The sequence below is a fragment of the Haliotis rubra genome, unplaced genomic scaffold, assembly GCF_003918875.1.
Source record: "Haliotis rubra isolate DU_JTF1 unplaced genomic scaffold, ASM391887v1 Scf898, whole genome shotgun sequence".
Lineage (NCBI taxonomy): Eukaryota > Metazoa > Mollusca > Gastropoda > Lepetellida > Haliotidae > Haliotis > Haliotis rubra.
This window is the reverse complement of record NW_025767632.1, coordinates 333,587-405,675: the sequence shown is the minus strand read 5'-3', so window position 1 is coordinate 405,675 and position 72,089 is coordinate 333,587. Positions and strand designations below refer to the sequence as shown.

Genomic DNA, 72,089 nt, shown 5'->3' with positions numbered 1-72,089 from the left:
TACTGACTTAACCTGGTTACATATTGACTGTAACCTGTCTACTCACTGACTGTGGCTTGGTTACATATTGACTGTAACCTGTCTACTCACTGACTATAAGCTTGGTTACATATTGACTGTAACCTGTCTACTCACTGACTATAACTTGGTTACATATTGACTGTAACCTGTCTACTGACTTAACCTGGTTACATATTGACTGTAACCTGTCTACTGACTTAACCTGGTTACATATACTGTAACCTGTAACCTGTCTACTGACTTAACCTGGTTACATATTGACTGTAACCTGTCTACTCACTGACTATAAAGCTTGGTTACATATTGACTGTAACCTGTCTGCTCACTGACTATAGCTTGGTTACATATTGACTGTAACCTGTCTACTGACTTAACTTGGTTACATATTGACTGTAACCTGTCTACTGACTGACTTAGCTTGGTTACATATTGACTGTAACCTGTCTGCTCACTGACTATAAGCTTGGTTACATATTGACTGTAACCTGTTCTACTGACTTAACTTGGTTACATATTGACTGTAACCTGTCTACTGACTTAACTTGGTTACATATTGACTGTAACCTGTCTACTCACTGACTGTAGCTTGGTTACATATTGACTGTAACCTGTCTACTGACTTAAGCTTGGTTACATATTGACTGTAACCTGTCTACTGACTTAACTTGGTTACATATTGACTGTAACCTGTCTACTGACTTAACCTGGTTACATATTGACTGTAACCTGTCTCACTGACTTAACCTGGTTACATATTGACTGTAACCTGTCTACTCACTGACTTGGTTACATATTGACTGTAACCTGTCTACTCACTGACTATAGCTTGGTTACATATTGACTGTAACCTGTCTACTGACTTAGCTTGGTTACATATTGACTGTAACCTGTCTACTGACTTAACCTGGTTACATATTGACTGTAACCTGTCTCACTGACTTAACTTGGTTACATATTGACTGTAACCTGTCTACTCACTGACTATAGCTTGGTTACATATTGACTGTAACCTGTCTACTGACTATAACTTGGTTACATATTGACTGTAACCTGTCTACTGACTTAACTTGGTTACATATTGACTGTAACCTGTCTACTCACTGACTTGGTTACATATTGACTGTAACCTGTCTACTCACTGACTATAGCTTGGTTACATATTGACTGTAACCTGTCTACTGACTTAACCTGGTTACATATTGACTGTAACCTGTCTCTCACTGACTTAGCTTGGTTACATATTGACTGTAACCTGTCTACTCACTGACTTAGCTTGGTTACATATTGACTGTAACCTGTCTCACTGACTTAACTTGGTTACATATTGACTGTAACCTGTCTCTCACTGACTGTAACTTGGTTACATATTGACTGTAACCTGTCTACTGACACTGACTTAGCTTGGTTACATATTGACTGTAACCTGTCTACTCACTGACTAACTTGGTTACATATTGACTGTAACCTGTCTACTCACTGACTGTAACTTGGTTACATATTGACTGTAACCTGTCTCACTGACTTAACTTGGTTACATATTGACTGTAACCTGTCTACTGACTTAACCTGGTTACATATTGACTGTAACCTGTCTACTGACTTAACCTGGTTACATATTGACTGTAACCTGTCTGCTCACTGACTGTAGCTTGGTTACATATTGACTGTAACCTGTCTACTCACTGACTATAGCTTGGTTACATATTGACTGTAACCTGTCTACTGACTTAGCTTGGTTATATATTGACTGTAACCTGTCTACTGACTTAACCTGGTTACATATTGACTGTAACCTGTCTACTGACTTAACCTGGTTACATATTGACTGTAACCTGTCTGCTCACTGACTGTAGCTTGGTTACATATTGACTGTAACCTGTCTACTCACTGACTGTAAGCTTGGTTACATATTGACTGTAACCTGTCTACTCACTGACTATAGCTTGGTTACATATTGACTGTAACCTGTCTACTGACTTAACCTGGTTACATATTGACTGTAACCTGTCTACTGACTTAACCTGGTTACATATTGACTGTAACCTGTCTACTCACTGACTTAACTTGGTTACATATTGACTGTAACCTGTCTACTCACTGACTATAGCTTGGTTACATATTGACTGTAACCTGTCTACTCACTGACTGACTGTAACTTGGTTACATATTGACTGTAACCTGTCTACTGACTTAACTTGGTTACATATTGACTGTAACCTGTCTACTCACTGACTATAGCTTGGTTACATATTGACTGTAACCTGTCTACTGACTTAACTTGGTTACATATTGACTGTAACCTGTCTACTCACTGACTTAACTTGGTTACATATTGACTGTAACCTGTCTGCTCACTGACTATAACTTGGTTACATATTGACTGTAACCTGTCACTGACTAACCTGGTTACATATTGACTGTAACCTGTCTACTCACTGACTATAGCTTGGTTACATATTGACTGTAACCTGTCTACTCACTGACTATAGCTTGGTTACATATTGACTGTAACCTGTCTACTCACTGACTGTAGCTTGGTTACATATTGACTGTAACCTGTCTACTGACTTAACTTGGTTACATATTGACTGTAACCTGTCTACTGACTTAACCTGGTTACATATTGACTGTAACCTGTCTACTCACTGACTTAACCTGGTTACATATTGACTGTAACCTGTCTACTCACTGACTGTAACTTGGTTACATATTGACTGTAACCTGTCTCTCACTGACTATAACTTGGTTACATATTGACTGTAACCTGTCTACTCACTGACTGTAGCTTGGTTACATATTGACTGTAACCTGTCTACTCACTGACTATAGCTTGGTTACATATTGACTGTAACCTGTCTACTGACTTAACCTGGTTACATATTGACTGTAACCTGTCTACTCACTGACTTAACTTGGTTACATATTGACTGTAACCTGTCTACTCACTGACTTAGCTTGGTTACATATTGACTGTAACATGTCTACTGACTTAACTTGATTACATATTGACTGTAACCTGTCTACTGACTTAGCTTGGTTACATATTGACTGTAACCTGTCTACTGACTTAACCTGGTTACATATTGACTGTAACCTGTCTACTGACTTAACCTGGTTACATATTGACTGTAACCTGTCTACTCACTGACTGTAACTTGGTTACATATTGACTGTAACCTGTCTACTCACTGACTATAGCTTGGTTACATATTGACTGTAACCTGTCTACTCACTGACTATAGCTTGGTTACATATTGACTGTAACCTGTCTACTGACTTAACCTGGTTACATATTGACTGTAACCTGTCTACTGACTTAACTGTGGCTTGGTTACATATTGACTGTAACCTGTCTACTCACTGACTGTAGCTTGGTTACATATTGACTGTAACCTGTCTCACTGACTTAAGCTTGGTTACATATTGACTGTAACCTGTCTACTGACTTAACCTGGTTACATATTGACTGTAACCTGTCTACTCACTGACTTAAACTTGGTTACATATTGACTGTAACCTGTCTACTCACTGACTATAGCTTGGTTACATATTGACTGTAACCTGTCTACTCACTGACTATAGCTTGGTTACATATTGACTGTAACCTGTCTACTGACTTAACTTGGTTACATATTGACTGTAACCTGTCTACTGACTTAACTTGGTTACATATTGACTGTAACCTGTCTACTCACTGACTGTAGCTTGGTTACATATTGACTGTAACCTGTCTACTGACTTAACTTGGTTACATATTGACTGTAACCTGTCTACTGACTTAACTTGGTTACATATTGACTGTAACCTGTCTACTGACTTAACCTTGGTTATATATTGACTGTAACCTGTCTACTGACTTAACCTGGTTACATATTGACTGTAACCTGTCTACTCACTGACTGTAACTTGGTTACATATTAACTGTAACCTGTCTACTCACTGACTGTAACTTGGTTACATATTGACTGTAACCTGTCTACTCACTGACTATAGCTTGGTTACATATTGACTGTAACCTGTCTACTGACTTAACCTGGTTACATATTGACTGTAACCTGTCTACTGACTTAACTTGGTTACATATTGACTGTAACCTGTCTACTCACTGACTGTAGCTTGGTTACATATTGACTGTAACCTGTCTACTGACTTAACTTGGTTACATATTGACTGTAACCTGTCTACTGACTTAACCTGGTTACATATTGACTGTAACCTGTCTACTCACTGACTTAACCTGGTTACATATTGACTGTAACCTGTCTACTCACTGACTATAGCTTGGTTACATATTGACTGTAACCTGTCTACTCACTGACTATAGCTTGGTTACATATTGACTGTAACCTGTCTACTGACTTAACCTTGGTTACATATTGACTGTAACCTGTCTACTGACTTAACTTGGTTACATATTGACTGTAACCTGTCTACTGACTTAAGCTTGGTTACATATTGACTGTAACCTGTCTACTGACTTAACTTGGTTACATATTAACTGTAACCTGTCTACTCACTGACTGTAACTTGGTTACATATTGACTGTAACCTGTCTACTCACTGACTATAGCTTGGTTACATATTGACTGTAACCTGTCTACTCACTGACTGTAACTTGGTTACATATTGACTGTAACCTGTCTACTGACTTATCTTGGTTATATATTGACTGTAACCTGTCTACTGACTTAACCTGGTTACACATTGACTGTAACCTGTCTACTGACTTAACCTGGTTACATATTAACTGTAACCTGTCTACTCACTGACTGTAGCTTGGTTACATATTGACTGTAACCTGTCTACTCACTGACTGTAACTTGGTTACATATTGACTGTAACCTGTCTACTGACTTATCTTGGTTATATATTGACTGTAACCTGTCTACTGAGATAACTTGGTTACATATTGACTGTAACCTGTCTACTGACTTAACCTGGTTACATATTGACTGTAACCTGTCTACTCACTGTAACTTGGTTACATATTGACTGTAACCTGTCTACTCACTGACTATAGCTTGGTTACATATTGACTGTAACCTGTCTACTCACTGACTTAACTTGGTTACATATTGACTGTAACCTGTCTACTGACTTAACCTGGTTACATATTGACTGTAACCTGTCTACTGACTTAACCTGGTTACATATTAACTGTAACCTGTCTACTCACTGACTGTAACTTGGTTATATATTGACTGTAACCTGTCTACTCACTGACTATAGCTTGGTTACATATTGACTGTAACCTGTCTCACTGACTGTAACTTGGTTACATATTGACTGTAACCTGTCTACTGACTTAACTTGGTTACATATTGGCTGTAACATGTCTACTCACTGACTATAGCTTGGTTACATATTGACTGTAACCTGTCTACTGACTACTAACTTGGTTACATATTGACTGTAACCTGTCTGTCTCACTGACTGTAACTTGGTTACATATTGACTGTAACCTGTCTACTGCTGACTGTAACTTGGTTACATATTGACTGTAACCTGTCTACTGACTTAACCTGGTTACATATTGACTGTAACCTGTCTACTGACTTAACCTGGTTACATATTGACTGTAACCTGTCTACTCACTGACTGTAACTTGGTTACATATTGACTGTAACCTGTCTACTCACTGACTATAGCTTGGTTACATATTGACTGTAACCTGTCTACTCACTGACTATAGCTTGGTTACATATTGACTGTAACCTGTCTACTGACTTATCTTGGTTATATATTGACTAACTTACCTGTCTACTGACTTAACTTGGTTACATATTGACTGTAACCTGTCTACTGACTTAACTTGGTTACATATTGACTGTAACATGTCTACTCACTGACTGTAACTTGGTTACATATTGACTGTAACCTGTCTACTGACTGTAACCTGTCTAACTGACTTAACCTGGTTACATATTAACTGTAACCTGTCTACTCACTGACTGTAACTTGGTTATATATTGACTGTAACCTGTCTACTCACTGACTATAGCTTGGTTACATATTGACTGTAACATGTCTACTCACTGACTGTAATTTGGTTACATATTGACTGTAACCTGTCTACTGACTTATCTTGGTTATATATTGACTGTAACCTGTCTACTGACTTAGCCTGGTTACACATTGACTGTAACCTGTCTACTGACTTAACCTGGTTACATATTAACTGTAACCTGTCTACTCACTGACTGTAACTTGGTTACATATTGACTGTAACCTGTCTACTCATTGACTATAGCTTGGTTACATATTGACTGTAACCTGTCTACTCACTGACTGTAACTTGGTTACATATTGGCTGTAACATGTCTACTCACTGACTATAGCTTGGTTACATATTGACTGTAACCTGTCTACTCACTGACTGTAACTTGGTTACATATTGACTGTAAACTGGTTACTGACTTAACTTGGTTACATATTGACTGTAACTTGTCTACTCACTGACTATAGCTTGGTTACATATTGGCTGTAACCTGTCTACTTACTTAACTTGGTTACATATTGACTGTAACCTGTCTACTCTCTGACTGTAACTTGGTTACATATCGACTGCAACCTGGCTACTGACTTAAACCTGGTTACATATTGACTGTAACCTGTCTACTGACTGACTGTAACTTGGTTACATATTGACCGTAACCTGGCTATTGGCTGCCTGTAACTTGGCTACTGACTAACACGGACACGCAAGAGGGGCCTTTCTGGTGCACTCAGGAGTCGCCTCTCCTCCCCGGGCGAAACCATCAGTACAATGAAACCTGCTGGTACAGATATCAACGTTAAATCAAATATTTTTAATAATCTAAATCATTTAGGCCTTAGGCAATTTGAGCTAGAATTTACCACGGGAGTACAATCTGGAATAGCGTACGGGGAGGCATGATGAGATGGGGGAGGCGGGTCCGCGCGGGGCATGCTGGTAGAGGCTATTATTCGCGCGCCCTGTGACAACACCGCATCTACACTTATCATTTATCACAAATTTAACTATATATAAAATTGCATACGTCTGCAGAGAGTTGATGTCATTGCGTCGACTCTTTCATAAATGTTATATGGCGTGCATGAAGACGTAATTGAGTCATAGGGGAAGAGGTGGTACTGAATGAACGAGTACGACGGTTTATAAACAGGCAACCAGGTCAACAGTTCGCACTTCATGGGAATCAAATAGCGAGTTTATTACCCATTATAAACTACAGATTGCTATCGCTGCTCTACAGGTGTCGTCTGCTCGGTCACGTGACACATGCGGGCTTCAGCAGACGACAGTGTGGTGTTTCTTCGTTGAGGATATGTGCACACATTGCCGATTATCCCCCAGTGAATGTACATATTTAGACCACCCATACAGAGGAAAATGGTTCTTATAACTCCTTAAATTTTACCTCTTAGATCTCGAACACAAGAGCTTATTGGTAACCATGCCATCCAGGGATTGTACAATCTTAAGCGGGTCCTCTACAATACAGGACGTAATTACAGTCATTGTGGTGATTCATCACGGAAAGGACGATGAGGTTGGCGGAACGTACCCGTAACAGTATCTTCCTGGCTCGTATTGCGGGTGGCCACCTAGCCACCCAGTAGCCATGTATCTGTTTTTCATCTATGCTTTTTTGAAATGTAGATTCATAAACTCCTCAAATTATTCACAGATGATATCTGGAATAAAAACGTGAATAGTTCATTCTTACAAATTTAAGTCTTCGCATATTTTTCCTTTCAAGACTCTTCAAACGTGTCCGCGATTTCCGTACCTCCACATGGAAGAGTTAAAGGAGAGACGGGGGCTGTCGCTAAACTCTAAAGACAGTTGCGGGGTTTTTCCTGACAATCATTTTCAACACACTAAGACGTACTGAGATACATGCTGGCACTTCAAAACGGACGCCGGAGGATACACCCCGCTTTTCTTTATTCATATCACCCATTGTTACTTTTATCGATAATAATCTTACTGCAATATGAATATATGCATTTATCATATGGGTATTCTCCTGCCACAGGTGCAGGGTTGCATTGGTTCCTATGGGATTCTATAGATGGTCGGTATTGGGTGTTTTTCGGGGTTACCTAAACGGATATCATGTGGACACAATGGGGTAGAAGGGGGCCCACAGCCCTTTTCCCCTGAACAAATTGTCCCTGAGGAGCATTTCCCCCAAACCTTCCTTTGGGTCGATTTCATGATATATGTGCAACCAACCAGCCAACACCTCCACCCCACCTCCACCCCACTCTTTCTCCAAAATCCTGGATCCGCCCCTGCTGTAACGACCAACAGTGATGTGGCTTTCAGTAACACCTGGAAATCAGTCATATTTTAACAACATGCACATGGTATATAGCATGCGAAGTTGACTCATCTCCCTCATCTGTAACTCCATACTGACTGACCAGTCTGTTTGATGCATTATGCTCACTATTGTTTTAACTGTAGATGGGATCTGCACCTTGTCCAAAACACGTACTACTGAACTAACGTCATCATAGTGGTACCAGCAGGTTTCATTGGCACAGTACACAATTGAGATCAGTTTAACCAATTTTCAGCTTAATCGACGGATGAACATTCAAGTTAGCTCAAGACAGATTTTTCCCACTATATTGACAAGCGCGCAGCAAGCGAATCTTTCGTGAAAGCCCGATAGTTTGCAAAGCTTTACATTCAGACTGAGTTTGGGTTTAGGCCGCTTTAAGCAATATTCCAGCAACATCACGGCGGGGGACACCAGAAATGGGCTTCACACATTGTACCCATATAGGGATTCGAACCCGGGTCTTCGGCGTGACGAGCCAACGCTTTAACCACTAGGCTACCCCACCGCCCTTACATTCAGATGGTATTGAGAGCTTGCCCAACCTTTTTAGCAACAATCATGTGTAAGTCCGGGCTTTTTTTTAATAATGGTAGCTACGCCCCTGATTGAAATCCAGGAGCAGGGGAATATGTTCATAGACCAACAATCAAATAACAATTACGAATCTGGGTTACAGATGTAGATTCAAAAGTAACACGGATAAACAAAGTCTTAAACCTAGATGTATACTGTTTAACGCACTGTAACATATTCAAAATGCATTTAATTGTTATCTTGAAGATAAACAAGAATGACAAAATGTCCGCCAGAATGACGTCACAAGTGGCATGGCGGCCAAGCATTGTCCTCCTATCATCGCCCATATATCCTCAAGGAGTATGGGAAAGAATGGGAGTGGGGGAAATATTAGGGTCACTATTGCACTCTCTGGGAAGTGTAAAGATCGACCAGCATCTTCTTTACAGCTGAAACCTCCATAGATATCGGTATCGGTGCTGAAATGTCGTTTCAGCAGGGACGGCGGTACCAACAGGTGGACGGGTGAAGCAGTACAGCCAGAACTAGATGTGGGTCTAAGTAACCCGGTCACGTGGTATGGTACTCATCAACTGCTCATCGGTGTAACGAAGCACCGCTGACCCAAATACCGACGTATGTTCGCGTATATGACCGCCACATTACGATCTCAGGTGTTCTTCGCAAGAGGAAGAAACACAATCAAATATTCATTTGACACACGTGTGATTTATCTGCCTGGGTTGACTAAACAGTTTGGAACGATTTCTGGGTTGATCGCCACCTGCACGTGGTCTACAAACACGTGCGTTATTACTAAATACATGTGGAAGTATGACTAATAAAACGTAATTACACTTCAAAGTGGAGAATGTTGTTTTCAGGGCAAGTCACTAATCACCGGGGAGCACAACAACCTACACTGGAACTATAACGTCTGGTGCATCAAGCTGGCTCAGAGTAGTCAAGGATCAAGTTATTACGGCGAAGACTAGAAGTCTTGGTTAAACTTCACTGATTCCCCCTCGCTGAGAATTGGAGCAATGCTACTTGCACTCGTTAAGTACCAACTTTGCACTTGCGTCGTACCTACGTCGTACTTACGTCGTACTTACGTTGTATTCCGACTCCAGTTAACCTCCCGCGGAAAATCGAGATCCGCCCTGTTTTCAGCATACTCGCAACGTGTTGATGATTTTCGTGCTGCATTCTTTAGATATTTCAGAGTTTCGGTTTCAACATTCATTAATTCCCCGAAATGTGTTTACGTTACAAAATGCCTAAGCTGCAACCTACCCCGGGTTCTTAAAATCCTAGTTTATTAGTAAATGCTAATTGATATGGAACAACTTCAGTTTATTTAATGGGTTTAAGACTGGAAACGTCCTGGTCTGGCTATATTTCAACACGGCGATATCGTCAGGAGTAGGCACTTGGATGGGACAAATATTGAAAGCACGCATCTAGTGTTGAAGCTCACCACCTGTTAGCAATAAACATTGTTACTGTTTCTTACTTTGACATTTTGAAATTTGCCAGAAAAATGGAAACCATTATTGTGTTTATATTGATGAGCTAGTTCACATTGCCTTGTTTACGCAATCAGAGTAACGCCATTCCTCACATACAATTAAATCTCTTGCTCCAATCCTTGTTTCATTTGTGTTCTCTACCTTACATAAACACGTTTGTGTACGTTTGTCTATGGCTGAATCACCCTGATATTGTTGGTAGTCTACACATACTTCTGACATTACGTAGGTATCAATTCAGTACTGTTCACCAAACAGTCGAATTATTTGTCTAGTGTCGGAGACGTTTCTTAGCGCTGGTCAGTCAGTGCTCGGCTAATGAGTTTACTCATGTCGCGAGAATAATTGTAAAAACAACTACTTGCTGACTGAAGTACACAACATTTGATGACGTCAACACACATACGTCACAAATGACAGGCCTATCCCGCATCTGTTCTTTTTCGGACGATTGAATGTTTTCAAAACAACACGATGAAAATCGTGCCAAGACAAATATTTCGTATCAGACAGACAGCAGTAGATTCATCAGTCCTACCCCGCTCCCCAGCCTCCTCCCTCACGCCGTCTCCTAGGTCCAGTAAGTGTAAGAAGTGAGTTTAAGGTGGCCATAATGAATTCTAGCACCGTGGCCGCGGCAGTATCTCTGTACACCAGTGATTATCACGGCAGCAGAGGAATGTGATAACTCCTAAGATATACTTGCGTGGAGAGGTGGAGACTAAATAGATACCAGTATTTGGCGCAAGTAGAGAATGTCTAATAGAAGGAAGGGCCAGCTTTTCTTTCCAGGAATTTCACTTTTTACATTAGTCGAAATTATTCATGACTTTGATAAAAAAATATAGATACTTCCGGGTTGTAGACTTCAATAAATGCAGTGTGTATACCTCCGGTTTGAAATGCCGGAACTGAAGAAAGACTTGTTCACTGCCGACACATAGCTTGTGTTTTTTCCTCTTGAATCGCATAAACATATCGAAGATTTCTTGAATATCTTTTTAGGTATCACGTGACTGTTATGCGTGTTTTATTACCAAGGCTGACCATTGGTATGCGCGGATATCAAGATAAATCTGGCAACAGAGGCATGTATATGAGCATCAGCAACATCGTCCTTAACCTGCAACTGATCTCTGAAGATTATATGTATTATGTTTCGATTTTCATTTCACTTTTATCATTTATTCCTGAGAGTGACGTAAGTCCACAAATCATGGTACGAATCCACGTCCTGTTGGTACATGACACACTTGCGTTAGACCCTTTCCGCACAACGATGTGAGGTTTGGTAGTCCTATTGTTTTAGCGTTGGCTCGTCGCGCCGAGACCCAGGTTTGATTCCCACACCAGTTCAATCTGTGAAACCCGTTTCTGGTGTCCCCTGCGGTGATATAGCTAGAATATTATCCAAAACGGCATACCAACTCGCTTACTTCATCACAAACATTAGCAATAAAGCTTCTGAGGCTAAAACCCAGTATTACTTAGTCTGGACTTGCGATAACTTTGCTATATGAAACGGGAATTCTGTTGACTTCATTCTAAAGTTGGTATCTAATCTTTAAAGCTATTGTATTTGTATATGAAAGTATTGATAGGTGTTCGACAGACACAGTTATAGAGCCACCCTTGTCGAGCGAGACACCGACATTGTGCACTCTCATTCACTGGGTAATAACAGACAATCCACGCTTCATATCTTTAATTCACCGTTCACAAGATTACGACAAAAAACATAATTTAGAAAAGTTTTATTCCTGTATTCAGTGAATCGTTTCAGTTGATCGTCTACGAGATCTATAAAATATTTCCCTTGAGCGGTTTGAATGCGGTGGTTTAAGACTCAGCGTTCTTAGGTCATTGCGGACGCGATGACATACGTGTAGCTATAGTTTAAAACGAAATAAAGACTCGCTGTGTGGTTGATGTTTCCACTTAATAACAGCGTGAGCAATGGGACATCAAATCTGTAGACGTGTTCAACGACCTCGCGACTGATGGGGACAACCAGGTTATCAGAACAGAATACAAATATGTCTAATAAGAGGAAGAGCGGAAAACCACAAAGTCTGACTTCATATAAACACTTGAATTGTACAGGAAAAGTCTGAGGTTTTGTAATCCAGGCAGAATACATAATGGGATCTGGGGTGTGTTGGGGGATGATATACATCGGGAGCGGCACAGTTCTGCCTGCATCGAGCACTGACAAGCGTATTGGGTTTCACTCAAAGACGTCGGTGCCAGCGTATAGGGTTTCACTCAACGACGTCGGTACCAGCGGATAGGGTTTCACTCAACGACGTCGGTGCCAGCGGATAGGGTTTCACTCAACGACGTCGGTGCCAGCGTATAGGGTTTCACTCAACGACGTCGGTACCAGCGGATAGGGTTTCACTCAACGACGTCGGTGCCAGCGTATAGGGTTTCACTCAACGACGTCGGTACCAGCGGATAGGGTTTCACTCAACGACGTCGGTACTACAGTATAAATAGGGTTTCACAACATATGGGCTTCGCTCAACGACGTCGGTACAAACGAATATGTTTCACTCGAAGACGCTAATACGAACGAATATATTTCACTCAAATACGTCGGTAAAAACGAATAGGCGTCACTCAACGACGTCGGTTACTACGAATAGGTTTCACTCAAAGACGACGGTACAAACAAATATGTTTGACTCACCGACGTCGAGCTGTATCAGCTTAATACAAAGACGTTGCTGAGTGGGCTCTACGAACATCATCACACATCGATGCGCCACATGCACAATTATAATCTATCACATGAAAATCGGATCCAGTTGGAATTAGCAGAAACGAAATCAACACTAGAAATACTCTTTACTGAAAGTGTTTTTGGTGAATTCTCCATGTTTGAAAGTTTGTTTTAGGTCATCCAAAATTCACTGTCTTAATCTGTTCGTGGAAATACATGCAGTGATCTGAAAAGTACATTGGATTCCTCATCCTTAACTAACTACTCCAGCTTGCGGCTCACCATACCTTTTCTTTCTTTCTTTCTTTCTTTTGTGTGTGTGTGTGTGTGTGTGTGTGTGTGTGTGTGTGTGTGTGTGTGTGTGTGTGTGTGTGTGTGTGTGTGTGTGTGTGTGTGTGTGTGTGTGTGTGTGTGTGTGTGTGTGTGTGTGTGTGTGTGTGTGTGTGTGTGTGTGTGTGTGTGTGTGTGTGTGTGTGTGTGTGTGTGTGTCCTGTACCCATGTCGAGGCCGAATGTCTGTGGCAGTAATGATGATCATAAACCATGTCTCATTGAGAAATCATGATGTTCACAGACTTGCAGATGAGCGAGACTATGACTTATGAACTACTAATGCCGAATTGCAATGCTTTGGAATATTGTTGATGGGTACACTTGCACAAGTAAGTCTCTAAGGTAATAATCAGTAGGTTAAATGATAATTTCTCAAAAAACATAATATACCTCTAACTGAATGGCGTCTTTACTGTCCACCTCTCTTAACTTAAAAGGATAAAATTACTATACATTCATGGGCTTAGCCTTCAATGCAGCCTTGAAGCAAGGCTAGTTGATGGGGTGCCCTATGCACCATGTCAAGACGCAGACCAGTATTATTTAATGAACTGTTATTAGCATAGTATTTATAAATTCTCCTTAATTGTAGTCATTTGCATTTGATTATGCCAGTGGATATATGTATACCCCTGTACAGCACCTAACCTACATAAATGCATACCCGTGAAGATCTGGGTTAGAATTGGTCTTCAGTAACCCATGCTTCTCGTAGGAGGCGACTAACGGGATCGCGTGGCCACTCTCGCGGACTTGAATGACACATGTCATCGTATCCCAATTGCGTAGATCGATGCTCATGACGTTGATCTATGGATTGTTTGGTCCAGACTCAATTATTTACTGACCGCCGCCATAATAGCTGGAATATTGCTGTGTACGGCGTTAAACAACAAACCAAGCAACTAAATAAATGCCTATGATGGAATTACGCCATCGATTTCGAAACAGCCATATCAACGGATCTCCGCTTCGAGGCTACCTTCTCATCCTTGTATTCAAGGCCACGAATTAATTCTGAATAAACTGTCAGAATTATTGACACGAACCAGGTGTGGAACCAGCCCAGTCAGTCAGACAGGCACCCCCCAGTCAGCAGGGGGGTCGAGTCCTGTAAACACTACCATATCCCACAGTAAATGTCAGCTGAGGATGTCTACAGCCGGCATGTGCTTGGATGACTCTAGTGCTCTATCAACAACACACCTTCTTCCTTAAGAGGTTCGTGGTAACGTGTTGTTCATCCAGCTGATTGTGCGTTTACAGCCTCTGCTGGGGTCTCCTGCTGTACAATAACAGCATGCTTGACGTGCTCAGTTTCAGTAGATGTTGTCGTATTCAGCTGCCATCACCCGATCAAAGATTAATCAAAAGTACGTGTTTTCAATTTAATGTACCAACACATGGAACAGAATCAAGAGGACAAGCGAACCCGTGAAGATCCGGGTTAGAATTGGTCTTATAAACCTATGGCCAATGTTGTCTATTGTTCTTGCAGTTGCTTCGCATTATGTAATAACCTCGGTAGAGGTTTTACGATTGCAGGAGGTTTTACAATGATCATTGTAATACCTCGCAGGAGGTTTTACAATGACCGTTGTAATACCTCATACGAGGTACGAAGTTTTACAATGGTCGTTGTAAAACCTCATACCCTGATGACTGATCGTAAAATTTTCTAATTATTGAAAACTTCCAATATTCTTTGGCGGTAACTGGTTTCGAACCCACAACCCATCGCTCTCTAGCTTGGCGGTTTTATCCACTACGCTACGAAGGATCGCTGTGAGGAATGAGATTGTTTGTCAGTATGAACCATGTGTTTCTCACACGACAGGTACTGCGGGCAGCGCACGTGCAGGACACGGGTAGCGCGTGCAGAGCACGAGCATTGCGCGTGCGGGGCAAGGTGTTGGCTGCCAGTCGCATCCCAGTTGACACCGGCTGTTCCATCATTTGCGGGCTGTTCCATCAATGTTGTTCTACTCAGTACATGCACAAATTGAAATTAAGTGTTGTCTTAGACGGTTTATAAGTTAGATAAAACACTCCTCCTCGGTTTTGGTTGAGATTGTAAAACCTCAGTGTCAGGAAATCGCTCGGGCGCTAACGCGCCCTCGGGATTTCCTTCCCCCTGAGGTTTTACAATCTCAACCAAAACCTCGGAGTCGTGTTTTATCCTACACTTCAGCAACCAATGCTAGTAGGGCTGTAACGATGCATCGAACTATCGATGGATTGCAGTTTTTTGAGTCTTCGATAGCAATTAATCGATAGTAGAAACGAAAAACTATCGATGCAACTATCGATGTAATTGACTTCCGTTGACAAATGCGCAGCACAAAATACAGGAAGTAACAGATTCACTTCACTTTGATTTAGAGTTATCTGCCCCTGTTACCTCTAAACACGTTTCTTGTCAGTTATAAAACGAGACTGAAACTACTTCAGCTTGTCTTTATGTCATATAAACTACTCATTCATTTGGGAAATGAGACAATTCAAGGAGAAAATACTAATAGTATTGCAATAGTTGATCGCAATAGTATGTTGGAATAGACTATGCTATCGCAATAGTTGTTTCCCCCTCAATAGTCACCCGTCCATGCTAGTCGTAAGAGGTGACTAACAGGATCGGGTGGTCAGGCTCGCGGACTTGGTTGACACATGTCATCGTATCCCAATTGCGTAGATCGATGCTCATGACGTTGGTCTCTGGTTGTCTCCTCCAGACAACTGTAAACAACAAACAAACGAACATGAGGACTAGCAACGCTATTGTGTTTTCTTGTAATTTTCACTCATTACCACTGATGGGTGTGGATTTTAGCGTTTTCGACGTCTTCTCAGAGCTACATGATTAATTGAGCTGAAGCCTGGTATCTCTGACGAAATGGTGTTCGTGCTTGTGCAGCCCATTATATTCCATAGCAATTGATACTTGTTTTAGACACTGCCTGTTTTGTTTTATTTTCGGGAAAACATGCAATAACTTCGTAGTTCGTATTCATATTGACCAATTATATTATTTACTTTGTATAATAGGTTTAGCGAGTCTGTGTCTCTGCATCTGCAATATGTTCAATATAGTTATAGAGTAAAGTGTAAGTTGTTGTAAGACGATTAAGCGCATTGGCGATTTATAACATCATGTCATGTCCGCTGTGAATAACTGTCGAGTAACAGAGTGAGTGAGTGAGTTTGGTTTTACGTCGCCTTCAGCAATATCATGGTTTGAAACTCAGGAAATGGGCCTCACACGTTGTACCAAATTTGGAATCGAACCGTGACCTTTGGTATGACGAGTGAATCACAAGGCTAACCCACCGCCCCATGGACTTTAATTTAAGGAAGTGAGTTTTATGCCGCTTTTAGCAATAATCCAGCAATATCACGGCGGGGGACACAGGAAATAAGTTTCACACGTTGTACCCATGCATGTGGGAATCGAACCCTGAATTTTGGCGTGTCGAGTGAACACTTTAACCACAAGGCTAATCCACCGCCTCATGGATTATCAGAACGACTCAATATCTTTTCCGTAAAGACGAAGTCGGTGAGAGGCTTCAAAGCAGTTGATTTGTGGCAGATTCTCATAAATATTCACAAAAAATACACTCTTTATATAAATTATTGTGACGTACATTATCGCTGTTAGTGTCTGTGCAGTGCTGTAAAACAGCATTAAACCCATCATGTCCTTGAATTAAGAAAACATGTCTTGGCATGGGCTTAGAGAATCCGGAAGTGACGTTGACGGCATGCAGGCCTGTGAGTGCAGTCGGATACTATCGGTGCTTGGGGTGATGTGCAGTTTTCAGCACCGAGTACACCCACGAGTACATCTCTCTAACCTACATAATGCCGTTAATTTCATTACGTCCAAGGTCATTACTCATTATCGCGCACGCAGGAAAATGAACCTTGTCTGTCTATGATTACATGTATATTGGAACATGTTTTCCTGTTTATATTTCATGAGAGTTGCAGTTGTTTTTTTCAGCAAGCGAACAATCGATTTATTGGTGGATCCTATGAAAGTTCATTTCACTGCATATCAATGTTGTTATTTTGTTTTATGAATAGCACATTTAAATATCTATGTCTGAACAAGAATAATTTTAACCGGAATGGAAATTTGTCAGTGAAACTGTAATTTTTATGAATTTCAAACACTCATATTTAGGTGCTGAAGATTGAGAAGAGCAGGAACTAGTGTTATGTTAACTGTATGATTAGGAGATAATCCTATTGTGTTTACATTTTGGAAGAGATTATAGTTGGTTGAACGCTTTTAAATGGTTTCGCCCATACTCGGGGTGAAACAGGACAAAGAAACAGTTTACATAGTGTCAAATGTTTTAATTATTTCCACAATAGAATATTGATCTTCAGTAACCCATGCTTGTCGTAAGAGGCGACTAACGGGATCGGGTGGTCAGGCTCACTGGCTTCGTTGACACATGTCATTGGTTCCCAATTGCGCAGATCGATGCTCATTCTGCTGATAACTGGATTTTCTGGTCCAGACTCGATTATTTACAGACCGCCGCCATATAGCTGGAATGTTGCTGAGTTATAACATCGTTGTCCTGTGTCTAATATATCTGTAACATCGTTGTCCTGTGTCTCATATAGCTGTAACATCGTTGTCCTGTGTGTCATATAGCTGTAACATCGTTGTCCTGTGTGTCATATAGCTGTAACATCGTTGTCCTGTGTGTCATATAGCTGTAACATCGTTGTCCTGTGTCTCATATAGCTGTAACATCGTTGTCCTGTGTGTCATATAGCTGTAACATCGTTGTCCTGTGTCTCATATAGCTGTAACATCGTTGTCCTGTGTGTCATATAGCTGTAACATCGTTGTCCTGTGCGTCATATAGCTGTAACATCGTTGTCCTGTGTCTCATATAGCTGTAACATCGTTGTCCTGTGTGTCATATAGCTGTAACATCGTTGTCCTGTGTCTCATATAGCTGTAACACCGTTGTCCTGTGTGTCATATAGCTGTAACATCGTTGTCCTGTGCGTCATATAGCTGTAACATCATGTCCTGTGTGTCATATAGCTGTAACATCGTTGTCCTGTGTCTACTACAGCTGTAACATCGTTGTCCTGTGTCTCTTATAGCTGTAGCAGTAACATCGTTGTCCTGTGTCCACTACAGCTGTAACACCGTTGTCCTGTGTCTCTTATAGCTGTAGCAGTAACATCGTTGTCCTGTGTCCACTACAGCTGTAGCAGTAACATCGTTGTCCTGTGTCTCATATAGCTGTAACATCGTTGTCCTGTGTCTCTTATAGCTGTAGCAGTAACATCGTTGTCCTGTGTCCACTACAGCTGTAACACCGTTGTCCTGTGTCCACTACAGCTGTAGCAGTAACATCGTTGTCCTGTGTCTAATATAGCTGTAACATCGTTGTCCTGTGTCTCATATAGCAGTAACATCGTTGTCCTGTGTCTCTTATAGCTGTAGCAGTAACATCGTTGTCCTGTGTCCACTACTGCTGTAACATCGTTGTCCTGTGTCTCTTATAGCTGTAACATCGTTGTCCTGTGTCTACCACAGCTGTAACATCGTTGTCCTGTGTCTCATATAGCTGTAACATCGTTGTCATTGTGTCTACTACAGCTGTAACATCGTTGTCCTGTGTCTCATATAGCTGTAACATCGTTGTCCTGTGTCTCATATAGTAGTAACACCGTTGTCCTGTGTCTCATATAGCTGTAATATTGTCCGTTGTAGGTGGAGTATAGCTGCACAGTTGTTAAATGTGTAATGCAACTGTAATTACCGTTGTGTTGCATCTGGCCCAGCTGTGACAATAGCTAATACTAATACTTACTGGTGCTGTAAACATATAAACTCAACCCGTGAAGGTCCAGGAAATAATTGATCTTCTGTAACCCATGTTTGTCGTAAGAGGCGACTATCAGGATCGGGTGGTCAGGCTCGCTGACTTGGTTGACACATGTCATCGTATCCCAATTGGGCAGATCGATGCTTATGCTGGCGATCACTGGATTGTCTGGTCCAGACTCGATTATTTACAGACCGCCGCCATATAGCTGGAATATTGCTGAGTGCGGCGTAAAACTAAACTCACTCACTCACATATTAACTCATTCATTAGCAGTTCAGATGATCTCAAGTTGCACCTTGTCGCTGAAGGAAGTGTCGCCAAGCGCTGCACCTACATCCCATTTCCGAAAAATAATTTTGCCCTCTCTCAATTTCTCAAAGCCTCGTTGACGTGTTACACAAAAGCACCACGCCTATGGACCTGTCACTACGCAAATCTGTGAAGGTACCGACACTGAGTCGCATTCTTGTGGTTGTACAATCAGCATGGAACGTGTTACATCGTTAAAGATTTCCTTCCACTTCTTCCGGAAAGAGAAGGTTCGTCCGTTTTCCCGCTAATACATAAATAAAAACACGTTAAGTGTTTGCCTCATCCTTAGTTACTATTATGAGAATTGTGTCTCAATTAAATTATTATATTTATACCAATTACTATGTTTCAGGCCGCACCAAAGAGAGAAGCGATATCTGATCAGGGAAGTAGATTGAATTAAGAAAACTAGGAGTAGTGCTTGCGTGCGTGCGTGCGTGTGCATATGGCTTGGCGATAACGTAGGGTGTGGTGTGCGAAGGGTGGTTTAGGTAACGTTTCTGTAGTCTGTGAGAAGAATATGGTGGGTTGAGTTTGGGGTGACTGGGTGATAAGAGTGAGAATCTTTGTATTGGGTGTGGAGGTGACAGGGTGTTTAGGGTAGGTGTCATGGAATTGGGCACGGAGGTGACGGGGTGTCTAGGGTAGGTGTCATGGTATTGGGCGTGGAGGTAACGGCTTGTTTAGAGTCGGTGTCATGGTATTGGGTTTGGGGTAGGTGTCATGGGTATTGGGTGTGGAGGTGACGGGGTGTCTAGGGTAGGTGTCATGGTATTGGGTTTGTGGAGGCGATGGGGTGTTTAGGGTAGGTGTCATGGAATTGGGCGTGGAGGTGACGGGGTGTCTAGGGTAGGTGTCATGGTATTGGGCGTGGAGATGACGGGGTGTTTAGGGGAGGTGCCATGGTATTAGGTTTGTGGAGGGGACGGGGTGTGTAGGGTAGGTGTCATGTATTGGTGTTGAGAGGACGGGGTGTCTCTGTAGTCTGTGAGAAGAATATGGTGGATAGAGTTTGTGGTTAATGGGTGATAAGAGTGAGAATCTTTGTATTGGGCGTGTAGGTGACGGGGTGTCTAGGGTAGGTGTCACGGTATTACGTGTGGAGGTGACGGGGTGTTTAGGGTAGGTGTTATCGTATGGAGGTGACGGGATGCTTAGGGTAGATGCTATGATATTGGGGGGTGTTTAGGGTAGGTGTTATCGTATGGAGGTGACGGGGTGTTTAGGGTAGGTATTATGGTATTGGTGTGGAGGTGACAGGGTGTTTAGGGTAGGTGTCATGGTATTGGGCGTGGAGGTGACGGGGTGTCTAGCGTAGGTGTCATGGTATTGGTGGGGAGGGGACGGGGAATCTAGGGGAGGTGTCATGGTATTGGTGTGGAGGTGACGCGGTGTTTAGGGTAGGTGTTATGGTATTGGTGTGGAGGGGATGGGTTGTCTAGGGGAGGTGTCATGGTATTGGTGTGGGGGTGACGGGGTGTTTAGGGTAGGTGTTATGGTATTGGTGTGGAGGGGATGGGTTGTCTAGGGGAGGTGTCATGGTATTGGTGTGGGGGTGACGGGGTGTTTAGGGTAGGTGTCATGGTATTGGTGTGGAGGTGACGCGGTGTTTAGGGGAGGTGTCATGGTATTGGTGTGGAGGTGACGCGGTGTTTAGGGTAGGTGTTATGGGATTGGGTGTGGCGGTGACGGTGTTTCGGGTAGATGTCATGGTATGGAGGTGATGGGGTGTTTAGGGTAGATGCTATGATATTGGGCGTGGAGATGATGGGGTGTCTAGGGTAGGTGTTATGGTATGGAGGTGACGGGGTGTTTAGGGTAGGTGTTATGGTATTGGTGTGGGGGTGACGGGGTGTTTAGGGTAGGTGTTATGGTATTGGTGTGGAGGGGATGGGTTGTCTAGGGGAGGTGTCATGGTATTGGTGTGGGGTTGACGGGGTGTTTAGGGGAGGTGTCATGGTATTGGTGTGGGGGTGACGGGGTGTTTAGGGTAGGTGTTATGGTATTGGGCGTGGAGGTGACGCGGTGTTTAGGGTAGGTGTTATGGTATTGGGCGTGGAGGTGACGCGGTGTTTAGGGTAGGTGTTATGGTATTGGGCGTGGAGGTGACGCGGTGTTTAGGGTAGGTGTTATGGTATTGGGCGTGGAGTGACGCAGTGTTTAGGAGTAGGTGTTATGGTATTGGCGTGGAGGTGACGCGGTGTTTAGGGTAGGTGTTATGGTATTGGGCGTGGAGGTGACGCGGTGTTTAGGGTAGGTGTTATGGTATTGGTGTGGGGGTGACGGGGTGTTTAGGGGAGGTGTCATGGTATTGGTGTGGAGGTGACGCGGTGTTTAGGGTAGGTGTTATGGGATTGGGTGTGGCGGTGACGGTGTTTCGGGTAGATGTCATGGTATGGAGGTGGTGGGGTGTTTAGGGTAGATGCTATGATATTGGGCGTGGAGATGATGGGGTGTCTAGGGTAGGTGTTATGGTATGGAGGTGACGGGGTGTTTAGGGTAGATGCTATGATATTGGGCGTGTAGGTGACGGGGTGTCTAGGGTAGATGCTATGATATTGGGCGTGTAGGTGACGGGGTGTCTAGGGTAGGTGTTATGGTATTGGGCGTGGAGGTGACGGGGTGTTTAGAGTAGGTGTTATGATATTTGTTGTGGAAGTGACTTGGGTGTTTAGGATCGGTGTTTTTATATTTGTTGTGGAAGTGACTTGGGTGTTTAGGTTCGGGGTTTGTTTATTGGCTGTGGAGGAGACATGGGTAGGGGTACTGGTTGATAAGACAGGTTGCGTGAGTCCATAAGCTGTTTGACTGAGGACGTAGGGTGTGGGATGGCGAAGTGTTTGGGCTTGCTCTGGGATGTGGGGTGTAACAGGAAGACGCTGCGGTGTAGGTGGGTGGGGGAAATGCTACTTCATACGGTGGATCTCTCAGTGATTGCTGGAATGACTACAGTTACCATTTCCCTTTCCTGTGTCCGGGGTGTCGTGAGGAATCTTCCTCCACCCTGCCACCGGATGTGCCAAGTCAGTGACCACACGAGCCGTGGTCGAGGTCATTTAACATAAACATGGCGGTATCAGAACAATCATCATATCATAGTTTCACATTTGACTCGCCATTGTAAGCACAAAGTGTTCACGTTGTACGCATTGTTGCCGTCTTTATCTTTCCCAGGAATCGTGTCACATAAGTGTAAAAGACTGTCTAACAGGTATCACTCTGTTCTGCCCGTTCCTAGAGTCTGTCGTATTTACCTATGAGCTTATCTGAGGTGTATTACCTACTTCAGTAATTCTGTTCTGTCACGTCACTAGGGGCTGTAGTATCTACTTGAGTACAGGTGCCAATCAGTTCTGTCACGTTACTTGTGGCTGTAGTATCTACCTGAGTACAGGTGTCACTCTGTTTTGTCACGTTACTTGTGGCTGTAGTATCTACCTGTGTACAGGTGTCACTCTGTTCTGTCACGTCACTAGTGGCTGTAGTATCTACCTGAGTACAGGTGTCACTCAGTTCTGTCACGTTACCTGTGGATGTAGTATCTACCTGAGTACAGGTGTCACTCTGTTTTGTCACGTTACTTGTGGTTGTAGTATCTACCTGAGTACAGGTATCACTCTGTTCTGCCCGTTACTAGAGTCTGTCGTATTTACCTATGAGCTTATCTGAGGTGTATTACCTACTTCAGTAATTCTGTTCTGTCACGTCACTAGGGGCTGTAGTATCTACTTGAGTACAGGTGCCAATCAGTTCTGTCACGTTACTTGTGGCTGTAGTATCTACCTGAGTACAGGTGTCACTCTGTTTTGTCACGTTACTTGTGGCTGTAGTATCTACCTGTGTACAGGTGTCACTCTGTTCTGTCACGTTACTTGTGGCTGCAGTATCTACCCGAGTACAGGTGTCACTCAGTTTTGTCACGTTACTTGTGGCTGTAGTATCTACCTGAGTACAGGTGTCACTCTGTTCTGTCACGTCACTAGTGGCTGTAGTATCTACCTGAGTACAGGTGTCACTCTGTTCTGTCACGTTAATAGTGGCTGTAGTATCTACCTGAGTACAGGTGTCTCTCTGTTCTGTCACGTCACTAGTGGCTGTAGTATCTACCTGAGTACAGGTGTCACTCTGTTCTGTCACGTTACTAGGGACTGTAGTATCTACCTGAGTACAGGTGTCACTCTGTTCTGTCACGTTACTAGTGGCTGTAGTATCTACCCGAGTACAGGTGTCACTCTGTTCTGTCACGTCAGTAGTTGTTGTAGTATCTACCTGAGTACAGGTGTCACTCTGTTCTGTCACGTTACTAGGGACTGTAGTATCTACCTGAGTACAGGTGTCACTCTGTTCTGTCACGTTACTAGGGACTGTAGTATCTACCTGGTTACAGGGTCAGGAGTTCATCACAGATTATACGTGGTAGATGGGTACAGTAAATACACACCGTACATACACTGGCTGGGTACAGATGGTGACTCGAGTGTGATGCAGTTCAAGTTCTTGTTGAAGTTCAAGTGATTCCCTGTACCTGAATTAGACGAGATTGCTAGCATTAGATGACAGGTGTGATTCTTTCAGATTAATGATGTACTTGATTGAGACGCGAATCGGTGCATCTCAATGAGAACGTCCACGGAGATCTGGCAGGTCAGCCTCCGTACCGAGGCAGGTGAGTTGTACCAAACCTTGTAATAACCCCATCCACCGACACCCATCTGTACCCACTTACTACAGGTAGGTATGCAAGGTTTATCAAACCGGTGGCAGATCACCATTGGTGCTGAATTGAGTCTAAAACTGTCTCTTTATCAAGATTGCCATCGAGTTTACCTTTGGGTTTGGTAGAACTTTGGGAAGATGCAAGCGGTCAAATAAGTGCCATTATCTAGACAAAAACGACAGCCATTTCGCTATATTTTTACAGTGAGATTGTGGAGGTGTTGTAATAATAAGCGTACAGGCTGAAGACGTAAACCCCTTGCTCTTGTTTAACGCCGGTAGACGCTAGACGCACCGACACAACCCCCAGTAACGCACCACTCAGACTCGAGTGCTTGCTACAGTACAGCGGAATGTTATGGGGGGAACCAGCGTATATCTCACGGCCAACCACTTCGCCCGGACTGAGAGCATCTGACACTCCGACGGGGATATTAATGAGGAAGTTCATTTAGCGGCAAGATGAGCCTTATAGCAGATCAAAGAAACTAGGTCAGTTTCTGAAGAAATGGCACGTCACTTTTGTTTCTATCAAGGTTTATAGCCTGAGCCCACTAGTACAGGTGTAAACAAGCTGCGCCCCCAAAGAACGTGACGTCATGAAGCCCGGCCCCCCGCGACGAGTTTTCCGGAAACTTTTCACATGGGGCGTGTCCTCGCGCAACCAATACCATTCCTTGTGTGTCAACATTATCCTACATAATCGATTACTTATCGAATTTTCGTTATCAAGCGAAAACATATCAAACTGCCAATTAAACCATTACATGAATGGTGTATAAATATGAGAGCTTCCCCTCAGCCTCAGTAGTTTGTCACCGACAGTATAGAGGACTCTGCTATATCTCTGCCTCGAAACCCGCTTTACTTCACCATATACACACACGCTCAAGGCACGTTGCGCTTCGGACATTCTCTGACCACAATGGGATCCCTTCCAGCTCTGCTTATTGCGTCTCTTATGATAACACATTGTGTGACCGGACTTATTCTACTTAAACCAGGTAAGACTTCTCATTGTACAAATTTATCTAAATTAGAAAACTAAAAACTATGGAAAGTTAGGAAATATATTTGTAATTTCATTCATTATTCTTGTTAATGAATTTGGTCAGTTTATTTTACACTTGCTACGCGTTGTGCGTGTGATCAAAGTATTGCCTTAGAGACATAGAAGTCAGTGGAGCTGTTACTGAGTATCGAGATGGGGAGTTGGGCCATCAAGTACTCCAACATACAGAGCCTGATTGTATCATTAAACGGCTGATTCAGCATCATTCTATTCAAACATTTTGTTACACAAGTCCCCATTCACGAGAGAGGAAAGTGGAAATTTAAACACGATTGATATTATATAAGGGCGCACTGACCCCGTGGGTACAGTCGAGTAAAGTACTACTGACAGGGAGTATGTAAGAATATGTACAAAAAGGAGACACGTTTTAAAATATGAAATGGATGGACATTAACACTGTTATTAGATATAAACCTGTATTCTTCAAACACCACCAGAGAAGGTACAGGGTGTATATTAACACACCAAGATACTTACAATGTCTACTACTCCAGCGTTTTTTCCTCATTTGGAGCACAGGTAATGTGATTATATGGGTGGCGGTTGTACCTGTCTGGGGCGGTCGCTAGACTATATTGTTCAATCCTGCTGAAGCGTTCGTCGGGACTTCTGGCGACATCCCATGTTGACAGCTTAATATCTAATATACAGTAATTAACGGGATCCACGACAATGGATGTCTTGGTTTGAAGGCGTCGCTTGATGGGTTTCTCACACAATACATCGCTATATGACTGTAAACGGGGCAGATATTCATCCAATGCTAATCGCGTTTTCACTTTTCAAGTTGATTTTTTTTCACTTGATCTAAGACATAATTGACTTTAACTTGATATAACTTAGACTTGAATTTAGGCAGATAAACTATTTTTTCAGGTGCCGATACGCATGATTTACTTGATTATGAAGAATTCCCCGATTCGGAACTATTTGACACTCTGGTTGACATGAGCAAATCAGATTTGTCAGCAAACAGGTACCGCCTGCAGGTGCGTCCCTTTGAACCCAACGACGTCAGCTATGATGATGACGATTACTACGACGACCACGACATCTATGAAGAAGGGGACGTGATGATGACGGTAGGAAAGCTACAAATTACTCTATTTTTATATCGATAATATTCATGTGAAAAGTGACAGGACAGAGGCAGGAGAGTGATATATATTATATATATTCTTCCAGACGTTTCTGTACTGGAACATTCTGTAACACGCTGGGTCAGAATACTCTGGAATATCCAGTTGCAAATATAGTACCTAACACACCACTATCAAACTGAATCTTAACAGAAACGATGTAGTATAATTGCAACAGAGTTTTACAATGAATAACAAAACTACATGACAGTTATAACATCTTTCTCAATCAAGTAGTGGTTTCGTAACATATACATGAACTACGGTTGCAAACACTATGCAATCTATTCTTACTACTACAATTACTGAGATAGTAGTAGTAGTAGTAGTAGTAGTAGTACAACAATTACCACTACTATTACTACTACTACTGCTACAATTACTACTACTACTACTACTACTACTACTACTACTACTACTACTACTACTACTACTACTACTACTACTACTACTACTGACCGCCTCCGTGGTGTAGTGGTTAGAGCGTCCGCCCGGAGAGCGGAAGGTCGCGGGTTCGATCCCCGACCGCGTCATACCAAAAGACGTTAAAATATGGTACTTGTTGGTCCCTGCCTGTCGCTCGGCATTATTGGGTACAACAAGGACTGGTCGGCTCGGAGTCAGTATACTGTGTCTGAGTGGGGTATTCATGCTTCACTGCGGCATGGTATCTCAGTGAGCTAGCACTAAGAAACCAGCTTAAGTCTGGTAGCCGCACATACACATACACACGCATGCACGTCGTCATATGAGCGAAATATTCTCAAGCACGACGTTAAACCCAATTTCACCTCACCTCACTACTACTACTACAACTACTACTAGTAGTACTACAACTACTACTACTACTACTACTACCTCACACAACAGACAAACCCATTGCTGTTAACATTCACAGACGTATAACCGTACCCCAGCAACCCGTTAACCATTATCACAAGATCTGTATAGAACTAATGTCGCGATGATTGTTCACGTCCACGAAGCCGACTTTGATGCATCGCGCTACTTCCTTGCCTCCAGCCACGTCGCCGCATTTGCTGCCGCGACACTCAAGTAGCAGTCTGTACGGGAAATGGTACACTTGCATAAGTCTCTCACCCAATAACCATTTGTTTACATTACCATTTCTAGATTATATAGATAAGAACAATAATATTAATAGGAACAACATGTCACTATTAAAAAATGGCATTCTTAATTTATCTGTCTACTAAGCTAGACTTGCCTTTTATAAGGACAGAATTACTCTACATCCTTGGACTATCATTCAGTACAGCCTTGGAGCAAGGCTAGGGAACTGGCAGTACGATAGATCACAGTGACCCGTCATGATGCGGCATCGGCTGCACCGAATCTCACCAGGTTCTCAGACACCAGATGTTATCAGCACACCAATGGTTATATGTGGCTCAAGAGCCGAAATCAACACTAGCCTCGGCTACATGGCCTTCATCTACACATCCACGAGCACCATCGTCAGGCCCTACGATAACGCCAGCAATCTCACACCCAATAAATAACACGGGCAATAATGGTTGGGTTACGACCACGAAGTACGTTAGTTCAACAAAATGTTATTAACTTCTATGAGTTTGTAACAGAAACGTAGCAGCAATGAGGTGAGAACGAGGCTTTTGTGGCAGGTATTGGATGAGGTTTAATTAATGGCACACATACTCAAGATACGTCCGCATGGTCTAACTGCGCTCAAGTCTTCATAACGAGAGCCACATTGGAAAACGGAGTTCTGGGGGTGTTGTATATATGTCACTGTATACTACCCGCCCTTGACATGCAAGGATCCGCTTATTCGCTCCGATTTGCAGCCTTGGAACCTTTGGCGTCATCATGTCGTAGGTCGATGCTCATGCTGTTGGATTGTCTGCTCCAGACTCGATTATTTACAAACCGCTGCCATATAGCTGGAATATTGCTGAGTGCGGAGTTAAACAACCAACCAGCCAGCCAGCCATCCAACCAACCAACCAACAAACAAACAAACAAACAAACAAACAAACCAATAATCCTGCCCTTATTTGCGTCTTTCACCCAAGTTCTAGAATGTCACATAATGGCGTCCACCCTTATTACATTAACATGTTTTGATAGAACTCAATTATTGTTCACCGTTCATTAAGCCAACTCCCTCATCGCCACTCCGAGTGATGACATATCTAATGGCATAACAATGACGTTAAACACACGAGCGGCGCTCATGCCTGCCATGTTTACAAGACCTTTCGAAATGTCGCCCGCCTAACCTTACTTTAACACACGCGTCACGTTTTACGTTACAAATCAAGGATAACTAACACAGTATGTCTCGTGTGTTTTTAATTCTACTAGGAAGTGCGAGTGCCATTCCCACCTCCCATCCCGTCAGCGAGGGCGTGATAACACTCACAACTATCTGGATGTAGTTTTTGGGTGACATATCATCACATAGGTTCCTGTTACGTCATTCCGATAGTGAGCGTGAATCACGTGCCACACGAGATCTCGCACCTCTTGTCGAGAAGGAAGCCGTGCCGTGCTGGTTTACCGGTATCCAACTCTTCCCCTGTGGTTTTTGAATTTTCAGCAGCGTACTTGTCATTGAGGATTGTCAGGAATCAGTTCTGACGCTTTCAAAGAAATAAGTAGACGTGATGATAACACTTTAATCGCATTTGATAAAATGTCCGTTATCTGGATAGTTTTAGCATACTATGACTACTCGTATTGAAGTGGATATGGAGATTCTACGTGTCGTTAGACACATAGGCCAGTGACCACGCCTGGTTTAGAAGAGGGAACACGGATTGTGATTGTGTTTAATTTTAAGACATCAATTTTCAAAATTATGCTCCATTACTTATTAATAGATTGGATCATGTTCTTGGCGTAGAGGTGAGGTGAAATTGGGTTTTACATCGTGTCTTGGCGTAGAGTGTGTGGTGACGTGTGAGAACGGTCAGTACCTAGTCACAGTGTTCTTTGTTTATGATAAATGTGACTTCCGGTCACGTGACTATCAACACTGTCTGCAAACACATTAGCTTTAAAGTGTAAGTGGACTGCTATGCAAAAAGAGTTATTTGATATTTGGGATAGGTGTATAAATAAGTGTATTTCCATTTGAGAAACACATTGAACATATCCCACACTCCGACCAGACATCCGGCTAAGACCAGATTTATAGTACAATAGACGTGACCCGGAAAGGTCAGTTTAGTCATGCTAGGTCACGGTAATTCCCGTTCAACAACGTACCGGAAGCAGACGACCGTCCATCAGGCTCAGTGGAAACATGCGCAAACTCGAAATGGTAGTGCAGATTGAACATGCTGAGTCAGAACCCTCAAGGAATGTTTCGAATTATGACGTCACTCTGAAAATGGCCACCAAAGTAGATGTAACCTCCCTTCTGGCGAAGCTTCTGCGGTGTCGACAGCCGAACTGTTTGAGAGAGCCTATGAGGCACGCGCAAGGTGATATAGAGGCGTGCGCAGCGCGAGGTCAAGTGGCATCAGATGGTTGTGAACAATTATACATTCTGGAGGTGATTACCCAGGACATCTCCTGTACATTAACAGGGCAATCAGTTTAAATAATTTGTCGGAGTCTCGCTTTCTGAAGCTGCCACGAGCCACTTTGTTCAAGGCGGCTGGAGAGCGTCGACATTTGACTCTTAGGAAATTGTTCCAACGTCGGTTGATGTGGAAGCTTGGTCTGTGGAGTTCGAGCCGGTAGTCTGTTGCGTGGTTCCATCTTCATATCTGCCTCACTTAAAACCTACTTGGTCAACAGTTTCAATCCAATAGCAACCACTTATGAAAATTGAATTCGATGTCAGTGAACGAAAATATCCCATGCAGTCTGTGATTTACCAAAGATTGTCGCTTTCATGAAGAGATTTCATGCTTTTGGCAAGAATTGTGTGTTTATTGTTGGTTGCTTATTATATAAATAGTCCAACGAATGCAGAATGACTTTGCTTCCAGTACCAAGTGTTAGCCGCTTGGTTAAGTGTGTTTTTAAACTGTCTCGACGATTCGGGTTGTTTATTGTGGGTACTGAAGAATCTAGAGCTGTATGTCTTACTGCAGATTAGTCTGGAATGGGCTATTTGGCAACAAGCACTGGCTTCAGAAGTATCAACAGATGAACTATATTTGCAAACTCCAAGCAACCTATTCCGCGTTACTGCGCACGCACGCACACACGCACGCAAACATCGAACACAAATCTGCCGCCCCTTCCAGTACTGGGCGTCATTTGACGTCAGATAGTATTATCTGCTGGATACGTCTAGACGAATAGAATGTCGTCTGCCACAGTCACCAGGGAGTAACGTCTGCCGCAGACGTCTGACGGTCGCCAGGGCGTATTGTCTGTCTGACCTTACTGCGGAAACACAGACACAACAAAAGCTGGCTTTTATTAAGGTCACGTGATGTCTGAGCATCTGTAATATACGCCACGGCCGTTTCCGGTTGCAGTGTGCACAGACTTGCAGACACACAGGCCAGGGAACTTGGGCTGTTTAGGCTATGACCACGTTCATGATTATAAGAAGGTGTCTAATTGCGTGACCAATGACCACTTGAATACATGCATACTGAAATCCTGAACAAAACAACTGCCTGTTCTCCTCTTTTGATCTACTTATGGATAAAATACAATAAACAGAACATTATATTTTTACACGCGAACATGGCTGAGGCAAAAGGCATGTTTTACATAGCCAGACAGGGATTGATACGCTTGATGGAGATAGCCACGCTGTAGAGGTTGCTGTGGGTGCCATGTGCTCTCAGATGAGGTAACACTGGTTTGATTTACACGTCCGAGCCGGAAGTGCTTATCACTCATGTTCCTATACAGCGGTTTCACCTTGCCCGCAAAGAACATTTGATGAAGATGTAGGTAACAAGTGGCAGTGTTCTGTTAAAACCGTCAACCACTGTTGTCATAGAAACAAGAGAAAACTAAAATTGTGAAAAATGGCCGACATGTGATTCCTATAGTCGTGAGATGAGATAATTGTCTTGTTTTAGGATATTGTTTCAGGAAAGTGTTTTCATGGGCGGATCCACACACCCCTTTTTGAGCTGAAAGTTTGTTAAATGACCATTGAAACTCGGGTGAAAATGAAGTGAGCACCCCTCCTTTTCTCAATAGTGTGCACTCCCCAAAAGCTCCCCATCCGTATCCCCTGATATTTTTTATCATATTGACTGTTTGCAGTGATAGTTGTTTACAGTAATCTGTCTAAATGTTTCTGTGTGACATCGAACACGTTTTGGGTCCATGGTTGTACTAGTTCCACCCCGTTAGTTGTAAGAGGCGAATAAATTAGATCGGGTAGGTTCTGTGACCTGACCCACTTTCGTTTCATTGTGTCCCAATGACCTGGACACTGCCCATTGTTTCACCAGTCTGCAGTATATCGTTGTCTTTCAGCCTCCAGCGGATGTACCAGCCTTTTCAGACAGTTATGCGGCTTACGACAACGTCGACGATGACAACGTCGCCACTGCATGTAAGTCTCGTTTCCGTCCGAGACTACTCGGTCATAGACCTACCACTGAAAAACAAACATACACCAACAGACTCAAACACTGAATGCAGATTACACCAAATTATTCTTGGCGGCGGTTTGTGTCGCCACGTGTCTGACCAGTGGTGGCACTGTCGGTAGTTTGTCCTGATGGAAGTCCAGGTTTTCCACGAGGTAGTCGGGTCGGGCACCACAGTCTGCAATGCAGAGTTGTCTCCCTTGAGTAGACCGAGATCTGTGCGTGTGGGTTCAATTCCCGGTTCACAACGACTATAATCCCAGTTTGTTAGCACTATGCCTGTGCTTGTGAGTTTCACGAAAGGTCTAAACGTGTGATACTCGTACTACTCCAGGTTCTCCTCCCACATTTAGCAGACACTGGTCATATAACTGAAAGTCTCTTGAAAGCGGAGTTAACTAAACTCGCTCACTTACTTATTACACAAGAATACCATATGAAAATAACCCCCAGTCGTTATCAAGTGAAGATCCGGGTTAGAATTGATCTTCAGTAACCCATGCTTGCCGTAAGATGCGACTAACGGGATCGGGTGGTCAGACTCGGTGGTTTGGTTGACACATGTCATCGTATCCCAATTGCGTTAACAACCAGCCAACCAACGTTAACAAGTATTAATGACGTCGCAAATCTCTCTCACTCACCAACTGCTTGTGCATTGGGATAAGGAGAATTGTTTCTGTCTATGTAAACCTTTTTCATCAGACACAATTGAGCTTTTTCATCGAACAAGAATCAAAACAGGACTAGCCAATGCAACGGACATGTTTACTGTTTTGTATTATGTCCCTGACAGTGACGTCACTACATCGTCGTGGGAAACGCTCCGTCGTGGACCAGGTGGATGCCAAAGTGGAAGTGTTGGTCGTGGTTGACAACGCCATCTACCAGCACTACGTGGAGAAGACTCGTACCCAGCGGGAAGCCCTGGCTATGCTGAGGAGCTACTATGGGATGGTGTTCGCCATGGTATGTTGTCACTATGGTTAAAATACCAGCATATTAGGATTGAACATCAGCAAGTTTATATTAATTAAAATGGTGCACTAAGCTTTGGTGCTCGCCATGTTTAATTCCTACACTACGACATATATACTATAATACTAGTACTTAAAGATAAAAAGCATGGCCTTAGTCTGTCGCACCGTCGTCCCTAAACCACATTATTTCCCCTACTGCTTTGTCCTCCCTTTTATGAAGCAAGTCTAGATTTCCCCAGGTTCAGTTTTGAATCGCCCAACTCATTGGGTCTCTTTTTCTATTTAAATGGGCTAACTTGTTGCTATCAATATCATATGTATTCAAGGACTAAGCGTTAGTCCAGCATGGCCTTAACAGGGTGGTTTTTCGTATTGTACGTTCCTTACAGTTCAAACTGGTATTATAGGATTCAAGCATAGCGGGGTATATAAATGTATTCGATCTCACAGTGTAGGTTATAGACCTGTTCCAAAAGGTCTAATATTCTAAAGAACATTGTTTTCGAACATTGGTCGTAGACTTATTCTTAGTCTTTGTGACTTTAAACTCAGCCATGAAGTCGTTGTTTTCCAGTATCTCCCTAATATTTGTGGAAACATTTGAAAGCTTCCTCCTCCTTTAAGGACGCGGAACTATACATTGTTAGGCAACCTGGAGTCATTTCATCAGTCAATCAACGTGTAAGCTATAAGTCATTTTAGGATTCAGTTCATGTGCACAATTGCCTTTGGTTGTTTTGGTTGTAATGTTTTTCATAGTAATTAAGTCAGATTAGTTATTATGAGGATACGTTAGGTATTTCGCAATGCCAGTTTATTAAGCATATTCTCATCCACATTACAATATATGACGTCTATCCTGTGCTATGCAGAGGGTGGTGTAAACCCCGGAAATATATATTCTCAATACTATGACAAGTCCCGAAAGTTTTTTAACTGACGGTTTGAAAAACGATGTAATTCGTAATGGAAACCGGTAAAGCCACGGAAGTGTTGATCTTATACAAGATAGTGTATCCGTTTTTATAAGTTCGGTGTATATTTTGCAAAAATAAATCAAACGTGTAATTAAAATGTATGACAACTCCTGATTCTGTGCGGTGGCAATCACTTGATGTCAGAGTATTTATGTTGCTTAAAGTTTCCTATAATAAGGAGGTCCACCTGTTCTATCGCAGTCTGCTGAGTTGGAATATGGAATTTGCTTGTTTGATACATTATAAATAAAAAAAAGTTATAAATCAGCTTTTCATAGCCCCCTGTTCCGCAGATGTTGGCGGGATGATGGATAGCAGGGCGAGATCCGGGTTCTGACAAGTTATCAAACACAGAGGGGGGTTTATCGTCAGGCACAGCTGGGTTTAGTATGGGCGATTTTTTCTGACATTTGGTTGTGTTGTTGGCAATTACTGTCCGTCATGTTAGTCCATCCGTCGCCAGTCAACACGTAACCTTGGATCCTACTACCTCCAGGTAGCCTAATACCTCATCAGCTGATGATGCGAGCTTTCATCACATTCTCCTCCGCCTCCCTGGATAATGTATGTGGTGATTACAAACTGTGCCACGCCCTCTGTCGGGAATGTTTTACACCTTCAGATTACACAGCCCAAACAAGATATGGTTATATACATACAAAGCATAGTTACACGCTGGAGTGAATCATTTTGTATTGAGTATTCCTAAAATGTAGTGTTGTGTACCATTGTGTACTAAATTATACCCCCCTGTGGTGTACTGGTTCCCTATCTACTACCTTAATACGCCATGTAGCAGTAGGAACTACGTTTGGTTGATGCATGTCATCGTATCCCAGTTGCGTAGATCGTTGCTCATACTGTTGATCACTGGATTGTCTGGCCCTAGATTAAACGCTTAGTCTCTGAATTGTAGAAAATAAACCCATTTAAATTGAAAAGGAGCCCCAGAGAGAACCGAGATTCAGACCTGGAGAAATCTAGACTTGCTTCATTTAGGGCTTTTTCATTGCAGGAAGGGCTAGGCTGTAGGGAAAATAATATGGTTCAGGGACTGCGAGACAGACGAGTCTGGTCCAGATTCGATTATTTACAGACCGCCGCCATATAGCTGGAATATTGCTGAGTGTGGCGGAAACAACCAAAAAATATGAACTAAGTGTTGTATGATCTTGTATTACATGTTCTGTTTTACAGGTTGACCAAAGATTTAAAACCATCGCGGACCCCGAGTTATCCATTGCAGTCAAGATCTCTGGAATACTCGTGTCAGAGGTAGGCACTACTTTCAATACTCCGACCATAATTCAACACAGGCCAGTGTACCTAGCGTCTTGGCTTAAGGTCAAGGTCAAGGCATGGGTGGATCCAGGCTAAAACCCCTGAACCCCAATTGGCTCCGCCAACGCGTAAAGCAAATCTTCTATGTGGTCTTAAGTCATTTTCCAAGGGGGGGATCCGCCAATCGTGGTAATGACTAATGGCGGTTCCTGTAGGTCACGGGATCTTTACCCTGGCTGTACACTGAACTCATGAGTTGAAACCAACTCCAAATGTTTACACTGCCAAGGGTTGACGTGAGCTTACTTACTGCTCCATCACATTGTGGTTGAATGACCTCATACAGCAGCAGAGCATGTTCTGTTCACCCGAGAAGAGTGACATGTTTCGACCAATCAATGACCAGACCAGTTATACAAACTAATGACCAGACTTGGACCCGTCTAGTAAATTACGTATTATAACTCAACCAAGCGTCAGCGCATGTAAGGGAAACCAGATCTGCGACTGACGAAGGTTAAACCTATTAGCTGTGTCGCATGCTCACGTTGCACAGTCAGCCCAGAAATTAGGGGTAATGCGTGTGTAATGTGTGTGTAATGTGTGTGCGAGTGTCGGGGGAGGGGTATTGCTATTAATCCAACTTTATTAAAGACATATTCAAAACAACCTCATACGAGTCACATGCTTAAACCCTCACCATATTTCAGATCTCGTTCTCTCACGTAACATCATGGATTACGTCCCTTTAAAGCATATTCTTACATGTTCTGTCCAATCAACGCAGCATATCATATATCCTTACAGAGCAGTCCTTTACATGTGCTTTCTTTGCGACACAGAACAGTGTTCTGTTCTTTCAACGAACCATGTTACATATCCTTGCAACACAGAACAGTGTTCCATTCTTTCAACGAACCATGCTACATATCCTTGCAACACAGAATGGTGTTCTGTTCTTTCAACGAACCATGTTACATATCCTTGCATCACAGATCAGTGTTCTGTTCTTTCAACGAACCATGTTACATATCTTTGCATCACAGATCAGTGTTCTGTTCTTTCAACGAACCATGTTACATATCTTTGCATCACAGATCAGTGTTCTGTTCTTTCAACGAACCATGTTACATATCTTTGCATCACAGAACAGTGTTCTGTTCTTTCAACGAACCATGTTACATATCTTTGCAACACAGAACAGTGTTCTGTTCTTTCAACGAGCCATGTTACATATCTTTGCAACACCAACAACATACATGTGAGTGGTACCAATTGTTCAGCTTCAAATATATGAAAGCAAATCTTCGAGACACCTGGATATGATGGAGATTCAGATGACGTTGTGGCCTGTGTAACATAGTGAGTGAGTTGAGTTTTACGCCGCTTTTATCAATACTCCAGCAATATCACAGCAGGGGACACCAAAAATGGGCTTCACACACTTCACCCATGTGGGGAATCGAACCCTGGTCTAGAGAGTGCCGAGCGGATGCTGTTACCATTAGGCTACCCCGCCGCCCCGTGTAACATAGGGAAGCAAGCCTGCAAGCATGTTTGATTGACAAGGCTGTAAAGGTTGCCTCAAAGTAACTTTTCTATTAGGGACCGTTCATAATTTATGGCTAGGGGGTGATGATGATTTTAAAGGGGTGGGGGTGGGGGTCCTGTAGGGGTGTCCTCACCCATTTTGTTCTGGGGAGGTAGGGGAGTCATCAATTTGTACACATGTACTAGGGGGTCAGCAATTTTGTACATAACTATATTTAAAACTTATGCTTAAATATGGGAAGGCGAGTGGGGGTGTCATTGATTTTGTACATGACATGCAGGGGGGTCACTTACTTTGTATGTAACTTTTAGGGGGGGTCCACTCACTTTGTACATGCTTCTCCATAAAAATCATCATCACACACACACACACACACACACACACACACACACACACACACACACACCACCCCCACCCATAAATTGTGAACGGTCCCTTAGCGGTGGCCGTTACAACTTGCCCCGCCATTTGTGCAAACCCAAACGCCTTCATGATAAGTATGATGACTGCATCATATTTTATCAACGTGTTTGACATTAAAGACTCATCAACACACGTGCACCGAGTTCTGTAAAACCTTTCCCCTCGTCCGTACGGCCATAAACAATGAGTAGGCCTAGATTCGCGCCATGACGCCTTGGGAAATACGAACATGGCGAACTTGTGTGATGCCATGTGCTGCTCAACAATGAGGGCAGATCCGGTCATTAACTTACCCCCAGGGGTGAAGAGTGTCAGGTTGTCTTCAAGTACGAGTGGATCTTCTTTGTTCGTCATCAGTTTTCATCGAAAGCAAGATGGTTTCAATTTACCAACTTCCCAGTACATTCCTTCAATGGGATAATGACCATTCCGAGCAATCACCTGTGGCAGGTTGAGGGATGAACATTGCCAGGAGCATGTACCCCAGTCCTGGAGAGCGCACCTGCTGCGATGGTCTGCCTCCAATCCAAGGCATCCTATACTATCACACCGTTATCTCTCGACCTACAAACCTCTACGAGGCCATTACGGCTCTGTTTGTTGTGACGGCTACATATTTTCTATCATGAACATCGTTACTGGGTCCAATGGTCTACTGCCGTCCTAGTATCTACTACGGAATGATGGACTGCGGCATCGCAGTTAATAGCTGTGTCTTAACCTTGACCCGGTGACTGACATTTCTCAGTCCACAATGATAATGACAGTTACAAGTCTGGGTGGTTTCATTACAAGTTCACGACTGCGCTATCGGTATAGAACTCAGTATCCTAGACCATGGAGAATAAATGTTTAAAAATTCAACTCAAGTCACTTCTCGGACATATTAATGTAAGTGGGGTACATGCCATCCAATCAACATTAAACATGATGAACATCCGCATTAGAATTGATCTTCAGGGACCCATGCTTGTCGTAAGAGGCGCTTAACGGTACCTAATGGTGAGACTTTGCCACTTGGTTGATTCATGTCATTGTATCCTTGTTGCGTAGATCGATGCCCATGATGTCAGTCATTGGATTGTCTGGTCAAGTCTCGATTATTTACAGACTGCCGTCACAGGGCTGACTGAGACATTAAAAGACTGCCGTCACAGGGCTGACTGAGACGTTAAAAATCAAACTGAGGGCGCAAATACGCATAATAAGAAAAACACCGTGAGAAATGATACTTAAAGATTGCGTATTAAACTTATCTGGGATCTCTTTTGCTTTGGGACTGCTGATATAATAAGCCAGATTGTTTAAAAAGGACATTTCACTAAGCGAGCCAGGGACACGCACAACAAATTATGTGTAGCTTTTGCTGCTAATATCGGTACTATAAATGACAAACCCATCAATTACATCATCAATACTGTCAACAATGGCGACTACAGCCGCCTCCAGCAAGTTAACTATGACCTTTACTTTGATGTAGTTTCGAGTTGTACAACATGCGATACGCCACCCGACAAAAATGTTCGTGCTTAAAGACCTGACAAATTGATAATCGATAAATCGCCGCCAGCCAGATTAAATATAATAAAACAATTTCTGGATATTAATTTCACCATTACGATCGCTCATTCCACATGACATGACGGCTGGAATCGGCACTGGAATATTGTAGCACAGAGTAGTATGCTATAAAAGTTACCTCCGTACACAGAACATGTATTTATTATCGTGACAGGTGGCCGGTGATTGTTCTGGAAGTGCTGACACAGTTTGCAGAAATGTTTACAACGACGGTGATGATAATAATGATGATGGTGTTTGTTAATAATGATCCCGCTGCTTCTGCTGCGGTTGATGATGGGGACGAAAATGACAACGATGATGGTTACTAATGATGATGATAATGGTGACGATGATGAATGATGGTTGAGATGGCTGATGATGATGATGATGATGATGATGATGGTTGATGATGTTGATGATAATGGTGGCGATGATGGTTAGATTGAGTATTTACAGTGGTACCGTCTTCAAAAATGTGTGGGATGATGATGATGATGGTGGTGGTGACGATGATGGTTGATGATGATGGTGACGATGATGGTTGATGATGATGATGATGACGACGATATATGTTTCAGTCGAGGCAGGATTCCGCATGGCTCGAGTATCTAGTACAGTGGTCCCGACGTCGGGATGAGGGAAGAGTCAATGCACATAAAGCCCTAAAGTATTTCATCAAATGGCTGAAGGACCAGAAGAACCTGCCCAAATATGACCACGCCATGGCCTTCACAGGGTGAGCCGTACATTACAGTGGCGCTTCCAGGTGGTTCGACCCAACCCCCAACCCACCACAGCGTTTTTATAACCTCTTTTATAAAATATTAGTTAAATATTCGTGTACAATGTCAAGCAAACTCTTCCAGCTCAAAGAAAATGAATTCAAACCCTATTGAAGTTATAGCTTCAAACTCCACTGAGGATACCAGCTCAGGAAGCATTTTACCTTCATGTGTTCATAGTCTTATGTGAAACGTGATACCCATTTCCTATCAAATGTATGCTCAGTATGGCACTATAAATCTGCATGTTCCACATCCATTTCTAAGGACAATCTATAGCACTTCTACAATGACTTCTGTTGTTTTTCTAGGTATCACCTGGTTAATAAAGCCAGCATCGACCTCGGAGGTAAGACTTAACGTAATCACTGAAGTAGATATGGGTAGTGATAGGTATACGTCTCGAATAAGACCACACACACGGGGGTGGGGTGGGGCAATATAACTAATGCGTATACAACTCTTAAGTGATAAATACTGTATCAATGTAATACCAGTAATGGTAAGGGGGGCTTCTTAGAGGGGTCGCCCATCTGCTATTATTACAACTGCTTGTTCGCGAAGTTTACAGGAATACCAGAAATTCCATGAGGAAGGGAGAACCAGCTAATTACAATTCTGTCATTAATATGGAGGCGTTAGAAAAAGTTTTGTACTAACGCTAAGTCTGAAAAAATATATTTATAATAACAAACAGACTCCTTTTATGCTGAAAAGTGAGGCCCACACACCCTGATGAAAATCTAGCCTTCTTTTCTTTGGGGCTATATAGAAAAACAGTAAGGTGAGTGAGTGAGTTGGGTTTTATGCCGCTATTAGCAATATCATGACGGGGAATACTAGTAATGGGTTTCACACATTGTACCCATGTGGGAAATCGAACCCGGGTCTTCGAATAGCGAACGCTTTAACCACCAGGCAACCCCACCGCCCCCCTTACAGTAAGCAACGGGAAAATATAATGGAGTTGGGTACAGGCAGAGGTGTAAGTAATATTGAGTATTTACAGTGGTACCGTCTTCAAAAAATGTGTGGGATGGTGATGGTGATGGTGATGGTGGTGATGGTGATGATGATGGTGATGGTGATGGTGGTGATGGTGATGTTGTCTTCCTCTAGGTATGGCCTATGTTAGTTCAGTCTGCAACACCCGTGACGGCAACTCCGCATCTATGGTCGCAGACCCAGGGGACTTCCAGGTCGTCAAGGTCGCCGCCCACGAGCTGGCACATAGGTCAGTGACGTCATTGTCGTGTCTGTCACATGATACACATGATATGGCAACTGAATAGTAGATTCCGCTTTAGATGTCAAACAACACTTTAGTATGACTCCATTACATAGTGAGGTTCCGCATTGTGGACCTAGGCGAAAACAACAAACATGTTATATTTGGGATTACACTTTCCTAGTAAAGTACAGATTCTAGTACTGTTCGGTTGACTTTGTGTGCTGGCGATTAGGTGCCTGACTCTGAGGGTGTGGGTTCGAATCCCGGATAGGACTCAACCAAACAAAAGTACTAGAATCAAAGTACTAGCTGACAGTTTATTTCTAAAATTTACTAGGAAAGTGTAATGGCTCCAAACATATGTAGACAGTTTTATGTTACTGACCAAACTTTCTAAAATGACATTGTGTAATCATAGAAAACAACATATGTAGACAGTTTTATGTGTAAAGTAGTGTATATCAAACAGAAACGACTGGTAGACAGTTTCAAAGTGTATAAACGACTGGCTCAAACAGAAACAAAAACAACATATGTAGACAGTTTTATGTGTAAAGTAGTGTATAAACGACTGGCTCAAACAGAAACAAACAACATATGTAGACAGTTTTATGTGTAAAGTAGTGTATAAACGACTGGCTCAAACAGAAACAAACAACATATGTAGACAGTTTTATGTGTAAAGTAGTGTATAAACGACTGGCTCAAACAGAAACAAACAACATATGTAGACAGTTTTATGTGTAAAGTAGTGTATAAACGACTGGCTCAAACAGAAACAAACAACATATGTAGACAGTTTTATGTGTAAAGTAGTGTATAAACGACTGGCTCAAACAGAAACAAACAACATATGTAGACAGGTTTATGTGTAAAGTAGTGTATAAACGACTGGCTCAAAGTGTATAAACACTGGAAACAAACAACATATGTAGACAGTTTATGTGTAAAGTAGTGTATAAACGACTGGCTCAAACAGAAACAAACAACATAACAGAAACAAACACATATGTAGACAGTTTTATGTGTAAAGTAGTGTATAAACGACTGGCTCAAACAGAAAAACAAACAACATATGTAGACAGGTTTATGTGTAAAGTAGTGTATAAACGACTGGCTCAAACAGAAACAAACAACATATGTAGACAGTTTTATGTGTAAAGTAGTGTATAAACGACTGGCTCAAACAGAAACAAACAACATATGTAGACAGTTTTATGTGTAAAGTAGTGTATAAACGACTGGCTCAAACAGAAACAAACAACATATGTAGACAGTTTTATGTGTAAAGTAGTGTATAAACGACTGGCTCAAACAGCTCAAACAGAAACAAACAACATATGTAGACAGTTTTATGTGTAAAGTAGTGTATAAACGACTGGCTCAAACAGAAACAAACAACATATGTAGACAGTTTTATGTGTAAAGTAGTGTATAAACGACTGGCTCAAACAGAAACAAACAACAAACCGTTTTTGACGACGATGAATTTGAGACGGTTATCATAGTACAGAACCTTAGTTTGCCGAGTTTCGGCAATATTTTCAGCATAGTAAAGTTTGAATAACGCTTGTATTTGTTGGTTCATATGCACACTTTCAATTGTCCAGCCTACAGTAATGAATAGAATCCTGTTGCAGGGAAATGTTCGTGGTGCTGACACTGTTGTTACCCCTCTTATTTACACAATCTAACGGTGCCTTGAACATCCCATTCATGAACCCTGCACACCACAGTGTAAGCTGACATCTGTCTCCACATGTCTAAGTTCGTGTTCTGTGTCCTCAGCCTGGGAGCCAGCCACGACGGGGATAAGGAAAACAAGGACTGTCCTCCCGAGGACAACTTCATCATGGCGCCCCAGACTACCAGTGAGCACAATAAACTCAAGAATGCATTCTACTTCTCCCCGTGCTCCGTCCGACAGATGAAGAAACTCCTCGGGTAAGACATTGACCATGGTGGTAAAGTGAGTGAATGAGTTGGGTTTAACGCCGCTTTTAACAGTATTCAAGTCATATCACGGCTGTCAACTTGTAGGAGGACAGCGCGTCTCTACCTTATGGGACCGCCTCCGTACTGTAGTGGTTACAGCGTCCACCCGGAGAGCAGAAGGTCTGGGTTCGATCCCCGACCGCGTCATACCAAAAGACGTTAGAATATGGTACTTGTTGGCCCCTGTCTGGCGCTCGGCATTACTGGGTACAATAAGGACTGGTCGGCTCGAAGTCAGTATGATGTGTCTGTGTGGGGTATTCACGCTTAACTGCGGCATGGTATCTCAGTGAGCTAGCACTATAATACCAGCTTCAGTCTGGGCTAGTACAAGCAGCCGCACATACACATACATGAGCGATATAATCTTAAGTGCGACGTTAAACCATTTCACATCACCTCACCTATACCTTCGTGCAACCCACGAGAACAACGTCCAAGAAGTTGTGAAAGTTACATTACTGGTTGATAATAGCATTACCTAGTTATAACCCAGCTGTATGGCGGCATGATTCTCGAGTTCGGATATTCGGCGCGATGACCCAAAACCACAAAGCTGGTTGAAGGCACTTGGTTGGATCGGTTGCCATTGCTGTCGATGATTGGATGGTGCTGTACTTCCGTACTTCAACATCTGAAGACAGTATACACCATTATGACCTAGTGTGTATGTACACTTCAGGCCTATGAATGCCTCTATCCCATATACAGGGCGCACATACACCGTGATGAGGCATTCCGGTGTTACAAGTCTATCCCTCTGTTGCAGGTCAGAACAGGCGGCATGCGTGCGGGACACCCCGACCGTCTACTACGAGTACAACCTGCAGAGACTACCCCCGGGACAAAAATACTCAGCTGATCAACAGTGTAAACTTATATTTGGCAAAAAATCAGAATTCTGCGGGGTAAGTTATGCTTGATAAAATGAATTATTTTGCTCGAGTATTGGCACAAGAAACAAGTGGAATTTCACGGCTGTGTGATTTTATGTCGAGCCGGAATAGGGTTTGAAACAATAATCCTGGCTATTTCCTTAGGACAAGATCGCCGCGGTAGTTGGACTGGTGTGATGGGAAATAACTGTATCAGCTGAAACTATATAGCTGCAAATTGCTATGATTTATTTGTTCCAGCACAGCAATTTACAACTTGACAAATCAGTTTGTTTATATAGAACACGCGTCGGGATAAAATGTGCAAATCTTTGCTCAATCTGCTTCAAGCAAGCAAACACTTGTGTCAAAAGTCTAACTCGTCTCGGCACAAAAACATATGTTTTGCCAGTAGCCCTGAAAAAGCTATTAGGTAACTCAGCCAAAACTTGAAATTTACGTGATTGCAGGTTTGGGTTCTTTGGCTGTGTGTTTAAATCTTGTGAAAATATTGCACCATTTATCTGGTTCAGCATATCAGCGCCCTCTTCAAAGATCGTGTGTCTAGTAGAGATTGCGCATGCGTGTTGGTAGCTTTGCTGTAAGACCAACAAGCATGTACGTTCAATAAGGAATGGCCTCAGACTTGAGCGTGGGTGTAAACTCTATGATCATGTTTCGATAAATAGGGCTCTGGGCTTCAAATGTTCCGAGCTGAGCTATGTCCGACTCCAGAAATGTGTAGCACGGCTCTGCCAATAAGTTATTTGCTTCAAATGCTATGGCAGCCCCTTACGTTCACAGTAAGAGTGCACAGCAAACTGATTTTGATGTTCAGAATATACTTTTTGGTGGGGATTTAAACACCCCCGAAATAAGTTAAAACTAAATATACTTCCGAAGATAAACATAAGTACAATCAAAATATGATACAAAATAATTCGATAAAAGTAGGATATAAAGAGAGTGACATTCTGGGCCTTTGGTGTTTATTCGTGAGTAATGTTGGGTTTTGTTCATTTCATTAATCAACAACTAGTTTTGAAGGGACCTTGGTACATTATTCGAGTTATCCAACTTTTGGTACAACCGAAGATCGATGAATAAAGAACAAGGGACGTTTTTGCTTGGAGACAACCGTATTCGACACATCAAAATTCAACACGACGTTGTGAAATGACTGTCAGAGATGTCTGTCACACATCGCGCTAAGCTCTCATTTGGTCTCTGACCAAAAATGGTTACGTTAATGTCTTTGTGTTGACGCTTAAACGTAATGAAAATACATGGTTATGGAATCCATTTGTTCTCCACAGACTAAGAACCTGAAGATGGTCATGTGTGGTCAGCTGTGGTGCAAGGACCCGGAGAATGGACTCACCTGCCGCACCCACTCGTACCTCACAGCGCTGCCAGGAACCACGTGTCGGGAGGGCAAGGTGGGTAGATATCGTGTTGTAACAAGGGCAAGGTGGTTAGATATCGGGTCGTATCAAGGTTTAGGGGTAGTGATGGAGAGGGCAAGGTGGGTGGATAGCGGGCTGTAACAAGGGCAAGGTGGGTAGATATCGTGTTGTAACAAGGGTAAGGTGGGTAGATATCGGGTCGTATCAAGGTTTAGGGGTAGTGATGGAGAGGGCAAGGTGGGTGGATAGCGGGCTGTAACAGGGGCAAGGTGGGTAGATATCAGGGTGTAACAAGGGCGAGGTGGGTAGATATCGGGGTATAACCAGGGTTACGTGGGTAGATATCGGGGTATAACAAGGGTTAGGTGGGTAGATATCGGGGTGTAACAAGGGCAAGGTGGGTAGATATCGTTGTGTAACAAGGGTTAGGTGGGTAGATATCAGGGTGTAACTAGGTTTAGGGGTAGTGATGGAGAGGGCAAGGTGGGTGGATAGCGGGCTGTAACAAGGGCAAGGTGGGTAGATATCGTTGTGTAACAAGGGTTAGGTGGGTAGATATCAGGGTGTAACAAGGTTTAGGGGTAGTGATGGAGAGGGCAAGGTAGGTGGATATCGGGCTGTAGCAAGGGCAAGGTGGGTAGATATCGTTGTGTAACAAGGGTTAGGTGGGTAGATATCGGGGTATAACAAGGGTTAGGTTGGTAGATATCGTGTTATAACAAGGGTTAGGTGGGTAGATATCGGGGTGTAACAAGGTTTAGGGGTAGTGATGGAGAGGGCAAGGTGGGTAGATATCGGGATGTAGCAAGGGCAAGGTGGGTAGATATCGTTGTGTAACATGGGTGAGGTGGGTAGATATCAGGGTGTAACAAGGTTTAGGGGTAGTGATTGGGAGGGCAAGGTGGGTAGATATCGTTGTGTAACAAGGGTTAGGTGGGTAGATATCAGGGTGTAACAAGGGTTACGTCGTTAGATATCGGGGTATAACAATGGTTAGGTGGGTAGATATCGTTGTGTAACAAGGGTTACGTGGGTAGATATCGGGGTATAACAAGGGTTAGGTGGGTAGATATCGGGGTGTAACAAGGTTTAGGGGTAGTAATGGAGAGGGCAAGGTGGGTAGATATCGGAGCGTCATTAGTTTTCAAATGTAAAGGTGGGGACTGCAAGGATATATAACGATGGACATAGCGACCCAGCAATGATAAGTATCCGTTTTTATTACGTCTTTGCAGGTGTGTCATCTAGGTGTTTGCCAAACAAATCCATACGGACGACGCCCAACTGGTAGAATGCAGATATCTAGAACACCGTCACAGACCAACCGTCGTCAGAGTACCAACCGAAGAACGTCCAGATTGAGACGGCCAGGCAACCGTCAGGGTCGCAGACGTCAGAACAACAGCAGACGACAACTCAGCAGGATTTCCGGCGGAAGAAGGGGCCGCAACAGGGGACGATCGTCAAAACAGAGAGGTAAGGAGGGTGCAACTAGTATTTATATGTATAAAAAAAAGAAGAAATTTGATCAGATACGATATAACATTAGAATCTACAGCACAAAATGTGCTGCAATGGCACATGTATCATTAGATTTAATTTTCACTAGTTTTGCTCAACGCCATTAAGGAAACGATATCACGATAATAGTGATAATGTAACAATATTACGATGGGCCAGGGTAGCCAGTAGTGGATAGCATGATAGTTGCTCCCATTGCTTTGCCTTTTGATGGTCCATTCCTGATAGTAGTCGGCTGATTAAGGTAGGAGCAGTGGGGTAGCCTAGTGGTTAAAGCGTCCGATTCCCCACATGGGTACAATGTGTGAAGGCCATTTTAGGTGTCCCCCGTCGTGATATTGCTAGAATATTGCTAAAAGCGGCATAAAACCATACTCACTCTCTCACTGTATTAAACAATAAAAGCTACTCCAGTAATTCAGGCCTTCCTGTTCAATGGTATATATGTTTCTTTGCAGGACAATGCCTTGCCGACCAGAACAAAACATATTGCGAGGGGCTGATAAAAGTCAACCCGCGCGTCTGTCGCCGCAGAGCCGTGAGGAAGTACTGTTGTCAGACATGCGTATTCAGACGACGGAGACTTTAAAGACGAGATGTTGGTTTTCATGTGGAGTGCGTTTCATACAGACCAAATTGTCGAAACGACTTTGTGCATAACATCCAATCAATGCGCGATAGTTTTATTAATGACATCTGAACATGTTTGCTTGCTCGTACAACCTGTACATTACTTGAAGAAATCTGCTAGGATACCCGATAAGGAACAGCTTGAATATCCGCGTTTCCATTCACTACTAGAGCACGGCTTGTAGACCGGAAGTGCAACAGCAGAAGTAGACAGGTTTCCAGTTGCTAGGCATTCTCGGGACACCAGTGCGCAGAACCGCTATCGCCCGCAGATAGTCCAGATTGACATGTGCACAAGAAGCTGTGCGATCATTTTACAAAACTCCATGACACCAATTTAAAAGTTTTTAATGTTTCCTTGGGTAATACAAAAGCACATAGCCCCATGATAATCTATATTACTGAATGCTTACTTCAAGTGCGTAAAGAACACGAAGCATTGTTTGGACTTAAAGTGCGACGAACAACCAAATAATATCCTAAAACTAACCTTAAAATTAATTCAAACTGCTTTCCACTGCCTTTACATTGAACAAGAATCTTTGTTCATTCTATTTAATGACATCGTGAAGAATAATGTTGATATGAAGAACATCTCTCAGAATGTACGAAAGTCTTCAATTACTGTTGTTGCTGCTGCTGGCGACTGCTGCTGCCATCAGTGACTGGCCAGTCTTGTCAAAACATTCCATACTGCCTTGTGTTTATGATGTGAATAATCATAGATATTATATTTGTAAATTATGTGTGAGAGACCGAGTGAAAGCAGGTGTAAATTTTTCTTCCGTCCACTTTGTAAGTATTTATTTCAGACTGTTTATTTTGTCTTTAATACTTTTTATATTTTTAATATGTGCTGAAATACTCTGACCATGTGCAATAATTTTTATCTTGTTTCCATACTAGTGTCATTCATACCATGTCAATAAATTCATTGTCAGAACTGGTTTTTGTGTGTAATGCTGTTGGGAAGAGCAGTTGAGGGAGTTGGGTTTATATTAAGGCCGCTTGAGGGTATTCTAGTTGTAGGTGAGGTGAAGCGGGGTTTAACGTTGTACTTGAGAATATTTCGCTCATATGACGACGTGCATGCGTGTGTATGTGTAGGTGCGGCTGCTTGCCAGACATAAGCTGGTTTTATAGTGCTAGCCCACTGAGATACCATGCCGCAGTTAAGCATAAATACCCCACTCAGACACATTATACTGACTCCGAGCCGACCAGTCCTTGTTGTACCCACTGTTTTACCCCTGCCTGGCCGAGCAGGGAACAACAAGTACCATATTTTAACGTCTTTTGGTATGACGCGGTCGGGGATCGAACCCGCGACCTTCCGCTCTCCGGGCGGACGCTCTAACCACTACACCACGGAGGTGGTCATATTCTAGTTGTAACTCGGCGTGTCAGCTAAATTACTGTCTGGTGAAATCTTAATGGACGTCTGGGACATTTACCACTTTAGCGAATCCCACACTCAACTGTAAAGCGCTGACAAACCTAGAAACATATTCAGCGCGAACCAACTTTAGAACCTACAATCAAACATTTCTGGTGTGCCCAAAGGATGCAACAACTCTGAACTGCAAATTGCCGCGCCTATGACTACGAAACCACCAGGTATTTGGAAGAGAATGTGGGAGTCGATTTTAACAATACTCCAACAAAACCACGTCGCTGACCGCATTTTCCACAAGTTTATATCTCCTTTTAAATTGGGTACCCAGGTATTTGAGAATGACAATCCTGAAATGCCAGTCATTCCACAAACTTGTCACTATTCAGTGTGACAGTGGTTGCCATTGTTGCACATTATTTCACCACAGGGCCTGATCCTACACACATCACACAGCGGAAATAGTTGACCAGTATTGTATGTGTTGCTAGCAGCAGGGACGAGACGATGTCTCCGCCCATGCATCCATATCCAGCCTCAGCTGCCAGTGACTACCCCCACGACATACACCAGGGATGTCTACTATGTGATGGCACTGACAGACACACAGGAGGGGTTTATCAGGACATGCTCAGTGGCTGACAGGCCCCACATTCTGCAGGAAATGTCAGCAAAATAATCCCTTTTGAAATCAAATAAATTTCCCTCTTCCTGCTGTAAGTTACACCTAACGTGATGGTTGGGCAAGGTGACATGTATTTCACCGATAACAGGACCAGTGAAGATTTGTGTGTTGTTTGAGGCAGGCAGCAATATTCCAGCTGTATGGCGGGGGTCTGTAAATAATCGAGTCTGGACCGGGCAATCCAGTGATCAACAGCATGAGCATCGATCTGCGCAATTGGGAACCGATGACATGTGTCAACCATATTCTAACCCGGACCTTCACGGGTAATGTAATCTGGAATAGACAATCCAGTGATCAACTAGTGGCGGTTCGATTAATTGAAGATTGGTCGCAGTGACTAAACGACCAAACAATCGATCATGTTTTCTCATAATCGAACACAAACAATTCTGGAACACTTTTTGCATTAACAATATTTTTCACAAGGTTGGTTTTGTGTGTTACATTTCATGAGCACTACAAGCTCATTCCAAGTCATGATTGAATTTATCTTAAAGACACCCAAGAAATGTATGTTCCTAACATACTAGTCATCCTTTATGGGCTCACCAGACATGGGCTTCACACATTGTACCCATGTGGGGAATCGAACCGAGGTCTTCGGCATGAGGAGCGAATGCCTCATCCATTAGGCTACCCCACCGCTCCCAGCCAGTAAAGATGAAGATGGGGCAATGCTCATCATACATCGCTACATGCAACATAAACATGCCTCCGAATAAAGGAAAATCATATTTGGAAGAAATGTAAAAGATATAATCACAATAAGGACGTTTTCCAGTCTGTCCACCAAGTGCACTCAGACTAGGATGATCCCATCCTGATGAACATCTATCTGGAGAGAGGAACAGAGCCAACCCTGATGAGAATCAATCTAGAGATGGGAACAGGGCCAACCCTGATGACCATCTATCTGGAGACCCGTGAAGATCCGGGGTAGAATAGGTCTTCAGCAACCCATGTGCTTGCCATAAAAAGGCGACTATCTTGTCGTAAGAGGCGACTAACGGGATCGGGTGGTCAGTTTCGCTGACTTGGTTGACACATGTCATCGGTTCCCAATTGCGCAGATCGATGCTCATGCTGTTGATGACTGGATTGTCTGGTCCAGACTCGATTATTTACAGACCGCCGCCATATAGCTGGAATATTGCTGAGTGCGGCGTAAAACTAAAATAGGGAACAGGAACAGGGCCAACCACTCACTCACTCATCTATCTGGAGATGGGAACAGGGCCAACCCTGATGACCATCTATCTGGAGATGGGAACAGGGCCAACCCTGATGACCATCTATCTGGAGATGGGAACAGGGCCAACCCTGATGACCATCTATCTGGAGATGGGAACAGGGCCAACCCTGATGACCATCTATCTGGAGATGGGAACAGGGCCAACCCTGATGACCATCTGTCTGGAGATGGGAACAGGGCCAACCCTGATGACCATCTATCTGGAGATGGGAACAGGGCCAACCCTGATGACCATCTGTCTGGAGATGGGAACAGGGCCAACCCTGATGACCATCTGTCTGGAGATGGGAACAGGGCCAACCCTGATGACCATCTATCTGGAGATGGGGAACAGGGCCAATCTGATGACCATCTGTCTGGAGATGGGAACAGGGCCAACCCTGATGACCATCTGTCTGGAGATGGGAACAGGGCCAACCCTGATGACCATCTGTCTGGAGATGGGAACAGGGCCAACCCTGATGACCATCTATCTGGAGATGGGTCAGGGCCAACCCCTGATGACCATCTATCTGGAGATGGGAACAGGGCCAACCCTGATGACCATCTATCTGGAGATGGAACAGGGCCAACCATCTATCTGGAGATGGGAACAGGGACCCCCTTGATGACCATCTGTCTGGAGATGGGAACAGGGCCAACCCTGATGACCATCTGTCTGGAGATGGGAACAGGGCCAACCCTGATGACCATCTGTCTGGAGATGGGAACAGGGCCAACCCTTGATGACCATCTGTCTGGAGATGGGAACAGGGCCAACCCTGATGACCATCTGTCTGGAGATGGGAACAGGGCCAACCCTGATGACCATCTGTCTGGAGATGGGAACAGGGCCAACCCTGATGACCATCTGTCTGAGATGGGAACAGGGCCAACCCTGATGACCATCTGTCTGGAGATGGGAACAGGGCCAACCTTGATGACCATCTGTCTGGAGATGGGAACAGGGCCAACCTTGATGACCATCTGTCTGGAGATGGGAACAGGGCCGACCTTGATGACCATCTGTCTGGAGATGGGAACAGGGCCGACCCATCACCATCTTTCTAGAGATGGGAACAGGGCCAACTCTGATCACTATCTATCTGGAGACTGCTGGGTATATAAGTATTGTCTTACACCACTTAAAGCAACATTACAGTATCTACACACGATATGGACTTCACACACTGTGCCCATGTGGGCAGGAAGACTGTTGTAAACTACACTCAATGGCTTCTCAGCAAAATGTTTTGAAAATCCTTTTCTGACTGACATTCAACGCTGGACTACTTCCAAACTAACCTCCATAAACTAAAGCACCATTTGGAATCTTTTAACAGACCATAGGCTGATCCAGAGGGGGATGCCCACCCCCCTTTTGTCCTGAAAGTTTATTAAATGACACTGAAACTCTCCTGAAAACGGTGAAAATTAACTGTGCACCCCCCTTTCTCAAAAAGCTGTATCTGCCAGTGCAGAGTAAAACATCTAGTCATGAAACTAAAGCTTTTTACGCTTATGGTTAAGAAAAACAACAAATATCTATGGGAAGTGTTAAACTTTATACACTTGCAAATACATATTCACATGTAGAGTCCCCTCTATGTACATCAGATACCATTCTACACAAGGAGTAGTAACAATCGAGGGACATTTCTTATAGTCTGAATTGCCACTGTAAACTACTACACACATTCACAATAGTGTCATGTGGATAGACTGATCAAGCTGGTGTTTTGGGGTCTCAAACAGTATCAATTAGATAACCTTTCAGTGAAACAGGATAGGAACAGTCAGTTGTTATGATTTTAGTTGGATGGACAATTTCAGTAGTACATGAAAAGGGATATTTTTCTTCCTATACTTGTAAAATGTGTTAAGTCAGCATAATCAGAAGTCTCTAGGCATTTGTACATCCTTCATGGACGTACTTGACACACAGGACTGAATGAGTAATATTCAGGCAGTAACATGTGGGTAGATGAACCAGAGTGTTCCATGTCAACAAAGTCAGCAAGCCTGACCACCCGATCCTGTCACAACAAACATGGGATTCTGAAGGCAATCTTCACAACATCTTGACACAGTGAGTCGCACAGCCACCACGAAGGCAATATACTGCAGTATCACGGTACTTCAAGCACCGTTAGTCCTTGCAATGAACTTTATCGGCCACCTTTCTGTGGTCATGAACACTTGGTCTCACAAGAGTTATGTCCCTTCTCTTCCCATCAACATTTTCCCCCCAGTGCCTCAGAAGAGCCCCATTATTCACAGCCATATTGACAACATTAGTCTAACCGTTGTACCACTTATGTTGAAGATCAGCTGTTTTCTCCAGTGACGAACATATGAACAGATTTCTCAGAGTTCAACATGATGGCAGTTCTCTCTGCACCCACGACCTCTGCTAGCTTCTGGGCATCATACTTGGAGTAGATAGTCGTGCATGTTGCCGCCTTGTTCTCTATCCCACGCTTGGGGTCTTTGATCATATTGCACATTTCCGTATAGAAGTGAGGATAGGTAGGCAGGTCATAGAACACTATGTGTTTGATCCCTCGTATCCTGAACCTGGGGAGTACAAAAGAAGAGCCTATAAAGGGGAGTGAAGGCTGTTTAATCCAGTCATGCCACCACAAGCTAGAAATTAGCTGGAATTATTACAATTGCTCCCTACAGGCAATTGTCATATAGACTTCTTGCTACACAGTTTGATTGTTGTTTAACGCTGCACTCAGCAATATTGCAGCTATGTGGCAGTGGTCTGTAAATAATCAAGTCTGGACCAGACAATCCAGTGATAAACAGCATGAGCATTGATCTACGCAGTTGGGATACGGTGACATGTGTCAACCAAGTCAGCAAGCCTGACCACCCAATCCTGTTAGTCATCTCTGACAACAAACCCACATGTTGATCCCGCAACTTTGTCATTGGATTCTAAATCACAGAATGACAAAGTATCCATGTTTACTACTTAGAACAAAGCCTTTTCAAGGGAATCTTTCAAAAAGGATAAAAGAGGATAGACGCTTTTGTTTTGTTTTGTTTTGCAAGGGAGTGGCAAATTGATATTTTAATGCAACAGCTCTTGTGTATAAATTGATAGGAAATGTTTAACTTGACGGTTCATGTTTAACATACTGTCATCCATGTTATCTCATGGAAGCTAGTCACCAAACAGGTTTCTACTTCCTGTTCTTAAATCTTCAGTTTTCTGGGTCTGCAAACACAGAACCTATATTTCAGGTTTAAGAGCAGGCATGTGATGGGCTTGCTCAAGGACTTGCCTTCGGTAGAAGTGCAGCCGTTCCGTGTACAGTAGAAACTGGGCCTTGCCATGAAAGAAGTCACACCTCACTCTTGATATGCCCTTGTCTGTCGCATACCTGAAGAGAGAACAGAGTGAAAGATGTACTGTGATGGTTATGTAAGAACAGCCATGTTTGGATCTTTCAAGGGGCTGTATGAAGTTTGTAAGGACAAGGGATGAAGGGACAACAAGATGTCTTCACAATCAACTGGAACTAATGTTATTTGGACAGTGGCAGTCTACAAAGACACACAGGTATGGATTTGTAGTTGATGACACAATTTGGCTGACTGGCTGGCTGAGTATGGTTTTACGCTGTTTTTTAGCAATATTCCAGCAATATCACGACGGGGGACACCAGAAATGGGCTTCACAAGTTGTACCCATGTGGGGAATCAAACCCAGGCCTTCAGTGTGACGAGCGAACGCTTTAACCACTTGGCTACGCCACCGCCCCGACTAAATTTGGCACTAAAATCAAGATCAAAGTTGGAAGTAACAACTTACAAACTGAAGGGCTAGTTTATGTCTATGTTTACATCAATTTAGAACTCTTTGAATTCCTCAAGCTGAAGGATAATGATTTGCAGCCATCTTACTCGCTCATGTGCACGAAGTTGACGCCTTCTTTCCTGAAGTGGTTCCTTATGCGAACAAAGTCGGAAGTAGGATGGGATGTACACAAGAGTTCGATTCATCACAGGGTCCCTATGGTGGGGAACTAGCTGCAAGAGACAAGGAAACCCTTTAGCCAGACAGTGACACCACAACTCAAACCAATATGGCTTTGGTGTAGACAAACCCAAGCCCCTGGAGAACTGGTTCCCAATCCACAAAGCATTCGTAACGGTAAGACCTGTCGTAACTCTATAGTTTCTCATAGGCTTACGAATGTTGTAGTGCTACAAAGGCTTGGTGGCTCAGGACCCTGGACCCCAAACAGGGGTGTGTTAACTACAGGAATTGTCTAAATATGACATCAAATTTGCTATTAATGAGAACCAAACATGATGGGTGTTAGCACTCACCTTCTTTATGAAGAAGTCAAACCGTGTGTCAGCCAGCTGGGTGAAGGACATGCAGCTTATCTTCTGGAAAGTCTGGGGAACACGATGTATACAAACATTACATGCAATGGTCGAATGTCCATCTGCTGTACAGGTACTGATCCTTATGATCCTAAATTCGGCAAAAAAGTTACTGATGAAGAAAGACAATTCACCCAAATGACATAATTATTTTCAAATATATTGAACATAAAGAAACAAGCACTAACCCTATTTTCAATAGTCAAAGATGTTGCCATAAAAAAAAAATTTCTGATCAGTATTTATGCTTCAAATTTATTATTTACATACTGCTGGGACATAGATACGATATTGCAGACTCAGTATTAAATGCTCACTCACATACAATTGCATCTTAATCGATTACATTATCTTGTCATGGAACAAATTTCCAGGTTTGTAGCAAGTATGGTTTCCACATGTTTGGACCCGTCCCGGTATTCCCAGTACTAGGTGACTATGTATCTCAATACTTCTCCATGCATGGCTCCAGCCTCAAGCTGGGACCTACCTGTGGGGTCTGAGTGATGATCTGGCAGATGACTCCATTTCCTGGCTCTCGACAAACTTGTACCTTCCCTGCATAGTCTAACACAGCATGAAGGAAAACAGTGAACCCAATTGGACACTGACTTAAAGTGCAATGTGTTTTGCTTCGACAAATTTGTGAATATACCGGTATTCTGAAGAAGTGAACTTCGAATGAAGTACATTAAGAAAGAAAATATGTTAATGAGTTTGCTTATGCCTCACTCAGCAATATTCCAGCTATATGGTGGCAGTCTGTAAATAATGAAATCTGGATCAGACAATCCAGTGATCAACATCATGCGCATCATTCTACGCAATTGGGATACAATGACATGTGTCAACCAAGCCAGCGAGACTGACCACCCGACCCGGTTAGTCGTCTCTTACGACAAGCATGGGTTACTGATGATCAATTATAACAGTAGATTCATATCAATATGGTCATAATTTAGAAAAAGATACGAACCATTTTACAATGTAACACTGAAGACTACTTTGTAAATCATAAACTGACAAAAAACTAAGTTATCTGAGCAATTAGGTGGTCTGGCTAGTTTCTAAATTTAAACGGGTAGTTTAAACCCATAACAGACGATATGCTCAAATCCAGCATTGGAAACAAGGATACTATGACAATACTTGTTGAAGACGGCATTGATCTCTGGAGTGGGCACCGCGCTGAAGATGAGTGACTGGCGATACAGGTGAGACCTGGATACAACAGAACAATACAGTTCACACACAGTCTTGTCTAGCAGAGGAGGAAAACAACCGACAACCTTCCTCACTGATTTCACTGCAGCAGTCAGGGTGGGTACTACTATCCACTACAACAGTTATAGTTCTATATCTGATGTGAGTGAGTATGGTTTTACACAGCTTTTAGCAATATTCCAGCAATATCATGGCAAGGGACACCAGAAATGGGCTTCACACATTGTTTCCATGTGTGGAATCAAACCCAGGTCTTTGGCGTGATGAGCGAACTCTTTAACCACCGGACTACCCCAATGCCCCGTTTGTAGGATGAATAGAGTTACAGCCAGGTAAAGCAGTTGTAGGTAACACTTGCAACATTCCTCTAGAAGACATTTTAACCAGCTGATTTTCCAACATGTGTGAGGCACTGAGAAGCTTTTCTGACTTAGGTGAGGTGAGGTGAAATTGGGTTTAACGTCACGCTGGAGAATATTTCGCTCATATGACGACGTGCATGCGTGTGTATGTGTATGTGCGGCTGCTTGTACTAGCCCAGACTGAAGCTGGTTTTATAGTGCTAGCCCACTGAGATACCATGCCGCAGTGAAGCATGAATACCCCACTCAGACACATTATACTGACTCCGAGCCGACCAGTCCTTGTTGTACCCATTAATGCCGAGCGCCAGGCAGGGACCAACAAGTACCATATTTTAACGTCTTTCGGTATGACGCGGTCGGGGATCGAACCCGTGACCTTCCGCTCTCCGGGCGGACGCTCTAACCACTACACCACAGAGGCGGTCTTTTCTGACATATGGATTCCTCCAGGGTTACTACATCAATAAGATGATTGCCAATACTACACATGGGCTACATACCATCCACTGAGAGTCCACATTCGCACACGGGAGAAGTCGACACCATGGCTCTCCTTAGGCTGAAGATGCAGATGCTTGAACAGGTGCTGTAATCAGACAACAGACTCATAATGAGGACCAGTTGAGAAAACGTTCAACTGAATAACTCTCCCTAAATATACAGATCCTGAAACATTTGTTTGCTTGGATTAAATAATTCATAGTCCCACAGATCACAAAGATAATGAGGAAGACATAAAAAGTCAGTATATACCTGACCAAGACATCGTACCCATTCTGCATAGGGTCACATTCTATAGTGAGTTAGTGAGTTAGGATAAAGTTTTACACCGCTTTATCCAGCAATATAATGACAAGAGTCACCTGAAATGGGCTTCACATATTGTACCCATGTGGGGAATCGTACTCAGGTCTTCAGCATGACACATGCACCCACATTCTATAACCTGTATATTGCCTACCAAGATATGGTCCCAGTTCTACATGAGGAAGACATTCTATAACCTGTATATTGCCTACCAAGATATGGTCCCAATTCTGCATGAGGAAGACATCTGCCTGGTCAAAGATGAGTAGCTCAATGGAGGACAAGAAGTCATAGTCCCGGTCTTTCTCTCTGAAAGATCGAAAATCTTCATGTATCATCTTTAACAATGTGGCTTTTCAGTTCTCAGGATGGTCCAGGGGGACATGAGTAATGTGGTCATGGATCTATGTATCCCCCAGTATCTGGTGAGGTGAAATTGGGTTTTATGTCGTGCTTGAGAATATTTTGCTCATATGACAATGTGCATGCGTGTGTATGTGTATGTGCGGCTGCTTGTACTAGCCCAGACTTAAGCTGGTTTTATAGTGCTAGCCCACTGAGATACCATGCCGCAGTGAAGCATGAATACCCCACTCAGACACATTATACTGACTCCGAGCCGACCAGTCCTTGTTGTACCCATTAATGCCGAGCACCAGGCAGGGACCCAACAAGTACCATATCTTAACGTCTTTTGGTATAATGCGGTCAGGGATCGAACCCGCGACCTTCCTCTCTCCGGGCGGACGCTCTATCCACTACACCACGGAGGCGGTCCCCCCCAGTATCTACGATCCCCAGACCCAGGGGAGGTAGTAGAAACCCTGGTGAAGGGGCACCTGCTATGATGATTGATGTCATTGGTGAGGACTGGGTAATGGCCAGGTTTAGGGCATGGGAGACGTCTGCCAGTCCGGTACCTACCCCTCAGCTCCTATGATGGTCCGGAGGCCAAGTGGTGAAGCCAGGATGATGTCTGACTGGTAGAAAGGCACATACAGCTTCAGGGACCTCTTGGCCACCGATATTCCCAGGCGGAAATGGTCATCGTTGTTTCCAGTGAACAATGACTCAAAGTCCTCTGTAAATAAATTACAAAACTACAGTGCTTTGTTCCACAGAAAGAGTAAACACTGAATGACACTGAACCACTGAGAACACTTGCTGAGAAGTGTTTCAGGGCATATTTCCTGTGATTGTAGTTGGTTTGTTGTTTTATGGAACTCAGCAATATTCCAGCTATATGGCAGTCCTGTGATTGTGTTTCATGGTGCATGCCCTGTGAATGTTTCAGGGTGCATGCCCTGTGAATGTTTCAGGGTGCATGTCCTGTGAATGTTTCAGGGTGCATGCCCTGTGAATGTGTTTCAGGGTGCATGCCCTGTGAATGTTTCAGGGTGCATGCCCTGTGAATGTTTCAGGGTGCATGTCCTGTGAATGATGTTTCAGGGTGCATGCCCTGTGAATGTTTCAGGGTGCATGCCCTGTGAATGTTTCAGGGTGCATGCCCTGTGAATGTTTCAGGGTGCATGCCCTGTGAATGTGTTTCAGGGTGCATGTCCTGTGAATGTTTCAGGGTGCATGTCCTGTGAATGTTTCAGGGTGCATGCCCTGTAGAATGTTTCATGGGTGCATGTCCTGTGAATGTTTCAGGGTGCATGTCCTGTGATTGTGCGTTTCAGGGTGCATGCCCTGTGAATGTTTCAGGGTGCATGCCCTGTGAATGTTTCAGGGTGCATGCCCTGTGATTGTGTTTCATGGTGCATGTCCTGTGAATGTTTCAGGGTGCATGCCCTGTGAATGTTTCAGGGTGCATGTCCTGTGAATGTTTCATGGTGCATGCCCTGTGAATGTTTCATGGTGCATGTCCTGTGAATGTTTTTCATCAGGGTGCATGTCCTGTGAATGTTTCAGGGTGCATGTCCTGTGAATGTTTCAGGGTGCATGTCCTGTGAATGTTTCAGGGTGCATGCCCTGTGAATGTGCATTCCTGTGAGGGCAGGGTTCCAGGGTGCATGTCCTGTGAATGTTTCAGGGTGCATGCCCTGTGAATGTTTCATCAGGGGTGCATGTCCTGTGAATGTTTCAGGTGCATGTCCTGTGAATGTTTCAGGGTGCATGCATGAATGTTTCAGGGTGCATGCCCATGGTGAATGTTTCATGCCCTGTGAATATTTCAGGGTGCATGCCCTGTAGAATGTTTCAGGGTGCATGCCCTGTGAATGTTTCATCAGGGTGCATGCCCTGTGAATGTTTCAGTGGTGCATGTCCCTGTGAATGTGCCCTTCAGGGTGCATGCCCTGTGAATGTTTCAGGGTGCATGCCCTCAGGGTGCAATGAATGTTTCAGGGTGCATGCCCTGTGAATGTTTCAGGGTGCATGCCCTGTGAATGTGTTTCAGGGTGCATGCCCTGTTTGTTTCCAGGGTGCATGTTTCAGGGTGCATGTGTGAATGTTTCAGGGTGCATGTCCTGTGAATGTGCATGGTGCATGCCCTGTGAATGTTTCAGGGTGCATGTCCTGTGATGTTTCATGCTGCCCTTCAGGGTGCATGTCCCCCTGTCCTGAATGTTTCAGGGTGCATGTGCCCTGTGAATGTTTCAGGGTGCATGCCCTGTGAATGTTTCAGGGTGCATGTCCTGTGAATGTTTCAGGGTGCATGCCCTGTGAATGTTTCAGGGTGCATGTCCTGTGAATGTTTCAGGGTGCATGCCCTGTGAATGTTTCAGGGTGCATGTCCTGTGAATGTTTCAGGGTGCATGCCCTGTGAATGTTTCAGGGTGCATGCCCTGTGAATGTTTCAGGGTGCATGTCCTGTGAATGTTTCATGGTGCATGTCCCCAGAATGTTTCATGTGGGCGCTGGTGCATGTCCTGTGAATGTTTCATGGGTGCATGCCCTGTGAATGTTGCATCATGCTTCAGGGTGTGCTTCCATGGGTGCATGCCCTGTGAATGTTTCAGGGTGCATGCCCTGTGAATGTTTCAGGGTGCATGCCCTGTGAATGTTCAGGGTGGGTGCATGCCCTGTGAATGTTTCAGGGTGCATGTCCTGTGAATGTTTCAGGGTGCATGTCCTGTGAATGTTTCAGGGTGCATGTCCTGTGAATGTTTCATGGTGCATGTCCTGTGAATGTTTCAGGGTGCATGTCCTGTGAATGTTTCAGGGTGCATGTCCTGTGAATGTTTCAGGGTGCATGCCCTGTGATTGTGCTTCAGGGTGCATGCCCTGTGAATGTTTCAGGGTGCATGTCCTGTGAATGTTTCAGGGTGCATGCCCTGTGAATGTTTCAGGGTGCATGTCCTGTGAATATTTCAGGGCGCATGTCCTGTGATTGTTGTCCTACCTGGTTTGAGGCCTTTTCTGTAGTTGTCTTCATCTTCTGCTCCATACTCAGACTTGAACCTCTTCTTGCTGCTCACCATCACCTGATGACACAACAGGTTTACACTGGCATCACACAACAGAATGTAGCAGGCAGCAGGTTACAGGTTTTGGGTAAGTGGATGAGTGGGTGAGTTTATGAAAGAGAGTTTTATGCTGCGTTTAGCAATATTGAAGCAAATATCACAACAGGGGGCATCAGAAATAGGCATCGTGAAGACTTGAACCCAGGCATTGACATGAAGAGCAAACACTTCAACCACTAGGCTACCTCACCATCTCATACTCAATGAGTGAGTGAGTTGGACTTTACATGACCTTGATCAGTACACATGGCAGCGTGTCAGTTTAAAGCATGAGGAAAGCTCAAAATGTCTTAAATATGGTTCACTCTGGAATGGCCTGTTGAGAGCCTGAGGATCACATTCGTGGTAATCATCTGAACTCTTATGCCCTGTTATTTGATGAAAGAGACAGGAATAGATACAGATTCTAACACAGTGAATTCCCTGTCTGACAACCCTAGCCTTAAGTCATCCTGTGATTATTCAAAAATGATAAGGAACAGGTCACATAGGCGATCACACAACACAAGGAAGATCCGAGCCGACCAGTCCTGTTGTACCCATCAATGCCAAGCTTCAGGCAGGGATCAACGCTGCACATAATGACATTACCTGTTCCGCGGGTGCCAACAAGCTGGACATGATGTTGACCACTCGGAGAGCCGACTCTCGGAAGGGAAGCACCATCAGCACCTTAGGCCGGGTCAGACCCTGGTCTCGGTAATCACTGAAGACAGAGCAGCTTCCATCAACATTTCCTCTCACAACCAAAGAGAAGCAATCAACTAATGGTGGATTGATGGATATTTTATTTAATAACAGGCTGTAACATGTGTAATATTCTTGGAAAAGAAAATTGTCATGAATAATTAATCAGAATTTAATGATATTTTACAGACGCTTCGTTTAGTTTTTAGTTTTCTGATCCAAGAGTCATGACTCAGTTTTCTGTATTGCGGTTCGACAGTTATTAACCAAAGTCACCTGGCAGTTAGGAGGGTTTTACACATGTCAAAAATATTGCATAAAAATAGCAATAACTTTCATCATGCAGAAGTGCAGCAAAGGAGGTAAATTTCACATCATAATTTTTGTCATTTAAAAAAATCTGCTTGCTGTTGCTGATGTGGAATGTATAATGGTGACAATTCAAACATTTTGCTTGGGCTATACATATGGGGTTCCTTTCACGAAGCAACCTTTACTAAGGTTACTTAACTCCCATTCTTTAACATTGTGCTAAGGTTACCTTAGTGACTTCACGATCACCTTAGAACCTTTAGTGAGTGAGTTTAGTTTTACCGCGACTCAGCAAACTCCCCATTCTTTAACATCTGGACCAGCAGTCATAAGGTTAGCTTGGTGACTTACGATCACCTTTGTGCTTTGTGAAAGGAGGCCCTGGACTGTAGGGCAAGCAGACATGCTGAACAATGAGCACAACATAAAAATCTCTGCAGGACTAGCTGGTTCAAATTCATTTCAAGCTCGGATATCACAGCTGGGGACACACATCACAAATTGTACCACAACCATGACTGATTGACTAAACCAACATATGTCCAGGGCTTGAGTGAACCAACAACAAAAATACCAGTTGAACAAGCATTGTCACTAAGGTGACATAATCCCCCGCCGCAAATTATCAAATCAAACTTAAAAAGTAATGAAAGTGAAGGTCGTAATTTAAGATGAAGTTAAATGTAAACAAAAACATGACCAGTCAACCTATCTTGATATCTTGCTCTGTAGTTGTTGAAAGGCACAAATATTTTCAAGACTCACTTTGACCTTGACATGAATGTCTTAGTGTATGAAATATGCAAAAATAGTAATAAAGAAATTGTTTATTGAAAAACATTCAAGGGAAGTCTTGAAAGTCTATGAAGAAAATCCAGTGAAGTGTTCTTGAGATATCTCGATGACAATCTTAACATGCAGTTTAAGATGCTGAAATCTTCAAAGTGTCGCTGTGACCTTGAAGATCATGTGAAGGTCACCAAAATCGACTGGAACTTGCACCTTCCCTAGATAAAGCTTGGTGTCATATATGATGAAAGTCCAGTGAATGGTTCTTGAGATATCATGCTGACAATCTTTACATGCAGGTTAACATGCTGAAATCTTCTAAAGTGTCGCTGTGACCTTGAAAATTAAGTGAAGGTCACCAAAATCGACTGGGCCCTGCGTCTTCCCTAGATAAAGCTTGGTGTTGAATATGAAGAAAATCCAGTGAACAGTTCTTGAGATATCTCGCTGACAAGGGTAAAACGTTAAAGTCCCCTTGTGACCTTGAAATGAAGGTCAAGGTCACCAAACCTGACTGGGACCTTACTTTTACTGTGATGAACCTAAGTACCAAATATGAAAAGAATCCAGTCAATGGTTCTTTAGATATTCCAATTCGTACGAACGGACGGACGGACGTGATGATTGACGGAGCCTAATACTATATCCCCCGCTTCGCGCTAAACACACGGCGGGGGATAATGAATCAATATCCTGAATTCTATTGATGTTATTATTATTTGTTTCATTCCAATTTACTTACTCCATATCAGCTTTCTGTTTTGACTTTATCTTGGTGTTGTGGCTGACCACTCGTGCTCGAGTCCTGGAATAAACAACTCTTGCTTGTACATGATCTCTGGATAACATTAAATCTTAATATCACACTTGATCACGTTCATGAAACAGAAATGAGTAAACTGGTGAAGGCACAATTGCTACTCCCTCCATACAGAATATCTGCACAGACACCTGTGTATTCCCCTAGCCGTCATGTGTTAAGGAACAGGGACCTGACTTACAAAACTGTATATGTACTTAACATTATTTTTCACTTTAAAAAGTTGAGACGAGTGAGTGAACTAGCGTACGCTCCTCCTCAAACAGTGCTTTAGTCCCATCAATGTGTGTCCGCTTAATATGGGAGGGAGGTCTCCCCAGACAACAGGTCATATCCGGGATTCGAACCCACACTATCAGAGGCAGGCACGTAATCGCCAGGACACAAAGTCATGCGGCCCCACTGCGGCTCAATGAATCTGATCTGAATTTGGAACCAGTGGATCCAGGTTTGGCTGAGGGTTGCAATGGAGGAGGACAAGATCATGTGAAATATGGTCCCATTACCTGGAGTCACATACTCAACCACACCTTAATAACCACAGTCAAAGATAATGTTATGAATTGAATGGAACTCACTTCAAAGCATGGTTAAGAGCATGCAGGCAGTACACTAGACGAATCTCCTCTCCATTACTGTGGGTCCGCTCAGTAAAGGAGACATCCTACAAAAATAAACATTCATATCTAACACACCGTCCAATACATACACACACAACTATAAGTAATCTGTCCTTGTCATGGTAGTCCAAGAAAGCTTTTATTTTTACAAGAAGAATTTGGCTCCTCACATCAGGAACACAATTTATGTCTTGATATTACTGTCAAGAATTGGTTGCAATCAGAACGACACTAATGGCCACAAACCTGGTAAGCATTAAGCAGAGAGAACAGTCCTTGTTGGAGAGGCGACAGATCGTCTGGAAACAGAAACCCAAAAATATCATGCAAGGGCAATAACTCTATAAAATATAATTTCTCCATGCTGTCAAGAATTGGTTGCAATCAGAACATAATCTACAAATCTGTCCGGTCTTACAGAAGTATGCAAGGGAAAAATTTTATTCCTGAATCTATAAACAATTGCTGCTAAACATTTAACATATGGAAGGATAGTGCCTAAATCGATATCCATGTCTTGGGTGTTTGTTTTGTTTAACACTGTATTCCACCTAGATGACAGTATTCTGTAACTATTCAAACCTGGACCAGACTCTCCTGTGATTGACTTCATGAACATCAATCAAAGCAATTAGGAAATGACATGTATCAACCAAGTCAGGAAGACTGACCTCCAGACCCACTACTCACCTTTCAAAATGTAACAAGAAGACAAAGTCATCAATATCCCCCGCAACAACAAAATACTCTTTATGAATATGTCAAATGTTTTGGAGTGTATATAGCAAAGCGGAAGGAGAGTATTGAAAGGTTTTTAAGATCTGCTCCAGAAAGCAGCACTACCACCAAATTCAATTGAAGCCTAACTTGTTGCCATGGAAATGCAACAAGATGACATCCTCATAGCCACAGCCTAAGTCACGTTTCCACAGAAACCACACAAAATAAAATCTGTATCTGGGTCTAACCATCAAATGGCACATCTATGGATCATGCTTCATATGTGTACCAAGTTTGATGAAGCTAGCATGTATAGTTTAGATCTGCTCCGGACAAGATACATCCTCATAGCCACAGCCTAAGTAACGTTTCCATGGAAACCGCCAAAAATAAAATTCATATCTAGGTCTAAACCCCAAAAGGCACATCTATGGATCATGCTTGACCTGTCTACCAAGTCTAGTTAAGCTATCACGAATAGTTTAGGAGATATCCTTCGGACAAATGTGACGGACGCACTGACGGACACACGGATGGAACTCGTTTCTATATCCCCTGCAACTTCGTTGTTGCGGGGGATAATAAAAGGAGGACAATAAATGTTGACAGTATAAACAGTGATTTTATGGCTGCTTCCCTCAGTTCTCTAGCATGTACTTACCTGCAGCCTTGAGGGAGGGTGGCTGGACCATACTGCGGTTAGTCTCCCCCACCTGGTTACAGAGGGTGTGCTTCACCTGGAGGCAAACAGGAATATTCTAAAATCTGTCAAAGCTCCCATTCATCAAGTTTGTACAATGACAAACCTGACCAGCGAAAAACATTTCAAAAGTCCTGACAAATGAATCAAGGGTATGACCCAAATTGGGTCACAGCACAACACCAAGCTACAGTGCACATAATGTTCTTGTTTCCAAGAAGCTACAGACCAAGAACTGAACTTCTGACTTTACTCCATGAAATACATCCTACACATGGCCCTACCAAATAGTCATGCTTTGTGTCAACTACATGTATTGACTTCCACTGCTTTCATATGTTTATTTTAATATAACATAAAAAATAAAACATAAAATCTCTCCCATACCACTAGCTTTGGACTATAAATAGATTGATTAATTATCTACTTGTGGCTTTATGATGTACATGTAGATGTAACTCGCCACAATTATTCATCTGAACTCCATCACATCATTTGTAACATGTAAACTTGTTTTGTGTAACATAGGAAATAACAATGCTCACATTGACTTTTTTAAGATCTTTAAGATTTGCTGTTTCCATCTTTGAAACCAGATTCCAGTTCTTTGAGAGAAGGAAAGCCTTACCAACATTTGGAACCTGAAAAAGAAAAATGTTCTCATTTATGTACTGTGTGTGAGAAAGTGAGTTTAGTTTTACATGGCTTTTATAGCAGCAAAATCATGACAGGGGACCATTGTACCCATGTGGGGAAACGAACATGAGTCTTTGGCATGGTGAGCAAACGCTTTAACCACAAGGCTATCCCACCGCCCAATATGTATTGAGAGAGACTAGGAGGATATTTGAAATCACTTGAACTAAGTCAGAAGACAGTCATCCATATCATCTACTGTCCTGGTATGATTTAAAATGTAAACAAAAAGACAAAGTCATCAATATCCCATGCAATGGCAAAATATTCTTCATGAATATGTCTACGAGTTATGATTATGTTAAATGTTTTGGTGTGTATATAGCAAAGTGGAAGGAGAGTACTGAGTGAAAGGTTTCAAAGTTCTGCTCCAGAAAGGAGCACTACCACCAAATTCCGTTGAGGCCAAAATTGTTACCATGGAAACACAAAAAAAACTATTTTATTCAGAAATCCAAAACTACCAAAAAGACACCAGTTCACCACTAGTGAACAGTTTTTAAGTTCTGCTCCGGAAAAAATCACTACCACCAATTTCAGTCTGTCAAACTTGTTGCCATGGAAACGCAAAAAATATTTTATTCAGAAATCCAAAACTACCAAAACGCACCAATAGACCACCAGATCTATCTAAGTTTGGTGAAGAAGTATTGAACGGTTTTAAAGTTATTCTCCGGCAAAAGCAAATGTGCACGGTCGGATGGACGGACGGAGTCTCTTTTAATAACCCCGCAAAACGCGTTGCAGGGGATAACAAATGGTGGGGAAATTAACAGAAACAAAGTAATTATTTTGATATACAGTGCACTCTGTCTAATTTGGACCGGCTTGGGACCGACTAAAAAGTCTGAATTAGACAGCAGTCAAGGTACACAGATTATAATGGAGTTATGTCCCTTTGACAAGCATACGATATTGTGCATGAAACACATATTATATGAGTGTGTAAGAAGACGAAACACTTACTCACAAAGTACATGTACATTTGTTTATTACATACATGCATATAAAAGCTTTAGTTTGTGAAGAACAAATAAGTGTTAATCGCATCAAAGGTAAATAAGCGTTCACCGCTAGACCAAGCGGTCTTGGCCAAGCGTTCTTCCTGCTCAGTAAATAAGACAAAATACACAAACCAATAAACAGATTGTTTATTCAAGGTTTATTGGCCAAGCGGACATCCTGCTCAGTCTGGATTATAAAGCAATGTTTTTGCATGTAACTACCTTTTCGAGCCGACACTTTGGTCGAAATCCAAAATAATGAGAGTCAGAGATACAGAACTTTTTCATTATGACAACAAAGAAGCATTACGTCGGGAACGTCCTCAATCCTGTTATACAGTTGTGCTAATATCCTCACAACCACAGTTGCAAGGGCCTACGTATACGTAATTATTTAGACATATTTTGTAATTTCTAGTTGGTAACTTGCTATAATCCGTATATAATACCTTCAGTTCTCGCTTCTCCCAGGTGCCGTTTTGACTCATAATTTCAACATCCTTGTCACTCAAATCTCTCTCAAAATGAACAGCAAATGGATCTTCAGGAAACAAGAACATTGAACATTAAAATATGTAAAACATAATAACAGCATGTAGACTTGATTTCAATAACTGGAACACCATAATGGCATTATATCTATGATCCCACTGGAGCACAGCAATGGGTCTTTCTCATCCAGTGGGTGTTTGTGAAGTGTCATTCCATGGATGTACACAACACAGCTGCATGTACAATAACATTCATCTACTGGGCTGGGCACAGGGCTCATGGCCCGTGAAGGTCTGGGTTAGAATATTGATCTTCAGTATCCCATGCTTGTCGTAAGAGGCCATTAACAGGATCGGGTGGTCAGGCTCGCTGACTTGGTTGACACATACGGTTGGTTCCCAATTGCGTAGATCGATGCTCATGCTGTTGATCACTGTATTGTCTGGTCCAGACTTGATTATTAACAGACCGCCGCCATATACTATATAGCTGGAATATTGCTGAGTGTGGTGTTAAACTAAAGTCACTCACTCACTCATTAGCTTAAGGCAACAGTAAAAAATGCTGTCTGTGTAAAACCATTAACATTCAACAAGGACATTCAATTGGATTAATTGACCGTCCCGACTTATAACAGTAAAATTATTAGGGAAATTCGAACAGTTGGGAGTACAATGTGATTCAGCTTGACCCTGTCTTCTTTTTCTGTTCTTTTGGGTTTATTTTCATGTATTATCATGAAAACTCTGTAGAAGTTCACTGCACAACAATGGCGGGATATTCACAATGCAGCAGAAGCATCAATTCATAACATTATCACTCAGAACTGAAATCTACAGATTCTTCATAGAGTGCTGCCCAGATCAACATCCATTACAGCAGTTAACAAAATGAAGGTTTTCAGACAGAAACATACCTGAATCTCTGCTTTGGTCTTCTGCTTCATCTTCAATCAGCTCTGCTTCATCTTCAGAAAGTACTGTCTCAAGTTTTCGTTTCTGTCCTTTTTGGTTTTTGACTCCAGAAGCACCTTTCTTCTCTGTTTCTTTCATTCTGAGACTTTTATTATTCTTTTGATGAACCATATCTTGTGAGTCATAGGATACATCATCATCTGTCATCATCATCATCATCATCATCATCATCATCATCATCATCATCATCATCATCATCATCATCATCATCATCATCATCATCATCATCATCCTCAACCTCATCATAATTCCTGCCAGATGAATTATCCTTCAGTATGTTTCGGTTACACTGGCCATTCTTCTCATCATCATCCAAAGCACTGTCATCACTTACACTGCTCTCTTCATCCTCACTGTCTTCCTCATCTTTACCATCCTCCTCAGATTCACCATCACCATCCACAGCACTGTCATTATCCATCTTGCTTCCTTCCTCATCCTCAATATCATCACTGTCTTCCTCATCTTTACCATCCTCCTCAGATTCACCATCACCATCCACAGCACTGTCATTATCCATCTGGCTTCCTTCCTCATCCTCAATATCATCACTATCTTCCTCATCCTCGTCATCAGAGGCTGCAACATGGACGATGATTGCATGTTATCATGTTTATTTTTAAAAAGTTAAACAAAACATTCAAAGACAATGATAATTTAGTTAAGCATGAAATAATAATTTGCCACAGTGGCCTGTGACCACACTGGTGAAGAATATAAGTGTTGGTGTCGTAGTGACAAACAACTAAACCAGGGCCTAGCTTTTTGAAGCTCTCTTAGCGCTAAGAAAGTCGTAAGTGCCATACATTAACATTAACTTACGACTATATTAGTGCAAAGAGAGCTTCAAAAATCTAGGCCCAAGTCAATATGAACACCCGATCACAGACAACATATCAAGGGAAACAACTCTGCACAATAAATGGCAGCACATGATACCATTGGGTATTCGTGTTCTCCTTGTTATCAAGGACATATTCTGCATGCTGACTATATATACAGGTTACGTGGATACTTCATACAGAACTTTCCGCCACAAAGAAGACACATTCATTGTAATCATACAATAAAATCAGGTGTTATTCAACTTCTTCCTGGGAGTGTGTAACGTGTCCTCTGTGTATTTCGTTTACTTACACTGACATAAATTAAGGATGGTTCCTGAATGCTCAGTGTTTCTGAAACAGTATCTCCTACTAGTAGCTGACAAAATGCTCTATTGATACATAGGTCTATGAAAAGACTGACTGACTGAGTTTGGTTTTACGCCGCCGCTTTTAGCAATATTCCAGCAACATCACGGCGGGGGACACCAGAAATGGGCTTCACACATTGTGCCCATGTGGGGATTCGAACCCGGGTCTTCGGCGTGACGAGCCAACGCTTTAACCAATAGGCTACCCCACCGCCCCTCTATGAAAAGAGCTATTGTAACATAACATAGTGTTAAAATCCTTACACTTGTAGGCGTTAGCAGATGCACCCTGGCCAATGGATGACATGAGCTGTTGAAATGCAGTCTCCTCTTCCTCACTGTCTGAAGATGTTTCAACTGGTACCTAGACGACAACATAGTTCTTCAACATCATGTAACCATGGTAACACAGTTTCAGAGTACAAGGCTGAAAAATTACCAGATTTGATTAGTCTACTTTATACAATGTGTTAATGTTTTAAACAAATTTTGAAATTCAGTGCTCTATTCAAAATGCTTTCATATCCGTAATGTCTTATGGATAAAACAATATTTCTGCAAAAGAAAACTTTTCTTTACTTAAAGTTACAATAATAGCTTAGCAGAGATGTATACAAGGCTCAATGTTTCACAAAGAGAGAAAAAAGCAAACACAACAATTTGCCAGTCATTGAAGCTTAAGTGTAATCAACATGTCAACAGACATACACTTGGCAAATATTGCAGTCAGCTTTGATATTCTAATATTTTCAGCACAAAAACTCAAGTGAAATGTATTACATAAAATATATACAGTCTTCATAAGGTTGAATATATATATGCCAAAGTTCAGCTCTGTCAGTGTGGCAATTTCAGGTGTTTACAGAGACAAATATGTAATAGGAAAAAACAATGACTTAACAACATGGTCAAATCTACCTAAATATAAAACAAAATAGCAAAAAATATCTTGAATACATAGGGGAGTCTTCATTGATGATCATAGAGAATTGGGCAATGATTTCAACTCCACTGGCTTTAAGTCAGGTGAGCTACATATAAAACACATAGTTCACAAAAAATCCCAGAAATAAATAAAAAACAATAATGCATAATACCCTAATTATGGGAAAGAAATTCACATCTGCACAACCAGACTTTGTACATAAACTCACATGTATCACTTGCTTGACAACGACATTAGAATCTATGTCGAAACGTAGCCTTTCACAGAATAGAAGTTGTATGTATATCCATAAAATTGCCATCATTCTTCATCACCTCAACTTCTAAAATGCCCATCAAAGAAATCAACTCACCTGTTTTCTACTAATGGGTTCATCCTTGACTTTGGTATAATGCCGGACACTGTCTCTGGCAGGAAAGAAAAGGGTTGAATGTATTAAAACCTAAATGGGTAAAATGTCTAAAACATCTAAAGACAGTCTGTTTAATCATGTTGTTAGCATCTACAGAAAACGAGTGCTAAAACTGCATTAAAGGGTATGTGTCAGGATGATTTAATGTTGTTTTAGCAACACTGCAGCAATATCACAATGTGTGTGCGCAGGTGCGTGCGTGCGTGCGTGCGTGAGGGGTGTGTTGTGTGGCACGACAGAGAAGTCCTGTAGAACCTTGAGAATGGATGTGGGTTTTAGGTAACAGACATGATCGATAAATATATCAATGTTTACTAAACTAAATGGTGTGTTTGGAAAGATATGCTTACTCAAGATGGGCAGATGCTTATCACACTGAAATGGTTTGCAGAAAGCTATTTTCATGATGACATATTTAGTCACATTTTACTTTGGGTCTTTGAGTATGTCTTCAGGGTGATTGTTAACTACTAGTATTCCATGGGATTTCAGGTACACTTGTCTCTTCATGCATCATGAAGTATGGTGAAACACAAGTAAGACATACAAAAATCCTTAAAGTGAAATTTTATCACAACCATAAATTTCTGAAGAACAAGAAATGAACAAGTTGCAATTTAATCATCACAATAACATGCTTACCATGTAATAGAAAAGACTATTTTACATACATGTGTTTAGATTAAGGAAAATGACATGACTTCACAGCTTGGCGGGTTGTAAATACGGAACAGTGATATATGGACTATATAGGTCATATCATGTAGGCTTTGGTAAATATAG

General features: G+C 42.7%; 3 protein-coding genes across 3 annotated transcripts; 2 read left to right on the top strand and 1 right to left on the bottom strand.

Moving 5' to 3' along the window:
* The first annotated feature begins 24,685 nt into the window (after positions 1-24,685).
* On the top strand, positions 24,686-48,302 carry LOC124263763 (A disintegrin and metalloproteinase with thrombospondin motifs 16-like). Its single transcript, XM_046698467.1, has 13 exons — positions 24,686-25,364; positions 26,312-26,517; positions 32,023-32,101; positions 32,935-33,107; positions 35,293-35,370; positions 39,493-39,650; positions 40,008-40,045; positions 40,816-40,930; positions 42,716-42,871; positions 43,692-43,830; positions 45,114-45,236; positions 46,439-46,679; positions 47,183-48,302. Exons 1-13 carry the CDS (start codon positions 25,286-25,288, stop codon positions 47,311-47,313), a joined length of 1,716 nt encoding a protein of 571 aa, XP_046554423.1. The 5' UTR covers positions 24,686-25,285; the 3' UTR covers positions 47,314-48,302.
* A 1,956-nt stretch (positions 48,303-50,258) lies between these two features.
* On the top strand, positions 50,259-51,888 carry LOC124263762 (polysialoglycoprotein-like). The gene is made up of 2 exons (XM_046698465.1): positions 50,259-50,358; positions 50,660-51,888. The coding sequence occupies exons 1-2, from the start codon at positions 50,259-50,261 to the stop codon at positions 51,886-51,888; spliced, it is 1,329 nt and encodes a 442-aa protein (XP_046554421.1).
* Positions 51,889-52,212: 324 nt separating this feature from the next.
* LOC124263747 (U3 small nucleolar RNA-associated protein 25 homolog) lies at positions 52,213-69,147 on the bottom strand. Its single transcript, XM_046698453.1, is given in 19 exon segments — positions 52,213-53,243; positions 53,963-54,061; positions 54,585-54,646; positions 54,648-54,710; positions 55,014-55,085; positions 55,564-55,640; positions 56,212-56,294; positions 57,163-57,248; positions 57,682-57,778; positions 58,394-58,550; positions 60,816-60,897; positions 61,531-61,645; positions 63,470-63,532; positions 64,126-64,211; positions 64,414-64,466; positions 65,549-65,624; positions 66,133-66,228; positions 67,737-67,828; positions 68,696-69,147. Coding segments are annotated over 19 exon segments (2,013 nt in total). The 5' UTR covers positions 69,000-69,147; the 3' UTR covers positions 52,213-52,993.
* Between the last annotated feature and the right edge of the window lie 2,942 nt (positions 69,148-72,089).

Coding starts and splice junctions, on each gene's coding strand:
- LOC124263763 (XM_046698467.1), top strand. CDS start 25,286: ATGGGATCCCTTCCAGCTCTGCTTATTGCGTCTCTTATGATAACACAT. Junction 25,365..26,311: donor ACTTATTCTACTTAAACCAG/GTAAGACTTCTC, acceptor CTATTTTTTCAG/GTGCCGATACGCATGATTTA. Junction 35,371..39,492: donor CTGGAATACTCGTGTCAGAG/GTAGGCACTACT, acceptor TATATGTTTCAG/TCGAGGCAGGATTCCGCATG.
- LOC124263762 (XM_046698465.1), top strand. CDS start 50,259: ATGAACATCTATCTGGAGAGAGGAACAGAGCCAACCCTGATGAGAATC. Junction 50,359..50,659: donor GACCATCTATCTGGAGACCC/GTGAAGATCCGG, acceptor ATCTATCTGGAG/ATGGGAACAGGGCCAACCCT.